Consider the following 72,089-nt stretch of genomic DNA (forward strand, 5'->3'; position numbering starts at 1 on the left):
AATCAACGCTTCGATAGAAAAAAAATCTATTCAACATTTCTTGAGAAATATATAACTTCCAGATATGCCTGTCTCAGTTTCGAATCCTCAGTCTATAATGCAAACTTGTGCGATAATGTCAGTATTTTGTTCATGCAGTTATTTAACATAGAAAGCGATATTCACTTTTATTATAGTTTAACGTTTATTTGTTTACGCTAAGAATACATTTCAATCAATTCAACAAAAAAGAAGAACTGTTTTGAAATCAGTTTTGTAAGCGAATTATGATACAACAGGGAATTATCTGAACTCAGAATATGGTTTTTAAATAAGAAAACAGGTGTTTTTAGATGTATTTTTTTTTTGTGATGTTATGTTTGAATTTTAACATTCATAGATAAATAAAATAAATATTGTACGTAGGCCTATGTTGCCTGTCATATTAATTCTCCATGACTTCCATAAACAACATCAATAAGGGAGCAATCCATGGATGGCGATCATAACATTTCTTACTTACCATACGAAAACTGAGTCATCCACGGATGACATTCTTCCAGACGTCGCGCATCTCTGCAGATCAGCCATCCATGGATGACGCACACTATGAGATGAGCCATCGTGGATGACGCTGTTAATGGGTATTGCATTTTTGTTATTTTTTGGTCGTATTCTGAGGATAGATCTAGGCATAACCGGTTGGGCCCAGCTACTAACATGTTTTTACTTAAGATTTATATGTAGATCTACTGTACTGTACTTCAGCTTTTGATAGATCTATTTGAAGTCTGCTCGAGTTTAATAAATTTAACAGAAGAACCCCCTGTTTTTTTGGTGTCTACCAAGGTTAGACAACGAGTATAGTCTTAGCTTTTCAGCATTGCTTCTAATGTAATTACTTCCCCTCAGTCGTAGCTCTGTTTGGAATTTTATATATCTATCTGACCCGTATGGTACCCCAACGTAACTTAGCAACGGCCAGTCAAGAAGAATGATCTCATTTCAGTTGCACCATGAAGTTGGTGACATTAGCTTCTGCAGAATGAGTGCGTTAATAGATTGGAAATTTTCTCATGTCTACTGTAAGTATTATCCCGAATGTACTGTACAGTATAGATTAAATACGTGATTACTGTTACAGTAGTAATAGGGAGTGTTGGTCATTTCTTGTATTTTGCAAATAGCCACTTTCAGTTTCAGCTTGGAGATGTAAACTGAATAATGTAATGATTGTGGCAAACATCAGATTCAATCCGTTGTGGTTTGATGCTTGGTACATAAGATGTTTAGGCCTACCATTTAACATTTGGATGCAATAAATGTGTTCAAAAACAAATTTCTAGATCTATTATTATCTTTATTCATTTGATATTCAAATTTTTTCACCATCACTAAAAGTAAAAGACAATATTACAATCCTGTACACATTGACATGCTGTTCCTGTAATAATGGATAAAATGTAAAAATGCAACTGTTATAAAGTAGATCTAGTATACTCAGTACAGTATATCTAGGTTAAAAAATTGTTTCCAGTAACTTTCCAAAAATACAGTAGCATTTTTAGGTGTTTTATTTTACCATAATTTTTAAGATGGAATTTGGGAAAATGTGTTTTTGTTTTGTAAATACGAAAAAATGAAAGCAAGTGAGGGTGTTATGTCTTACAGCAGCAGTAAATAGTATTTACTAGCATACAGTACTGTAAATGGTCAAAGCATAGTGCAGTTCTGCAATTCTAAATGTTAAAAGTTTAAAATAAAATATCAAAAGGCCATTAATCAGATCCATTAGCTTTATAGCTAATTCTAGCTATAATAGTTATTTCTCACTATAAAACCAAGAACAATTGTTCAAAATATGTGAATATCAAACAAAAAAATAGTTATAGTATGAGACAAAAGACAATCACAAAGAATGGAGATCTATGCAGTTTCATTTTCAATACATGTTGCGATTTTCTGCAAATAGTCATTTATAAATTTGTCATATACACGTATGATTATCAAAAGTGAAAAATTCAGTAATGATTTATCGCAATTCTAATACGCTTGTCTCTGTTTAAAGCACTTACGCTAGAATGACGTCGCGTTAACGGCGATGATGTCAGTTTTTGTTGGGACCAAGAAAAAAGCGCTTCTATACTGTTTCTAGTGTATGAGATTAAGGGCATATTAGAACCGGAAATAATTTATAGCACAAGCGTGCTTTAATTAAGAAATAATTTATAGCAAAACAGTGCTTTATCACTATTTATACACGATGGGCGGTTATACGTCGGGCGTAATAATTTCACGAGGGCGCAGCTCCAGATGACTAAACAGTTACCTGAGAGCTGGATATTCCCATGGTCTGCACCTATAACCAGTGACAGAATCTTTTTCTTGCATACCGATAACAAGAATTAATTTTTCTTTTTAGAACTATTTCTTATAGCAGCATATTTAAACAAAGCGCTGGAAAGCAGCGTTCGTAAACATGAAAGACGTCATGACGTTTCAAAGACAAGTAACAGTTTCAGTTCTGTTTTTGTTTTATGAGTTGCAGCGTTACGTTAAGAATTTTTGATAAAAGAAACTTTTTTTGAATTGGAAAATATACTATCAAGAAAGAGAAATTGTCAAGGTATTACCGGTAGATTTTATATGTAGTTTGTAATAGGTTATTTCAAGCCTTTAGAGTTGTCTAAAACATCCTGTGGTGTAATATGGATTTTTCAAGCACCAATAAAATTACTGGAAATTCCCGTTTGCTATGCAATAAGGATTTTTCTAGCAGTGGTAAAAATACTGCAAATCCCCATCTGGTATGCAAGAAACAGGGAAAAAAAGTTTAATAGGCAATAGCCAAATTATAAACGAACAGCTTAGTAAAAATAAATATAGACATAGGCGTAGGAGCAGGGGGGGCCAGCGGGGGCCAGGTCCCCCCAAAGCTAGGAGAGGGGGGGCCAAACTATACTTTGGCCCCCCGAATATTTTGAAAAAGAGATATAAATTGCAGTCTAATATAACATTTACTTAGCATCATATAATTCTTTTCAACCTGATTTCTGATTTGCATTTGGCCTTCCCTTGTATTCTGACTAAAAATATCTCTTTCCGTAGTGTGAGTACTGAAATCTGTACGCGCCACGCCAAGAATTGTTTACATTTTATAAAAATAATATATCATTGAGCGCAATCAACTACAGTTCCGGTTTGAGCGTCTGCAAAATCAATGTAGGCCTAACTATTAAGCCTGTTTACGCATGTAAACGTTATGTATTTTTTTTTGTTTTTTATTGTCCATTCAAGGGAAATGATATTTCCACAACTTTATACCACAATTAGACAAATGCAGTGCTAATTGATTGTATGTCCAGGGCTTCAACAGAAGAATGTAAAAAAAAATGGCACACTTAATTAGAACAATACATAATATGACTGATTAAGACCGTTCAGTGCCTAGTCGTATGTGTATCATCAGAATAACTCAATGATTGCTAAAACATAAAGGTTTGAGGGGTGTATGGCCCAATTAATCCCTGTACAAGGCTTTGAGTCTTTGTCACGAATAATGCACCGAGGATACCTTGCCGCTAACACCCCACCAACCCCCCCCCCCACAGAAACCGCCGGGTCGAAAAGGTTTGGCCCCCCCAAAGTTAAACTCGCTCCTACGCCCATGATAGAGGATATTCCATGGGTGTCTTTTCATACCGAATTTATCAAATAAGTTCAATAAAATAATAAAATGCGAGTTTGTTAATACAGTATAGAAAGTCACAAAATGTAATATTCTTTTTATCACATGTTAGCCTTTCTTGTTGAAAAACCAAAACATCGATTGTCTTTTATAAACAATTTGTTTAACGTCGCCTACAGTATAAATGACGTCGACGTCAAAGCTTTATTACACTAGTGTGTTACCATTTTTGGTTGTGGGTTTATCTGGTAGTCCCATTCATGAACAATGCGGATGAAAGATTAGAAATACTAACCGGATCATAAATATATACATTCTATCATAATAAAATGTAAAAGAAATCAGAAAACATTAGGGATGGGAACGAATACTGAAATCAATATTCGAATATTCGGTTTGTTATTCGAATATTTCGTTTGTTTTAATTAAAGCTTTAAATTCTTATTAAGTGATTGGCATTCATTTGTTTAAAGCGTGGATCATCGTACGTAATAAGGCCAAAAAAAATGTTTGTTTCGGGTAGCCTGATTCTACCTAACAAAACCCGCCGATCCTAGCGTTTTATTTCACGATTCTGTCAGTATAATCATGAACATATTTAACTAATTCAGTATCTTATCTTCAAAAGGATACAAAAAATCAAAACGATTACAATTTATCTAAAAATAGTTATTTCTTGATTTTCTTATAAAGTACTTCAAAATTTAATAGAACTATTTACAATTTTTTTAGCTCACCTGTCACAAAGTGACAAGGTGAGCTTTTGTGATCGTGCGGCGTCCGGCGTCCGTCAGTTCGTGCGTGCGTGCGTGCGTCCGTAAACTTTTGCTTGTGACCACTCTAGAAGTCACATTTTTCATGGGATCTTTATGAAAGTTGGTCAGAATGTTCACCTTTATGATATCTAGGTCAAGTTCGAAACTGGGTCACGTGCTATCAAAAACTAGGTCAGTAGGTCTAAAAATAGAAAAACCTTGTGACCTCTCTAGAGGCCATATATTTCACAAGATCTTCATGAAAATTGGTCAGAATGTTCACCTTGATGATATCTAGGTCAAGTTCGAAACTGGGTCACGTGCTGTCAAAAACTAGGTCAGTAGGTCTAAAAATAGAAAAACCTTGTGACCTCTCTAGAGGCCAGATATTTCACAAGATCTTCATGAAAATTGGCCAGAACGTTCATCTTCATGATATCTAGGTCAAGTTCGAAACTGGGTCACCTGCCTTCAAAAACTAGGTCAGTAGGTCTAAAAATAGAAAAACCTTGTGACCTCTCTAGAGGCCGTACTTTTCAATGGATCTTCATAAAAATTGGTCAGAATGTTCATGTTGATAATATCTAGGTCAAGTTTGAAACTGGGTCATGTGCCTTCAAAAACTAGGTCAGTAGGTCAAATAATAGAAAAACCTTGTGACCTCTCTAGAGGCCATACTTTTCATGGGATCTATATGAAAGTTGGTTTGAATGTTCATCTTGATAATATCTAGGTCAAGTTCGAAACTGGGTCAACTGCAGTCAAAAAGTAGGTCAGTAGGTCTAAAAATAGAAAAACCTTGTGATCTCACTAGAGGCCGTACTTTTCAATGGATCTTCATGAAAATTGGTCAGAATGTTTAACTTGATGATATCTAGGTCAGGTTTGAAACTGGGTCACGTGCCACCAAAAACTAGGTCAGTAGGTCAAATAATAGAAAAACCTTGTGACCTCTGTAGAGGCCATATTTTTCATGGGATCTGTATGAAAGTTGGTCTGAATGTTCATCTTGATGATATCTAGGTCAAATTCGAAACTGGGTCAACTGCATTCAAAAACTAGGTCAGTAGGTCTAAAAATAGAAAAACCTTGTGACCTCTCTAGAGGCCATATTTTTCAATGGATCTTCATAAAAATTGGTCAGAATGTTCACCTTATGATATCTAGGTCAAATTCGAAACTGGGTCATGTGTAATCAAAAACTAGGTCAGTAGGTCAGATAATAAAAAAACCTTGTGACCTCTCTAGAGGCCATATTTTTCATGGGATCTGTATGGAAGTTGGTCCGAATATTCATCTTGATGATATCTAGGTCAAGTTCGAAACTGGGTCAACTGCGGTCAAAAACTAGGTCAGTAGGTCTAAAAATAGAAAAACCTTTTGACCACTTTAGAGGCCATATTTTTCAATGGATCTTCATGAAAATTTGTCTGAATGTTCACCTTGATGATATCTAGATAAAATTTGAAACTGGGTCACGTGTGGTCAAAACTAGGTCAGTAGGTATGAAAATAGGAAAACCTTGTGACCTCTCTAGAGGCCATACTCTTCATGAGATCTTCATGAAAATTGGTGAGAATGTTCACCTTGATAATATCTAGGTCAAGTTCAAAACTGGGTCATGTGCCTTCAAAAACTAGGTCATTATGTCAATAATAGAAAAACCTTGTGACCTCTCTAGAAGCCATATTTTTCAATGGATCTTCATGAAAATTGGGTCATGTGGAGAAGGTGAGCGATTCAGGACCATCATGGTCCTCTTGTTTACAAAGATATCGTTATGTCACAACATTATGACGTCGTGGTGCAATGCACATGACGTTGCGCGGACAAACTGAATATGATTTTGTTAAAACCATTAAAAAACAATGAAATAAATAGAAATTTTGTTTGTTTTAGTGTAAGATCGAAACGTATTTCACTCGTGAACACCATAATTTACATTTTGCATTAGTGTTCACTTGGTGAAATATATGTCGTTCTTACACTAAAGCAAACAAATATCCTCTATGGAGTGGGCATACATATAACATCTTGTATTATTGACAAAAGTTTGAAAACAATACCGCTTATAAACTTCAAAAATAGAACGGCTTAACAGGGGCAGCAAATTCAATTGTCCGTATTGCCCAGGTTGTCCCACAGCTTTTTTGTATGGACAAGTGAAATTTGACCAGAATTTACTATGTAACTATCATATGGACAAGTAAAAATAGCAAATGACAAAAACAGACAAGCAAGTCAAAATCAGATTTTGCCGCCCCTGCTTAAACAGTGAAGTAATGTTTACAGTAATCAGGCCATGTACATGTTAACTTATTCATTTCTATAGAATACTAGTCAATAAGGTGTTTATCCTTCCCTTGATTCGTGTAATTTAGGTTTTTATCCATTCCTCATGTAAACTGAGTTTGGTTTTTATCAACTTGAAGTTAGGTGTTTATCCCTTTTCTCACTGTCAGTACATTTGAACATGTATTGTGTTAACATGTAGTGGGTTAACAACATAGTGTAAATGGACCTATAAAGCAGTATTTTTTTTGCTTTCAAACAATAAAATAGTACAGGCATCAAAAGCATATAAGTATTTTTAGCTCACCAGAGCCAAAGGCTCAGGGTGAGCTATTAGGATGGGTCACCGTCCGGCGTCCGTAAATTTTACTTCAAACGACATCTCCTCATAAACCGCTAGGCAAATTTCATCCAAACTTCACAGGAATGTTCCTTGGGTGAAGCTCTACAAAAATTATTCAAAGAATTGAATTCCATGCAGAACTCTGGTTGCCATGGCAACTGAAAGGAAAAATCTTCTTTTCAAAAACCAGAAGCCCTAGAGCTTAGATATTTGGTGTGAAGCATTGCCTGGTGGACCTCTACCAATTTTGTTAAAATCATGACCCCGTGGTCAAAATTGACCCCGCCCCAGGGGTCACTTGATTTTACATAGAAAAATCTTAAAAAATCTTCTTCTCAAAAACCAGAAGCCCGAGAGCTTAGATATTTGACATGTAGCATTGCATAGTGGACCTCTACTAAAATTGTTCAAATCATGACCCCGGGATCAAAATTGACCCCGCCCCAGGGGTCATTTGATTTTACGTAAGAAAATCTTCAAAATTTTTCTAAAAATAAACCAGAAGGCCTAGAGCTTAGATATTTCACGTGTAGCATTGCCTAGTAGACCTCTACAAAATTTGTTCAAATCATGACCCCCGGGGTCAAAATTGACCCCGCCCCAGGGGTCACTTGATTTTACATAGGAAAATCTTCAAAAAAATTCTAAAAATAAACCAAAAGGCCTAGATCTTAGATATTTGACGTGTAGCATTGCCTAGTAGACTTACATCGTAATTACACAGAAAACAAAGTTGTACTGGCTTTACATCCGCCTTGTTGCCACTGAGTTAGGGTCGCTGAACAGAGTTAAGATTATCTGGGTACATAGTGTGAAAGTAGAAATTGAAAATCCTATTCAACTGAACATGAAAATTAATTTTATGATCCCATTAGTCAAAATAGTGGTCGACTTTATCCGAACACTCTTGGTAACATGCCAGAAGGGTGAGATTAAAACCATAGTGCCATTTTTAACTCTTTTTTGAACACAAGTAAATAAGGTTCTCTTCTGCCCCGCTGCCCTGTCTTATTCTTTGTAGCAGGGGTCCATGGTGTTGTCTTATTACCCCAGAACCACTGAACAGTTGCCGCGTCTTCTTCTAGATGCACCACTTGTGCTACCTGCGGCCACTGCTCAGTGAATCTGAGGCTATCCAACAACACCATGTCACCTTCTTGCAGTTCTTTTCCAGTGTTACTTCTGGACATTGTTGGTTTCCCAATGATTATCTGAAATTGATAATACAGATTTAGATACATCATCTTAAACAGTGTAATAAAAATTATGTTGAATATTCTAGTATGGAACTGCTAGAATCATAACCGGTATTACAATATCAAGCTGAAAATGTGCATTTCATGGATTTTTTTTGAAATTGAAGGAGTATATATTTCCATAATTTTACTTTCTGCACATTTTAACTTGTTCTCATGTTATAACAGTTATTAATCTGACTAAAGTACATCTCCTGTTAGGCTTTGTATCTTAAGACGTGCTATTGTTAGCCTCGTTCTGACGACAAGGGTTAGTTACAAAGTTTTCCAAAATCAAAAATTCTATATTTAGCTTGGGATTTTCATATTTACAGTCTGAATCCTTATGAAGTAAAGTGTCAGATAGCCACTTAGCTCAGTTGCTAGGGCACTTGCTGTGTCCAGTTCGAGCCCAGTAGCAATACTGGAAATCCAAAATATACAGAAAGTGAATCTGAATGGGTCATTCTCAGATCTTCGTTTAGAAGATCAAGTACTTAAGTCAGATTTTGACATTAACAAATCCCTGTAGTGAGGGAGGGGGTCAGTGGGATGGGCACCAATCAGTTTTATGTTAAAATGTTATTACATACAGTAATAAATTTACTTTATCTTTTTCTGTATCTCCAGCCTTCAAATTTGGACAACATGCATAGGTTTGTGTACAGAAATAAACTTTGACCTTGACATTGACCTATTGACTTACTTTCACATTTTTTAAGTTACAGGCTTCAAATTAGGACCACATAAAAAGTTTGTTAAAAAAACTTCGATTTTTATTGTATAAAATGGTTACACTATAAAGACATATGATTGTGTCTAGATTCTTTAAAATTCTCTTTTTTTTTGTTGAAGCAATGCATGTATAGTTCCCATTTTGGAAATGCAAAAGAATACAGTTTGTCCAGAGATGAAATATTAAACTAGAGAGGTTTATGTGTACATAGTCACAATAGAAAAACTCTCAGTCCGTTACTGTTTATGTTGTTGTTTTTTTTTTTTTTTTTGTTTTTTTTTTTTTACCCCTTACTGCAGTATATTCAAATATTTCAGCATCAATAACGTGCAAGAAACCAAATACAAAAAAACGCCAATATATAATTTACCACATAACCACTGTCAGCATGTATGTATAACATAACACACTAAGTCTTGTCAAAGTACTGATTCCCCCACTTTACGCCTCATAATTCTCTGACGTAAGATGTAATTATTTGCTGCAAAGTGTAAACCCCGAAAATTTGTTCTCATTGCAGGATGAACAGTGCGTGCATGCCGTGTGTTTGCAAACGAGATTCGCGGGTAAGTAGTAGATCTATTGACTGTACTTTCGGGCCGCAGTAATGAGATATTATTTTTCCAAAGAAGTAGAATATTTACAAGAATCTATGTTGAGACTTCATCTTCTAACTGTGAACAATAACCAGGCCCCGTGTTCACAAAACAATTTTTGGCCTGGAGGTAGTTCTGGATATGATGATATTTTTATTTTCTGATGGTCGCGTCAATATTAAAGCCCTCTACAGACGGTAAGTTTTTGTTGTACAACACCAATTAAATTCAAGATGTACAGCCAAATATTAACAAATAAGTTAATTGATTTGAGCCGCGCCATGAGAAAACCAACATAGTGCGTTTCCGAGTCTGGTCCATGCTGTTCCGTAACGGTTTCTCTAATTGTAATAGTTTGAAAGCAAACATCATTGATCATGACCAGACTGCACGGATGCACAGGCTGGTCTGCATCCATGCTGGTCGCAGAGCCACTATGTTGGTTTTCTCATGGCGTGACTCATTTGTGTCATACGTAATCAAATTTATGGAACATAAAAAGGTGAATATTATTTTTATTATTAATAGTTACATTTTTTTCAGTACCTGATGCACTATGTTTACTAGGTAAATCTCTGTGATTATTATGAGAATGGAATATTGTCTGTATGTGAAAAATGTACAATTTCATAATTGTACATCTTTGAGATAATTAGTGTTCACACTGGCCATAGCTTTATCAGATCAAGTGGTTCCAACGTTGTTTGAGCGGTGAATTTTACGCCGATCAGATGGAGAAATATGGCCGATACTACAAATTTCCGGTATTGTAAGTATGATTTAAAGGAATTTCTATCCGTTAAATAACGAATCAAATGAAAACGATGGGTGCACCTGGAGCGCAAATGTGTCTATGTTTTAGCACATGTGTCCATTTAGCTGAGATTTGTGCCGTTTATTCAAACACTTCTCTACAGTCCGGCGGGGGAAGGAGATTTTTGACAGTTTTTGACCATATCGCCTCAAATATAGTGTTTATCGGGAACAAGTAACTGTTAAAACACTTTTTTATGTAAAGGGCTACCTCTTTAAACAAAGCGTTTATATTTTCATAGAATTTTTCAGGGTTGTTTCTGAAAAATCGCCCGAAAACCTAATGCAACGCCGTTTCGAGTGGGTCGCTATGCAACGCAATCAAGTGGATACCGTTCTGTGTCTTACTTGCGAAGTCTTATCCGTCTTAAAAACAGTCATTAAAGCCTAACAATGAATAAATTTAGAGAGTTTTATATCATTATAATGATCCCACCATTTCTAATATATCGTACTTTTACATTTTTATGCTCGCTTAACAGTTAACATATTTTTGCAGACATTGTCAAAAACATCAACACAAAAACATAAAGCAAGGATGAACATCGAACAATATCATTAAGTAAATAATAGTAATAGTTTGTAAAAACAAGAACCAGTACACGGATATTCAGTATCTCCTCCACGAATGGTACTGAACAGCGTATCAAAAGCGGGTTGACTCTTTAAATCAGTATAGTTACAGTTGGTTACTTTTTAGTCCCTTAAACCAATACATTGCGATTTCATTACTGATTTGTTGTGCATTTAATCTGTTCATACAAAATAAATAAAGTTTGGTCCATGATAAAAGTATTGATTAGTTGTTTGAACATATCTTCATTCATATTCCTGGTGTAGCGTTCATTTATTTTCAGAGAGATAAATCACAGAGAACGTTAAAATTGGCCAGGGAAAAGACAAGATTTTATTTGTCCTCCAGTAAAACAGAAACGACGTAATAAATCTCTATGGTCGCCTTTCAAAAACAAAAATACGAATGAAATACAGACACCAATGAAAGAAAATAAACGGACTAGCAATACTAAGAGAGACGTGTCACAGTTGTACTATTTAACTGTCTCTAACCAAAGAAGAAAAGCGATGTTTGCCAACGGGTACTTATTCGATTTGATAAGAGTTAAAAATATTGTAAAATAATGTATCTTTTGCTTCATGTCGCCTTGTCGCTTGCAATGTCAAAAAAATCTGTCTCTTCCTCTGTTAATTCTTTAAACATTTCATCAGATAAAACTCTTTCTTCTAATACTTTATTCAGAACAGGTTTTTTTTCTTGATATTTTGGTGCTTGAAGTTGGAGTTAGCAGTCTTTTCGTTTTTTTTTTTCTGTGTGTTTTTTTTTATATTCACTTTGAGGACATGGAGCAAACGCTCTAAATCGTTTGCTTGGTGAAACGTCTCTATTAGTATTACTGGTCCGTTTTTTTTTTTTTCATTGGTGTCTGTATTTCATTCGTATTTTCATTTTTTGAACGGCGACCATGAAGTTTTATTACGTCGTTTCTGTTTTATGGAGGTCAAATAAAATCTTGTCTTTTCCCTAGCCAGTTTTAACGTTCTCTGTGATTTATCTCTCTGAAAATAAATGAACGTTTCACCAGGTATATGAATGAAAATATATACAAACAACTAATCAATACTTTTATCATGGACCAAATTTTATTTATTTTGTATGAACAGCTTAATTGCATAACAAATCAGTAATGAAATCGCCATGTATTGGTTTTAAGGGACTAAAAGTAACCAACGTTAACTATACTGATTGAAAGAGTCAACCCGCTTTTGGTATGCTGTCCAGTACCATTCGTGGAGGAGATAAATATCCTTGAATTGGTTCTTGTTTTTACGAACTATTACTATTATTTACTTAATGATATTGTTCGATGTTCATCCTTGCTTTATGTTTTTGTGTTGATGTTTTTGACAATGTCTGCAAAAATATGTTAAATGTTAAGCGAGCATAAAAATGTAAAAGTACGATATATTAGAAATGGTGGGATCATTATAATGATATAAAACTCTCTAAATTTATTCATTGTTAGGCTTTAATGACTGTTTTTAAGACGGATAAGACTTCACAAGTAAGACACAGAACGTATCCACTTGATTGCGTTGCATAGCGACCCACTCGAAACGGCGTTGCATTAGGTTTTCGGGCGATTTTTCAGAAACAATCCTGAATAATTCTATGAAAATATAACGCTTTGTTTTAAGAGGTAGCCCTTTACATAAAAAGCATTTTAACAGTTACTTGTTCCCGATAAACACTTATTTTGAGGCGATATTGTCAAAAACTGTCAAAAATTTCCTTCCGCCGCCGGACTGTACAGAAGTGTTTGAATAAACGGCACAAATCTCAGCTAAATGGACACATGTGCTAAAACATAGACACATTTGCGCTCCAGGTGCACCCATCGTTTTCATTTGATTCGTTATTTAACGGATAGAAATTCCTTTAAATCATACTTACAATACCGGAAATATGTAGTATCGGCCATATTTCTCCATCTGATCGGCGTAAAGTTCACCGCTCAAACAACGTTGGAACCACTTGATCTGATAAAGCTATGGCCAGTGTGGTGTTGTACAACAAAAACTTACCATCTGTAGAGGGCTAGCAGAGATCCCATCTATCTATAAATACTGCATGACACCCTTTCGAGTATTCTATGCAGGTGCGCGTCAGTGCATAAGAGTTTAAAAGCAGGAAATGTACAGGAGAAATTAAGTATAGTAACAGCATGCTAAATAGTTTTAGCTAGCCTGGCGGTCACATGAGTATTACACTAGAACTTCAAAGGCTGAATTCCAAGGCACAGTATTCAGGTCTAGGAAAGTGGTATATTTACGGATTATCTGTAAATTGTATGAAAATTGATAAAATTACATTTATTTCCAAAACCACAGCTTGAAATTAATTTGTTTATTTACAGAATGCACAAATTAACATCATTTGTGTGTTTCAGCCATTTTTTAGCCCACCATCATCAGAGCTATTAAAATCACTCTGCGTCCGTCTGTCCGTTAACAATTTCTCGTTATCACATCTCCTCAGAAATTACTGGGGGGATTTTGACCAAACTTTGTCAGAATGATGTATTGGTACCCTAGTTGTGTCCCCCTGAAGTTCAGACTGGTTCAACAATTTATGAGTGAGTTATGGCCCTTTGTTTATTTCTATAATTTACATAGATTTATATAGGGAAAAACTTTGAAAACCTTCTTGTCCAAAACCACAGAGCCTAGGGCTTTGATATTTGGTATGAAGCATCATCTAGTGGTCCTCTACCAAGATGATTCAAATTATTTCTCTGGGGTCAAATTTGGCCCCGCCCTGGGGGTCACATGGTTTATATAAAATTGGTCAGAATGTTCACCTTGATGATATCTAGGTCAGGTTTGAAACTCGGTCACGTGCTATCAAAAACTAGGTCAGTAGGTCTAAAAATAGAAAAACCTTGTGACCTTTCTAGAGGCCATATATTTCACAAGATCTTCATGAAAATTGGTCAGAACGTTCATCTTGATGATATCTAGGTCAAGTTTGAAACTGGGTCACGTGCCGTCAAAAACTAGGTCAGTAGGTCAAATAATAGAAAAACCTTGTGACCTCTCTAAAGGCCATATTTTTCATTGGATCTGTATGAAAGTTGGTCTGAATGTTCATCTTGATGATATGTAGGTCAGGTTCGAAACTGGGTCATGTGCGGTCAAAAACTAGGTCAGTAGGTCAAATAATAGAAAAACCTTGTGACCTCTCTAGAGGCCATATATTTCATGAAATCTTCATGAAAATTGGCCAGAATGTTCACCTTGATGATATCTAAGTCAAGTTCGAAAGTGGGTCACGTGCCATCAAAAACTAGGTTAGTAGGTCAAATAAAAGAAAAACCTTGTGACCTCTCTAGAGGCCATATTTTCCATGGGATCTGTATGAAAGTTGGTCTGAATGTTCATCTTGATGATATCTAGGTCAAGTTTGAAAGTGGGTCACGTGCCATCAAAAACTAGGTCAGTAGGTCAAATAATAGAAAAACCTTGTGACCTCTCTAAAGGCCATATTTTTCAATGGATCTTCATGAAAGTTTGTCTGAGTGTTCATCTTGATGATATCTATGTCAAGTTCGAAACAGGGTCATGTGGGGTCAAAAGCTAGGTCAGATCTAAGGAAAAGCTTGTGAACACTCTAGAGACTACATTTTTGACCCAATCTTTATGAAACGGGGTCTGAATGTCAATGATAGTCTTGATGATCTTTAAGTAAAGTTTGAATCTCAAACATGAAATCTTCATGAAAATTGGTCAGAATGTTCACCTTGATGATATCTAAGTCAAGTTCGAAAGTGGGTCACGTGCCATCAAAAACTAGGTCAGTAGGTCTAAAAATAGAAAAACCTTGTGACCTCTCTAGAGGCCATACTTGTGAATGGATCTCCATAAAAATTGGTCAGAATGTTCATCTTGATGATATCTAGGTTAAGTTCGAAAGTGGGTCACGTGCCATCAAAAAGTAGGTCAGTAGGTCAAATAATGAAAAAACGTGACCTCTCTAGAGGCCATATTTTTCATGGGATCTGTATGAAAGTTGGTCTGAATGTTTATCTTGATGATATCTAGGTCAAGTTTGAAACTGGGTCACATGCCTTAAAAAACTAGGTCAATAGGTCAGATAATAGAAAAACCTTGTGACCTCTCTAGAGACCATATTTTTCAATGGATCTTCATGAAAATTAGTCAGAATTTTTATCTTGATAATATCTAGGTCAAGTTCAAAACTGGGTCACGATTCAGGACCATCATGGTCCTCTTGTTTTTAAGACCCGAAGGGAGGCATATTATTTTTTCAACCAACTGTTTGTTTGTTCGTTCGTCACAATGTTAACTTTTTGCAGGAAGGCACTTAACTCGCTAACCACTTCACCCAGGACCTTCAAACTTTACATGCTGAGTACTTATTGAGTATACCACCCCTACTGACTTTGGGGTCAAAGGTCTAGGTCACAGGGGCTAATGAAAACTTTTTGCACGAAGGACTTTTACTCGCGAACCAGTGTACGTTATGTCAGGTCTTTATATATATGACTAGGTACATGAAATATGCAACTGAACACCTATTGAAGGCAGAACAATACACATTCATCTATCAGTTTAAACCAGTACCATATTCTCTTCACAATTTTTGTTAGAGATACCATCTTTCTTCGCAGTAATTTGCTAAATACATAACATGCAGTCCTAATAAAGTATGTAGTATTGTGTGTGTCAAATTGACCTGTACTGTGTCAGTGCACTGTGGGTGTGGTTGGGGGTACATTCATCATTTGCATTGAAAACTCTAGTTACCGGAGCAATTGGGTCATTTATTTCGGGGATGTCCAAATCTATTTCTTTTTCTGGCTGTGATTGTGTTGAGCCTCTGTTGTGGCTGGCCACTAGCTCCTCTAGAATGGCCCTTTCACTGCTGTCGCATTCTTCTGAAACAGATATATACAAAGAATAAGGTAAGTGGAACACACAGACAAGACGGGTCACTTGTTAACACTCTAGAGACCACATTAATTTTGTGACCCAGTCTATATGAAACTTGTCAGAATGATAGTCTTGATGATCTCTAAGTCATGTTTTATTTAAAACTAGGTCATCTGGTGAAATCAGAGGAAAAGCTTGTGAACACTAGTGGCCACATGTGTGACTCATTGTTTATGGAACTGGGTCAGAATATTTGTCTTAGTCAATTCTAGGTTAAGTTTGAATCTGTGTCATGTGGGGTCAAGAACTAGGTCACTAGGCCAGATCAAAGGAAAATCTTTTAAACACTCTAGAGACTACAATTTAAGTATGAAACTCATGCAAATTAGTCAGAGTGTTTGTCATTATTTTATCTGGGGACCAAACGCCGCTCTTCATGGAATTACACGCCTCAACACGTGTATCATTGAAGGTTCCATGTTCACCGCCGTTTGAATACATCTGCAGATGTCTCTGAATTGCTTTTTGTACTTTTAGCATGTGTAAATGTTGAGTTCTGCTCAACCCAGGGCTAGAGGGTGTGGACGGTGGCATGCATTTCAACTACTGTCCATGAACAGGCTCAATCAAACCGAGACTGCAACATCTTCGCGACCTGTGAAGTTTCCACTTTTCTCTATTTGATAATCTATAGTAGCCTGGGAATCCAGGCCGACCATTTCCACCTTTTTTTTTCTACCTGCAAATTGACAGCCTTTGGAAACCTGTTTTTCGACTACAGCGCCACCTATATTACTCCCGAAATAAGAGTGTGTTTAATAAAGAACGATAACTTCAGAAAGCAATAATACATGCCTAAAAATAGAAACAGAATTCTCATGGGAAACACAGATAGGAATTGTGTACTTCCAAAGGTTTCCGAACGTTTCCGGGCCATGGACAAATACCAGTTTCAATGGATCTTCATGAAAATTGATCTGAATGTTCACCTTGATGATATCTAGGTCAGTTTCAAACTGGGTCAAGTGCGGTCAAAAACTAGGCCAGTAGGTATAAAAATAGAAAAACCTTGTGACCTCTCTAGAGGCCATATTTTTCATGAGATCTTCATGAAAATTAGTGAGAATGTTTGCCTTGATTATATCTAGGTAAAGTTCAAAACAGGGTCACGTACCTTTGAAAACTAGGTCAGTAGGTCAAATAATAGAAAAACCTTGTGACCTCTCTAGAGACGATATTTTTCAATGGATCTTCATGAAAATTAGTCAGAATTTTTATCTTGATAATATCTAGGTCAAGTTCAAAACTGGGTCACATGAGCTCAAAAACTAGGTCACTATGTCAAATAATAGAAAAAACGACGTCATACTCAAAACTGGGTCATGTGGGAAGAGGTGAGCAATTCAGGACCATCATGGTCCTCTTGTTAAGTTCTTGTTTTAAGTTCTTGGGCAAAGGTGGAGGTGCACTTTAGGAGTAGAAAATTGAGCCATAACCAATAAAATGAGGGCAAATTTGCTAAATGTTTAAAGAAAGACACTATATTATTTGGTGACAATTCTTAGATTCCATAATTACCCTCTCGTGTTATATCCTCCAGGTAGTTGTCCCACCATGACAATATATCATTGTTTCTGTAGAACCTGTGAAGTTTGACAACAGTTTTTAAGCTATTTATTTTATGAATCTGGATATTGATATATTATATTTTCAGGGATCATGTGAGATGATGAACAGAGTAAGATTGGCATTTCCATAGTAGTGGCACAATGTCATGATACCTTAGTTCTGCATCTGGATAGTTTCATTTGTTGTGTTCGGTATATAACAACACTGAATCCAAGTACCTACGGTGAGAGTTTTTACAGCATGAAAACATAATGCCTGAAAACTGTTTCATCTAAATATATAGGGAAAAAATTAAGGGATTTAATTAATGTAATTCTTTTTATCCTACCTTCATGCAAAATAAAGGCAAAAATGAAGGGGTCAGATAAATTTTGCTTTATCTAGTCCTAGTTTCAGGGGAGATGGATTTGCTTTGTTTTTCAATGTTTACTTCCGGTTGATAATTTTTCCCAAAATAATCATCGCACATAAATTTCCCAATTTGAAAGGCCAAGGCCTCTTCCAAATTTCCTGAAGAAAAGCCTTTAAGACAGACTCGGATCTAGTTGGAGGTAAATTTTGAACTTTAATTAAAGAATGATTTTAGATTAGAAGGTAGGATAAATAGAACATTAGGTTACTGTCTTATAAATTTAAATTTAATAAGTTTGTCTACAAAAATATAAAAGTCTCGGCAGAGCCTCGACTTCGATATTTTCTCAGAGTCACTTAATAAATTTAAATTTATCAGACTCTAACCTAATATTCTCTATCTAAATAGGCTATACTAATCTTTTATAAGATCAGATTATCCAGTGTATTAAAAATATTCCAGTACTGTAAAAAAACTCACAATTGCCAGACCGACTGCCCTGTGAATTTCAGTGTGTTTTTTGAACACCAGGGTTCCAGATAAGGGTGGTTTTCAAAATAATGAAGCTTTTTCTTCTCTCTCACCTTACTTTTATTCAGTTCAGTTTTAGAACCAATGTCCACAAACATGATTAAATAAGTTTCAAACCATACACATACACCCATTACATATCATTTATGTTGAAAAAAATACTGTTATACATATTTCCTTGTCATAAAACCATGCAACATTTTTCATCCATCTTACTGGAAATTCACTGAACTTTCGAATTAAAGGCTGAAATATTTTCTGATTGGCATTAAAATTTTCTCAACACTTTCCTACCGTTATTTCCTTCAACTTGGAAGTATTTGCTATCATAAAAATAGGTGACCACCATAAAAAATGAGTTTAAATTTTTAACCCCTATGTCACACTTTTGCTTCATTAGTTTGAAAACCACCCATAAGCATCCTTTTAGTTATAATGGAATTATTTTCATGAATAACAAATTAAATTCAAGACCTGTTGTTAAAAAAATGATTTGATTTTTTATATCATTCCGTTTTAAAACCCCTGAAATTGCCAAAAATGCCAAGAAACCATCTTCCGATTGTTATGTTTACGCTGAAATATTTCGTCAGGGTTTTGAATTATGATTACATCACTAATGCAGGTTAGCGATATTATCCGAACCGTGCCGTTACTAGTTTGCTAGAATCATTTCCCCTTCTAAGTAACTGCGAATATGGCGTCGGCAGTAAGAAAGCGAGCATGAGCAAAAATAAAAACTGACAGCGCATTTCCTTTTATGATTAATTTTGTGACGAGAAGGAAAAAAAAGTAATGAAGAAATCAGAGAAGGAATTGTATCGAAGATTTAATTTCCTTGATTCTGGTCCGAAAGAGCCAGTAAAACATAGTGGACTAAATTATTGCAATAGAAAATTTCATCAGTCATGGAAAACCGGCCTATTGGTAAAACAAGCTGTATTAAATAAATATTCTAACACGATCCGATTCATTTTCTTATTAAACAAAGAAGGCAGAAAACAGTGAATTATAATACAACAAATCACTGTTCTGACGTCAGAGTTATAGAGAATAATAGGTTAGTGCCGTAGATGAGAAAGTTTATCTGGCGAGGTGGAGGAGGTTATCGGGTGAGCCGAAGGCGAACCTGATAATGTCCGGAGCCGAGCCAGATAAACTTTGTCCATCTTAGGCACTAACCTATTATTAGTCCCCTACTGGTTGAAAACCAGTTTCGGGGACTATAGGAATGCACTTTTCCGTCATTCCGTCCGTCTGTCCGTCCGTCCGTCCGCAATTTCGTGTCCGGTCCATAACTCTGTCATCCATGAAGGGATTTTAATATTACTTGGCACAAATGTTCCCCATGATGAGACGACATGTCATGCGCAAAACCCGGACCCCTAGCTCAAAGGTCAAGGTCACAATTGGAGGTCAAAGGTCAACAGGGCTTTTTTTCTGTCCGGTCCACAACTCTCCCATCCTTGAAGGGATTTTAGTATTACTTGGCACAAATGTTCCCCATGATGAGATGATGTGTCATGCGCAAATCCCGGACCCCTAGCTCAAATGACAAGGTCACAATTGGAGGTCAAAGGTCAACAGGGCTTTTTTCCTATCCGGTCCATAACTCTCCCATCCATGAAGAGATTTTAATATTACTTGGCGCAAATGTTCCCCATGAGGAGACGATGTGTCATGCGCAAAACCTGGACCCCTAGCTTAAAGGTCAAGGTCACAATTGGAGGTCAAAGGTCAACAAGGCTTTTTTCCTGTCCGGTCCATAACTCTCCCATCTATGAAGGGATTTTAATATTACTTGGCACAAATGTACCTCATAATAAGACGATGTGTCATGCACAACTTTCAGACCCCTAGCTCAAAGGTCAAGGTCACTTTTAGCAGTCAAATGTTAACATAGCATGAACAGGGTCTGTTTCGTGTCCGGTCCATAACTCTGACATTCATTAAGGGATTTTAATATCACTTAGCACAAGTGTTCCCCATGATGAGACGACGTGTCATGCGCAAATCCCAGACCCCTAGCTCAAAGGTCAAGGTCACAATTGGGGGTCAAAGGTCAACAGAGTTTTTTTCCTGTCCAGTCCATAACTCTGCCATCCATGAAGTGATTTTAATATTACTTGGCACAAATGTTCCCCATGATGAGACAACATGTCATGCGCAAAGCCCAGACCCTTAGCTCAAAGGTCAAGGTCACAATTGGAGGTCAAAGGTCAATAAGGTTTTTTCCATGTCCGATCCAGAACTCTGTCATCCATCAAGGGATTACAATATTACTTGGCCTAAATGTTTCCCATGATGAGACGACGTGTCATGCGCAACACCCAGTACCCTAGCTTAAAGGTCAAGGTCACACTTTGAGATCAAAGGTCAGGAGGATTTTTTTCCTGTCCGGTCTGTAACTTTGTCATGCAAAGCAGGATTTAGATATCAGTTGGCACAAATATTCCCCTGGATGAGACAACATGTCATGTGCAAGAACCAGTTCCCTAGGTGTAAGGTCAAGGTCATATTTAGAGGTCAAAGGTCAAATTCAAGAATGACTTTGTATGGAACATTTCTTCTTCATGCCTGGAGGGATTTTGATGTAACTTGGACCAAATGTTCACCACCATGAGGCACCCTTGTTTTTAGAATTACGTCCCTTTGTTTTACTATAAATAGATTTTATTGTAACTTTTTTATTACTGGCGGTAGAGAAAAATCGAGACCACTTTTCTGTGGTACAGCATGCATGTTACTTCCAATTTTTAGGTGTATTTTGACCTATCTCTACCTGGTAAAGAGTTTCTTGTGGACTTATATTATAATTATAGATTTTTTTTTTTTTTTTAAAGATTAATTTCCCTTTGTTGTTACTATAAATAACTTACATGATAACATTTTTATAATCAGCCAAAAAAATTCAATATTAAAACAACTGTGGGTTTTTATATATGCACATTTTAATCCAAGTGTGTTGTTATAACATATTGTATATGTAGTACAATATTGTTTATACATCATTGACAGATATCAGTTCACTATGTTATACTGCAGTAGAGAAAATTAGGTGCCTTCCAGTAGGGGACTTTGTATTGCATGGCAATACTTCATTCACTTGTTCTATTTATCTTGTCATTTACTTCATTTTCCGATATTTGGCAATTTATTTTACAAAAATAAGTGTGCGACAGCCGTTGTAATGACGTCATATTCGTAATGACGTCACTTATATAATGACGTAATCACCGACAAAATCGCAATAACTTCTTCGTTTTTGAATAAAAACTCATTATTTGACCACTCATTTTCTTAGTTCGGACATTTCCAACACAGTGGTGATGGTTTCAATGCAAAATTTCTTATGACAACAATATCGATCATAAGGTCACATGATCAACTGACCGTATATCACTGGTCACATGATCAACTGACGGTATATCAAGAAAGATATACGGCGCTCTGATATCGGGTCGAAAATACTGCAGGTGACAGGATAAATTATGTCATGGCGTCAAACGGCATAGCAGCGCGCTAGAAAAGAAACCGATTGAAAACGGGCAAATATTTAATGAATGTCGTCAAGGATGTACTTAAAAATCCTTTTTAACGTGTTAGAATCGAAATAATATATCTCATCCAGTGATTTGCTCTTGAATAAATAATTGTTTGTCATTCAGATGCGTATTATTATATCACTTGGGCTGTGCCCTAGTGATATAATTCCTTCGCATCTGAACTCCAAACAATGATTTACTCAACGACAAATCACTGGATGAGATATATTATTTCTTAAATAGAGATGTTCCCTCCAACAAAAAAGTGAAAGGTTAAACCGTTTGCAAGGAGAAAGTAATTGAAAATTTCAAAAAAGAAAATAATAGTAATAATTGAAATTAAAGTTTGGTAGTGAGAAAAGTAATTGCAGAAAAATCAAGAAGTGAGAAACTAATTGCATGAACAATTATCTGGATCTCTAGAACACTATCAAATGGATCTATTATTTTTAAATTAATGGTTAAACCAATACGTATTTACCTTGCAACTGCCTCTAAGTCCTTTTTAGTTCTGTCTATGTCCATTCTTTCTGTGTTTGGTTGCAAGGTACTCACTGGCCTTTCTGATTTTGGATCATCTTTTATTAGGTAGTCTTCGCTTCCTGTACAGTTTTGCCATGTCTTTTTTGGTTGGTAAAAAATAGAATTACACCTTGCAATTAATAATTGTTATTTAAGTTTTGTTCTTGTGTCATTTATATATATCTATTTTCCAATATGCACTTGTTTGCCTGCTTAGTTCAATAGGGAGACAACAGATTATAAGGATCTTACATGCTTTCCCTACCCGAGGGACATTGCAGATTGGAAAACTGAGGGTTCGCGGAGTTTTTTATCCATGGTGTCCTGAGTGTATGGAAAACAGCTGACTTACACAGGCAGACATGTTAGATTATTTTTCCATTGCCTGTCATGTTCAAAATAGCTTGTGGAGACAAATAGGTTTATTTCTTGACATTATTTATAAAGTTTATGACGTCACAATCATGCCACAATGGTATCAGTACTATGTGATGTCACCTTAGTGCACGCTATCTTTAGACAAGGTTTTCCCTAATGAAAGACAGGAATATCTATCCATGTCGCGTGCTCGGATAAATGTATACTTTCCCCGCTAGGTATGCAAGAACTATTAATTTTGTCTTCTCAGGATAATGAATTCGAGCCCTTGCCGAGGCGTTTGTTCTCTGTGACGATTTGTTAAACACATTGTGTCTGAAATCATTTGTCCTCCACCACCTATTCATGCAGTATGTTGGCAGTCATTAGTGGGTAAGAGGATTTTATTTTAGGCCGAAATTAAAGATACGTTTGTCTCCTGTCTTCCTACCTACCTGCTAAATTGCTGCGCTCTTAAGTTTTATTGGATGAAGCTGTTCATAGTTGCAAAATGACAAGTGTCGCAATTATATTTCAAGTAAGAAAAGTAATAAGTAAGAAAGTTCAATTAAGAAATAATTTAAAGCAAAATGATGCTTTATCACTATACACCATGGGCGGCTAAACACCGGGCGTAATAATTTCCCGATGGCACAGCCTGAGTGAATTATTAACGATGTATAACCGCCGGAGTCTTTTTGCTGGGATACATAGACAGGGTTCCCACGCTGTCCGGGAAAAGTCTGTGAATTTTAAGAATTGACTCCCGTGAAATTACTGAGAATTTGGCGAAAGAACAGTAAAGGTACGGGAAAATGGCGGACATGGATGTCATTTCAGTTTCCTTTTTCTAAAATACAGATGTTTTTGTGGTTGATGAGCCTATGTATAGGTAGCTATGCTTGAATTTTTAAACAGTAATTTTAGGCTATCGGTCATTTTTGTCTCTATTTTTAAGAATCCCTGTGAAATTCAAATTATTTTTCGAGAACAAGCCTTGTGAAAATCGTGATTAGTGACACGCTTGAATTCAGTGATCAAACATCGACTTGACTGAAAATGATTTAATTGCTACAAAAAATATAGGTGGCACCAGAGGTGGAGTTTATATGAAGGGGTTGATTAATTCTTCACAACATGCTAGACTAGTAAATGATTTATAGGTTTCCTTGAGAAACAAAAGCTTGAGGACAGTAAGGAAACAAAAAGGGAAAAAAAAGAAAATTTGCAGAGCCAGTATTTATTAATTATAAATTTTTAAGCAATATCGGGCCATCATGGCCCTCTTTTCCTATATTTTTACACTGAGTCTAGAAAAACTGACCGGAACGTACAACCCGATATGTTGTAGAGGTCCTTGAAAATTGCAACAAGGTCCTGGAAAAGTCCTTAAATTTCATTGACGAAAAAGTGTTTGTCAATTTTATTCAATGAGTTTAACCTTTATCCTGCTGGTGGCAAATGATTCTGCCTTTGGGACCAGTGCAGACCAAGATCAGCCTGCACATCCGTGCAGTCTGATCGTGGTCTTCACTGTTTGCTATTCAATCAGAACATTTTCATTGAACACCCCCTTCAAATAATAAATGTTGCTGCTCAAATTGAATGATGGACTAGTCCACTTTAGAAATTAAGCAGACTAAAGGTTAATAAATTCAGTGTGGAAAGTCACAAATGTAATATTATTTTTGTTCACAGCTTTGCTTTTCATGTTGAAACTTAAAAAATTCGACCTTTTACTATAAGCAATAAAATCTGAAAAGTAGATCCCTCAGAAGCACAAGTCAATCTAAACAACGTCAAAGTTTTATTACACTTATTTAGTCTAGTGTATTATCATTTTTATTAAATGGCTTTATTACACTACCGTGACGTCAAGCTTGATAAATGTACTTACTTTGTCAGTTGTCCATTTCTTGTATTTGATTGTTGCTTTTCCATTTTGGTCTCTTATTATTTTAAATACATGGGGTTGCGAATGGTTCCTCATATTGTTGAGATTCATCCAATCACCAAAGTCATAAACCTCTGTGGTCAAAAGTCCTGCAATTTAAGACTAAAGTTCATGTTTCATTTCAGCATACAGGCATGTAACCAGAAGTGTGTTGATGTGACCGGTGCTGGAAAACCTATCTTACACCCCAAGGTACAATAAGCATATTTGTGATAATGCAAATTGTAATTTATCCCCCCGCCAAAGGCGAAGGGGATATTAGAAATGCTCTCCGTCCTTCCGTCCCTGCATCCGCAACGATCTTTGTCCGGAGCATAACTCCAAAAGTACTGGAGGGATTTTCTTCAAACTTCATACACTGATAGAACACATTGGGAGGTAGTGCAGTGTGCAAGAACAATAACTCTACTTTGCCTATTTTTTGAGTTATTCCCCTTTATCATATATTCTTAAAAAAAATTTGTCAGGAGCATAACTCCAAAAGTACAGGAGGGATTTTCTTCAAACTTCATACACTGATAGAACACATTGGGAGGAAGTGCAGTGTGCAAGAACAATAACTCTACCTTGCTTATTTTTTGAGTTATTCCCCTTTATCATATTTTCTTAAAAAAAATTGTCCGGAGCATATCTTCTTCATGCATGGAGGGATTTTGATATATCTTGGCACAAATGTTAACCACCATGAGGCGGAGTGTCGTGCGCAAGAACCAGGTCCCTAGGTCTAAGGTCAAGGTCACACTTAGAGGTCAAAGGATAGAAGAATGAAAACCTTGTTCGGAACATTTCTTCATGCATAGAGGGATTTTGATATAACTTGGAACAAATGTTCACCACCATGAGAAGGAGTGTCATACACAAGATCCAGGTCACTAGGTCTAAGGTCAAGGTCACACTTAGAGGCCAAAGGTCAGATACAAGAATGACTTTGTCCAAAGCATTTCTTCTTCATGCATGGAGGGATTTTGATGTAAGTTGGCACACTTATACACCATCATGAGACAAAGTGTCATGCGCAGTTCCCTTCTATCGAATTACTTCCCTTTGTTGTTACTTTAGATAGCTTTTATTGTAACTTTTTCATTACTAGTCGTAGGGAAAAATCAAGATCACTTTTCTGTAGTACAACGTGCATGCTAAATCCAATTTTGAGGTGTATTTTGACCAATCTCTACCTGATAAAGATTTTTGTGTGGACTTGCAATTTTTTTTTTTTTTTTTTTTTTTTTTTTTTTTTTTTTTTTTTTAAGATTAACTTCCCTTAGTTGTTACTATAAATAACTTATATTGTAACATTTTTATAATTGACCGTAGGGAAAAAACAAGACCACTTTTTTGTGGTACAACATAGATGTTTCTCTCCAATTTTAGGTGTATTTTATTATATATAAGGTATCTTTACCTGGTAAGGAGTTTTTTTGTGAACTTAAAAAAACCCAAAAGACTTACAATGATTACTAAACAACCACAAAATTAACATTCCATTTGCAAATACAGCTGCTAGAGTAAAGAAATTTGCTGCAACGGGCATATATTGTGACATTCTGGCACTCTTGTTCCCTGTTAGCTTTCCATTCCTTCTTTTTACAGTAGCCATATAGAAAAACATCATAGCCAACTGTCCAAAATTAATACTTTCAGACACTAACTTGCCAGGAACTTTAGCCTTCAATTATAATATACCCGGCGGGGGGATTAGCCATGTCTAACATGGCTCTTGTTTACATTTTGCAATGTCTTGTTAAATGAACTAAAGTTCATAGACTCGAGTTAAGATATAGAATGGCTCTGGACATCAATTTAATTATAGTTAATGAACTATAGAAGTGTTTTTCTGCCAGATGCATTCTTTAAAGGTGGATAATGTTTTTTTTGTGAAACTTAAGATTCTGCTTAGTCTAAAAGCCGAATGCCCAAATGCTGGGTTTATGCAGTTGTGAATCCAATCATCAGGTGACAGTGTTCTTGACAATTCCGTGGTTCCTCCTACACCCCAGATTCAGAAGTGGAAGTTCACAGCTACTTCAGGAGTAGAAGTTTTGTACTACTGGCATTGAATTCTCTATGTTAACTACCCAATGCTTTTTTCATCTGTATCATGGGGCCATATTCCAACCTAATCCTAATTACGTACTCTTTTTCTTCCTGGGCTGAAGCAAAAAATAGCCATTCCAAACAGAAAGAAATTCAATTTGAAAGTAGTTATTTTACTGGTATTAGGTTGATATAATGTTGAAAATTTCATTGATTTTTTTACACTTTCCAAATTTTGACAATTTATCGCATTAAAATTGCAATACAAATTGTGGTATTTTCCCTAAAACCCTGCTGCTTGCAAGTTATTGAAAATCAGTTCAAGGTATGGTGTCAAACAAATTAAGTGAAGTTGTATGTCCAAGCGGTATTTGTTAGTGCATCCAATGATAATTTTTGCTAATTGTTATATTAATCTTTAAAGTTCACTCATTCTTAAAATTTGCAATTCATTCAAATGTCAACCGGTAGAGCATAAGGAAGTAGGCTCAATCAAACAGCCTTATATTTTTTGTTTTGTTAGCGACCTGTGGAGTTTCCATGTTTTCTATTTTGATAGGTTACTGTATACCTTTACTGGTATTAATTGGCCATCTTTCAATTTGGACATAAACTGTTTAGTTGTGCTTACTAAAACGGTAATGGTTGTCAGAAGGTGCCGATCTTGATCAGACTGCATGGATGTGCTGGCTGATCTTGATCTACACAGGACGCAAAGTTAGAATTGTCCGAACTGTTTTGCCTATTATGTTTTCTTTAACTCTTTCAACATGTAAAATGAAATTGTACAGAAACCTACTGTAATACAGACTCTTTTTGTTTTGGTAAGAACTGTCCGAGATATACCTGTAATGTTGGATTTTCTGGAACATGATTCAAAGCATTTTATCAATGATGATATTGTGAAGACGTCTTCTCTTGATAACCATACTGACAGTCTGCAATGTAATCAAATTTTGTTCATTGCTGATAATATTCACATTGAAAACCATTAAGATCTCCATCCTGTATCATTAATTCTGTTTGGTTCGGTTTGACAATGACATGGCCTTGAAAAAGTTTGGGCTGATTTTCATATAAATTATATACAGTACCTTACAATTACTGGTCAAGATACACTTTTTATCCCAATTTTCAAATTAGTTGTCTTCCATCACACTCTTGTTTGAGACATGCGCTTTCTGTTTACTGTCTGTAAACCTCCTGTAGTCGAACTATAACTTTCCATCTGTGACCCTCTACTAAAACTGATAAAATCTACAATCTAAGGCCATTATGGCCATCCTTTTTAGCTCATCTGATTTTTTGAGAGAGAAAAAGTTACTGTCATCACTTGATCTGCGTTGGTGTTGCCTGGTTAAGTTTTATGTTTAGGTAAGCTTTCCTCATAAACTATCAAAGCTATTACTTTTAAACTTGCAACACTTGTTCACCATCATAAGCTGATCCTGTACAGCAAAAAAACATAACTCCATCCTGTTTTCTGCAATAATTATTGCCCCTTTTGAACTTAGAAAATATCAGACTTATTGGTTAAGTTTTATGTTTAGGTCAACTTTATCTGTCAAAGCTATTGCTTTGAAACTTGCAACACTTGTTCACCATCATAAGCTGATCCTGTATAGCAAGAAACATAACTCCATCCTGCTTTTTGCAATAATTATTGCCCCTTTTGAACTTAGAAAATCAGTTTTCTTGGTTAAGTATTATGTTAAAGTCCGCTGTTCTCATAAACTATCAAAGCTATTGCTTTAAAACTTGCAACAGTTTTTCACCATCATAAGCGGACACTGTACAACAAGAAACATAACTATATTATTATTTGGCCATAATTATATTCACAAATAGAATTATGGTTTTACTATCAAATACGTATTAATGATGTAGCTTTATAAGTCATTATTTATTTTCGAAAACTTGAACACTTCAAAGTTTACAACTCTGTCAGTGAACACTATTCACAGATTTATAATTCAGTAGCTTGTTTATAAGTCCTTATTGCATTTCAGAAACATTAATGCTTCAAAGTTACTGTCTGTAGTTATTGTAATTCTGTGACTTAATATTCATCAGTTGTCCAGCAACAGTTTCAGGTTCATAAATTATCCAGATTATATTAATATCTCTTTAGTTGACCAGTATTAGTGTGAAATTTATACCCACAGGTGACAACAATCTGTACTTTAGCCAATATTTAATTGCCATGTCTGTGCTACATGTAATTGAAGAGTAATTTAATTATTTTGCTGTTGTTTGGATTTTAATTAATTAATTACAATAATTAAAGTAAATGATTCTTGTCTTAATTATTAATAACTTTCAAATAATTGAAAAAAAATTAATTAAATTGTAATTGGACCAAGGTCTGCAGGGGTAGGACAATATTTTTTATAATACAAAAAAAAAAATCAGATGAGCGACAGCACCCGCAAGGCAGTGCTCTTGGTATTATTATTGTTTGTTTTTTTACTGTGCTTCTGTCAGGCCCACTAGTCTGATCTCTGGGCTAGATTTTTTTGTCTTGACCAAAATATTGACATTAACCTTTAGCCTACTGGCTACAAGTGATTCTGCCTTTGCGACTAGTGCAGACCAAGATTAGCCTGCACACCTGTGCAGTCTGATCATGGTCTGCACTTTTTGCTATCCAGTCAGTAAATTTTTAGTAAACACCCCTTCAAATGATAAAAGGTATTGCCAATAATTGAATGATCTACCAGTCCATTATGGAAAATTAGCAGGCTAAAGGTTAATAAAAAGATTGTTCATATTTGGCGTAATAGTTAACCTCACTGAGACAGCATTTTATTCCCATTATTTCAGTAAAAATTCCATATAAATGTAAAGCTGTAACAGTTCAATTGAAGTGTTGTTCATTAAATTAAATTTTCAGTACTATGGAAGCTGTTCTGCCATGAAGTTCTGGATGAAGTAGATACGCACCTGCTGAATATTTGGTCTATGTCCTCGTGGGTGTGTCCTACCATGAGGTACGAAAGTTTTACCTTCTTGAATACGCCAGCTTCTATGAGGTATGCCAAAAATCCCAGTACAAATCTGAAATGGAATTTTTATTGAAGTATCAGTTATTACAACACTACCCCATTCATTTTCCTATTAATCAAAGAAGGCTGAAATTGTTATTAGAAATTTTAACACGTCAAGCAAATAACCTACATACATGCAGAGCGAAATCTATATTGGTTTATTCATCGATATGAAAATTGTGAAATACTGTAATTGTGAAATGGTCCAATATACCAATTTTGTAATGGAAAAATTATTACATGATTTGTGACTTCCCACATTGAATTTATTACACTAGGTTTCAAGTAGTGAAAAGGATTTAGAGGTTAATATATGACAGAGCTGGGCCGGGAGGTGAAAATCGGCCAAGGGCCATTTCGAATTCCAGGCCGATTATCCCCACATAGTGACAGGGTGAGCTTTTTTGTAGCCCTTCGTCCGTCCGTCCGTCTACAAGTTCTTGTGAACAGGATGAGACCACATTTTGCAAGCAATTTTGATCAAACTGGTACAAAACTTGTATTGACATGATATCTCGGTTCCTTTCGAAAACTGGCCAGATCCCATCATGGGTTCTAGAGTTATTGCCCCTTAAAGGGTCACAATTTGTGTGTGTGCATGTGCAGCAATTTCCTGTCTGCACGATAGTGGTTTCATTTATGATTTTATTTTAACCAAACTTGCACACAACTTGCATCACCATAAGATCTCGGTTCCTTTTTTGAACTGGTCAGATTCCATTATTAGTCCCCTACTTCAATCAATTCTTCGAATAGTCGAGCGCGCTGTCATCAGACAGCTCTTGTTTGGCACTTGTATTAATAATGTAAAAATACAGGAAATCTTTTTATTATTATGCAAAAAAACTTTAACTCATTTTGAATAAGGTATACCTGTTTTGTTTTTGTCCGGGGACAGTTGTCCGTTGGAGATACAGAAATCTGGAAGGGAGTCTAGCATCAGCAGCACATGGACCAGGGCCGAGATAGTATAGGATGACCGTTGCCCCCACTGGTAAGCATCGAAGAAACCATAAATGCCGACGCCATGGACCAATGCTGCCATAAGGCCAACTTAACCCTCCACAAATTTCCAAGTGTTTTTGGAGTCGTTGCTAGTCTTGGCAGTGCTGTTTTGTCCTGGTCCATGGCGTCCATGATTATGCTCAGGTACTTTTTGGCTGTTGTTTGCTTTAGAAATGTGTTTGTAGTACTTCTGTCTTTCTGCACTGCAAATAGTAATGTGCACTGCAGTTGAAGGTTTGATATAAAGCATTTTTTATAAACTTACAGTTTGCATTGAATACAGAAATTGAATTCCCATGTTTGTATGCACCATTAGAGAACAATAATATCTGTTATGTGTTTACGAATTGGATAGAAATATCTGTCCCGAGGGCACCTGCGCATTGGGCGGTAAATGAGGCTTCATAAATTGCTAAACAGAACCAGAAGGCCTAGATCTTAGATATTTGATAGTTAATATTGCCTAGTAGACTTGTACAAAATTTTGTTCAAATCCTGATTCATGGGTTAAAATTGGCCCCGCCCCAGGGGTTACTTAATTGTACATTGGAAAATCTTCAAAAAAAAAAGAATTCTAAAAATCATCAGTTGGACATTTGAAACGTAGCTCATATTACTCAGGTGAGGGCTCTATGGTCATCATGGCCCTCTTGTTTGAATTTTAAATTTTTAATAGAAGGTACCACTCAACAATTCCAAATTTAGGCATTTTCCAACGGAATTTTCCCAATTGTTATTGCCTTGGCTCCATTCCCAAATTGGTGTAAAAAACGCTGGATGCATTATTTCAATACCCTGAACAAAGTTGAAAATTACTTTTGTTGTTTAAGATGTTCATCTCGTCTCTCGTCACATTTTGCACGGGATTCTTTGTCTGTACATTTTGACCTTGCTTCTTTGATTTTGCAGCACGTGTCGCATACTGTGAATCGTGTCTTCTGATAAGAGAAAGCTATGCTATTACAAGTTTTGTTCTAATAATTGTCAACTGAAAACAAGAAATATATACCCCCCTAAATTGAGAAGGAATTCTGTAGTGCTCCTTTTTTTTGTAGCAAACAAAAACATGAAGTCACCACACGTTAATGTGATGTCATTCTAGTGTCTGAGTGTTTTAACCTATAGAAGCATATTAGAATGTGTCATACAGATCTTGGTATTCATATTGAATTGTCATGACCTACTGACCTATTATTTCGTTTTTGAAGCTACAGCAAGGAGATTTTGACCATCAGCTTAAATTTTTAAGCAGATTTCAGTAGTTATCTTGAATAATCTGTACCATGACCTACTCATCTATCTTTTGTTAGTGAAGCTTAAGCAAAGAAATTTCTTGAAGCAAGCAACTAAAATAAGTGAGTGATATGGTACCATCATGTACCTTTTGTTAGAGTAATGTATTCCGTGTATCTGATATTGTCTGCTATCTTGTTTAAGGTTACCAGTGGTACTGATTAATGGGATGAACAGAATTCTATTAGGAGCAGTTTGTATGAAAGTTAATGTTGTAAGTATGTTTTTGTAACCTGTTCTTTCCTTGGATCAGGCTCATTGTAGTATTAGGATTAGCTAGAAGCATTAGAAGTTATTTCAGCATCATTGAAACGTGGAACATATTACTCAGATGAGCGATACATGGTCATCATGACCCTCTTGTTACTAATTAGGTTTACTTAAACTTATTCAGGCTACATTTGCGTTAACTAACCTTTGGGATTTTGATATGTTGCAGTTCATTTCTCCAAATCTTTAACATGTGTTGAAAGCTGACACAGGTCTGGAGTTGAGCTTTTGCATCATCACAATACATTCGTATATTGTTGTTTTCGTGAGGCAGCATGGCAAGTGCAATCTGCAAAGTGTATAAAAGTTTTTTGTTTTAACTTGACGTTTCGAAGAAAATTTAGAGCTACTGCACTCACCCTGGCGCCGGCGTTTGTTAAGTTTTCGATACCAGTCAAATGTCTTTGTTACTGTCAAACGTATCAAATTGAAACTCTAAATAGGTATTTGATATCAAAGTCTACACCAGAAGAAACAATCCCCATAACTCTGATTTGAATCTTGACAGAATTATGCCCCTTTCTTTTTAACTTAGAATATTTTGTTAAAATTTCTGATAAAGTCAAATATCTCTGTTACTATCACAGCTTTTGATTTGAAACATAAAGTACTTATTTACCATCAAAGTTTACACCAGGAGAAACAATCCGCATAACTCTGATTTGAATTTTGACAGAATTATGCCCCTTTTTAACTTAGAATTTTTTGATAATGTCAAATATCTCTGTTACTATTAAACCTTTGGACTTGAAACTCGAAATAGTTATTTACTTTCAAATTCTACACCATCAGACACAATTACCATAACTCTGATTTGAATTTTGACAGAATTATGCCCCTTTTTAACTTAGAATTTATTTATTTTTTAAATTGATAAAGTCAAATATCTCTGTTAACTTCGTATTAAAGCTTTTGACTTGAAACTCAAAATAGTTATTTTCTATCAAAGTCTATACCAAGAGACACAATTCCCATAACTCTGATTTGAATTTTGACAGAATTATGTCCTTTTTTAACTTGGAATTGTTTTTACTGGCAAAGAGGATATTTGTTTGATTGCAGTGTGATATCGAAATATATCTTCACCAGTAAGGGAGACAGTTCAATATTTTCACACTGCAAACAAACAAATTTTCTTTTTATTTTATGCTATTTGTTGAAGATCAATGAATTTTCTGTTTCTTACATGCTAACATGTTCAAATAAAACCAATACTTCATGATCATAATAGGATTTATTTAGCTACTTTGGTTTATATGATGCATCCGCTAAATCACCATGTGCACTCAGGCACATTGATATCGAATATTGGTGCTTAGGTCCATGAAATCAACACAACACCATTTTGTTTTTGTAAACAAAAACTACATTTAAAATATTTTGTTAATAAATGCACAATCAGTGGCCAACAGACAGTTGATAGTTAAGTAAGCATATTTAAAACTTTTTGGTAAATGCCGTCAGTTCATTAGCTTGCTTTGTTTAAGAAAGCTCATGGTCAGAATAAAAAAAAAAAACCTGAAAAACATAAACAACTGGGGATTATCCGAAAGTTCTTGGAAAGTCAAGCTGCAAAAGTAAATATCATCATGGATTTAATAGAAATATTGGTCTAGGAACTGTATAGCATAACGAATAGGGATGGAATTTGGAACGATACTGGCTGGGTGGGTAAGAATTTTGATGAAAATGCTGGCATATTACGTAAGGTTGAGTTGATGTCTTGTGATAATAAACTAAGACAACAACCAACTAAATGTGCTGTTTTTATTGCGATGTAAATGAGATGGGGAACGAAAATTTTTATTCCTGTTTGGTGCCATATAAACTATACTGTGTTGGTGTTCCATAAAACCTAAATAAATAAATGGAGCCCTACAGCAGTTACTTAAACTGGCACCAGAAGGAAAATTTTGAATCAATTTAATATAGAAAGCAGTTTATGGAAATAAGTTGTTGTACCGTGTGGAGTCTGGCATTTTATCAGCATCTTTTCTGCAAAGGAGTTCAGCCAGCTTATGGCGTAAATTGAAGCTGTTCCTTTTGATCCCATGAAGCCTGCCAGGTCAGTAATTGTAACACATCCTTCTATATTGGACCCAGTAACGATTATTTATAGAAATACTAGATCAAAATACCATATTTAAACAGCACAAGTTTTCATTAAGTTCTTATAGGCCTTTGATGGTTTATCTTCTAATTCACTACAGAGTTCAGATGCGTAGGAATTGAACTGCGAGGACTTTACCCTAGTGGTTAAATACTGAAGCATCAGAATTATATTTTTATAAATAAATAAATGTACAGAGTTTGATTTTTTCTTTCTTTAACTGGAAATCATTTCAAGCCATGTTAGAATGCTTTATAGATACAGTTTATGTTGATGAATTAAAAAATACCCAGGTTAAAAATGACTGAATTTTGAAAATTTGCTATGAAGTTCAAGAAAACTCATTATTACTAGAAAATAGTGAAGCAAGAAACTGCATTTACAGAAATGCATGTAATAAGATCACTGTTAAATTTCCTTACCCATGTACTTCCTTCGGATTGCATAGTATGTGCTTGCCGGAAAACCCAATATCACCAGAAATGCTTTCTTACAGACATTTATGTTACCAACAAGAAAAGCTGTTGTCATTTTTCCAGTGTCTTTGTCATACCTGATGAGTATATAATAAATATAATTATGGCCTTTTCTGGACTTTGAAATTGGTTCATACATTGCCATTTAGAGTTTCAGACTTATGGAAATCAAAGAAATACAGGAACATTGTTTGTCTAATCTATTTCTTTCTTTTGTCTGAATATCTTTGGAAATATTTTCACCCCATTCTTCAATCAATTTTTCGAATAGTCGAGCGCGCTGTCATCAGACAGCTCTTGTATGCCCTTTTGTCATGTGATAGCAAATATAATGTTCCTGAATTCAAATGAAATTTCATGTTGACTTAAATTAGCCAAATTAAAATTTTTTCATCTCTTACATTGGGAAAAATGTATAATGTTGTTACGCGGTATGTGCCTTGATCCAGTCAAGAATGTACTGCCCTCGCTGGATTATCCTAAGGTTTTGAAACCGCTCTCTTGCACTGTTGATGATATCACCTGACAACAATGTGGTACAGAGTTGAGCACAGCACATCCACACTCTGATCTTCATTGTCGGCATTAACTGTCTCTGTTCTGGAATGTTAATGAAATTTAATGAGGTCTTAAGGAATAGAACCCCAGATAGTTATAGATTCTGAGGTCATTATATGGAATAGAACCCCAGATAGTTATAGATTCTGAGGTCATTATATAGGATTCAATAGGGAGGGTGAAGCCAAAGTAAATGGCCGATTCAAGGCAGAAAGTAGAAGGCTGAATATTAAAATGATAGTGAACTACAAATGAAATAAATATGTTATAGAAGTGATTTATTGTTTTTCATATTACAAATTCACAAGAGAAAGATTTAGTCAGTATTAGATTTTACCATTTTATTTGTTAAGAAAAAGTAAATTTGCTTCATTATTTTGAAAACCACCCTTTTATGTCTTACCTCTTTTTTGCCTTTTCACGAAATCATCCTCTTTTCTCTTTCTGTATCCAACGGGGCGTCCTCTTTTCCCTGGAAATATATTCTTAAGGTTAAAGTTCATATGTGTAACTTTTTATCCCCCCCCCCCCCCCCCCCCAAAAGGTAGGCGTATTAAAATCGCACTGTCTGTCTGTCCATTTGTGCATCCAGTCAGTTCTTTTCCCGGCTGTAACTCTTCCATCCATAAAGTGATTTAAGAAATAATATATCTCATCGGTGATTTGTCGCTGAATAAATCACTGCTTGGAGTTCAGATGCGAAGGAATTATATCAAGAGGGCGTAGCCCGAGTGATATAATGCTACGCATCTGAACGACGAACAGTGATTTATTCAAGAGCAAAGCACTAAATGAGATATATTATTTCGATTCTAACACGTTATCAAGGACTTTAAAGTACACCTTGTCGGCTTGCATTAAATATTTGCCCGTTTTCAATCGGGTTCTTTTCCAGCGCGCCGTTACGCTGCTTGACGCTATGACGTAATAGTTGTGACGTCAGAACAGTGAATTGTTGTTTAATAAATCACTGTCTCCAGCCTTCTTTGTTTAATAGGAAAATGAATCGGATCGTGTTAGAATTTGAAATAACTTTTCATATATGTTCACCATAAGAGACGAAGTGCCATGCGCAAGACCCAAACCCCTAGCTCCAAGTTCAAGTTTACATTAGGAGGTCAAAGGTTATCATGGTTTTGTGTCCGGTTCTTAATTTGGCCATTCATGAAGGGATTTTGAAAGAACGTGGCAAAAATGTATACCATAATGAGACGACATGCCATGCGCAAGACCCAGACCCCTATCTCCAAGGTCAAGATCACACCAGTCAAAGGTTAACAGGGTATGTTTCGTGTCTGATTCATAACTCCGACATTCATTAAGGGATTTTGAAATTACTTTGAATAAATGTTCACCATAGTGAGATGACTATCATGAGCAAGACCCAGACCCCTTTTTTTTTTTTTTTAACCAGTTATTAGATTGGGGTAGATGTCAGGCGGGCGGCAGCGGCGTCAAACTGGTGTTTCCGGTCAATAACTTCTGTTTCAGTAAAGATATTTGAATAAAACTTGGTATGTATGTAGCTTATATCAAGACAAAGGCTGGGATTGATTTTGGGGTTTCTGGGGTCAAGGTCAAGGTCACTGTTACTTAAAATAGAAAAAGGGTTTCCGGTCAATAACTTAACTTAGGAATGAGCTATCATGATGAAACTTGGTGTATAGAAAACTTATATAAAGTTGTAGCTTGGGATTGATTTTGGGGTTTCTGGGATCAAGGTCAAGGTTATTGTTACTAAAAATAGGGTTAGGTTAGGGTTAGGGTTAGCATATCTTCTACATGCATGGAGGGATTTTGATGAAAGTTGGCACAATTGTTCACCATCATGAGACAAAGTGTCATGCGCAAGAACCAGGTCCCTAGGTCTAAGGTCAAGGTCACACTTAGAGGTCAAAGGATACAAGAATGAAAACTTTGTCCGGAGCACATCTTCTTCATGCATAGAGGGATTTTGATGTAACTTGGCACAATTATACACCATCATGAGACGAAGTGTCTTGCGCAGTTCCCTTCTTTAGAATTACTTCCCTTTGTTGTTACTATAAATAGCTTATATTGTAACTTTTTCATTACTAGACGTAGGGAAAAATCGAGACCACTTTTCTGTAGTACAGCATGCATTTTACATCCAATATTGAGGTGTATTTTGACCAATATCTACCTGGAAAGGATTTCTGTTTGGACTTACAAACCAAGACCACTTTTCTGTGGTACAACATAGTTGTTACTTTCTAATTTTAGGTGTATTTTAAGGTATCTCTACCTGGTAAGGAGTTTTTTTGTGGACTTATAAAAACAAAAGAATTACAATGATTACTAAACAACCACAAAATTAAAATTACATCTGCAAATACAGGTGCTAGAGTAAAGAAATTTGCTGTGACGGGCGTATATTGTGACATTCTGGCACTCTTGTTTATTCTTATGAAAAGTGTTGAAAACCTGGTTTCGTGGCATTGCCGCGTTTCTTGTTTGTTTTTTTTTTTTTTCAGGTCAACTTTTTAGCTCACCTGACCAAAGGGCCAGAATTAGCTATTTTGACCTTGTCTGCACAATAGCAGCTTCATTTATGATTTGAATTTAATCAAACTTGTGTCGCCATAAGATCTCAGTTCCTTTGTTGAACCGGCCAGATCCCATAATGTGTTCCAGAGTTATGGCCCCTGATAGGGCCAAAATTAGCTATTTTGACCTTTTCTGCACAATAGCAGCTTCATTTATAATTTGATTTTAACCAAACTGGCACACAACTTGTATCACCACAAGATCTTGGTTCCTTTCTTGAACTGGCCAGATTCCATCATGGGTTCTAGAGTTATGGCCCCTTAAAAGTCCAAAATTGGCTTTTGCGGCCATAAAGAGACTTCATTTATGGTTTTATTTGATACAAACTTCCAAAAAATCTTCAACAACAATAAATCTTGGATTCCTTGACAAATCAGATCCAATCGTAGGTTCCAGAGTTATTTTATATCTGATTACCTCCCCTGATTGTAATCAAAATGGATTTATATCAGTAAGTATTTATAGGACTTATTTGAAATTTCATTATTGTCATTAGTTGGACTGAGCCAATCAGGGTAGATAACTATGGACTGATTTTATGTCAAATTACCTCCCTTTATTTCAGATTAAAAATGGGTATATCTTCGTAACTAATGAAGATACTGATCTAAAATTTCATTTATGTCAACAGATTTATATGGCAGATCCTTCTTTTGTTCACTTACAATAATTTTCTTTTTAATTACTTTCCTTTTACGTTACTATTTAAATAGCTTATTTTTAGTAACTTTTTTATTATTGGCTGTAGGGAAAAACCGAGACCACTTTTCTGTGGTACAACATGGATGGTACCTCCAATTTTTATGTGTATTTTGACATATCTGTACCTTTTAAGATTTTTTTTTTCTTTTTGGTTAAATTTCTTCCCTTTGTTGTTCCTGTCCTTTGGACTTAGATATTTTTTCTGAGGACAAGAAGTGCAATGATAACAGGTGAGCGATATAGGGCCATCATGGCCCTCTTCTTCATGGGATCTGCATGAAAATTGGTCAGAATGTTCATCTTGATGAAATCTAGGTCAAGTTCGAAACTTGGTCACATGCGGTCAAAAACTAAGTCAGTAGGTCAAATAAAAGAAAATCATTGTGACCACTCTAGAGGCCATATTTTTCATGGGATCTGCATGGAAATTGTTCTTGATGAAATATAGGTCAAGTTTGAAACTGGGTCACGTCCGGTCCAAAACTAGGTCAGTAGGTCAAATAATAGAAAAACCTTGTGAGCTCTTTAGAGGTCATATTTTTCATGGGATCTGCATGAAAATTGGTCAGAATGTTCATCTTGATGATATCTAGGTCAAGTTTGAAACTGGGTCACATGCAGTCAAAAACTAGGTCAGTAGGTCAAATAATAGAAAAACTTTTTGACCACTCTAGAGGCCATATTTTTCATGGGATCTGTATGAAAGTTGGTCTGAATGTTCATCTTGATGATAAGTAGGTCAAGTTTGAAACTGGGTCAACTGCGGTCAAAAACTAGGTCACTAGGTCTAAACATAGAAAAACCTTTCGACATCTAGTTTGATCTTATTGTCCTTAAGTGAAATGATATGATAACAGGTGAGCGATATAGGGCCATATTGGCCCTCTTGTTTTTTTGGTGCACATTACTATGAAAATGGTGGAAGCAATATGTTTGAAACCAAGTCTACTTATCATGTCAAAGTGAAGACTAATAGTCAAACCTTGTATAATAATAGTCAGAGCTCCAGATAAGCTGCGTATTTGCGTATTTACGCAATTAAAATTGCAGAAAACCCAATTGAATTCATACAGTGTGCGTACTGAAACGCAATTAAAATTCCAAATACCCAATTCGTAAAAAATAGCTTGCGTATCACATTTTCCTTATAACTAGAACGGGTACGAGACTTTAACGCTAGATTTGACTGACTGGTTATACGTTACTGCAGAACAGGTTGCAATTTATCGGAAAAATAACAGGACCATTCAGTCGGCTGATCGGTGTTATTTGGACGCTTTGTAAACAATTTTACGCCGATAAAATGTAAAGAGGTTGCAGAAAAAAACATTGCTGCAGCACAAACAAACAAATTAGTAGGATATTTTGCTGTTCAACAATGACAGTTATCTGTTTGTGACGAGATTGGTAAAATACCCAATTGGTTTTAGCAAATACCCAATTACTTCTGAAAAGGCTGGGTAATGATATTATTTTTACCCAATTCAAATTTCCAATACCCAATTCAGACTAAAAGTGATGGGTAAATACCCAATTGCACCAAAAGCTTATCTGGAGCTCTGTAATAGTTGAAAAAATTGAGCAAAATACGACCATGATTTATGGTGTTACATTATACCTTTTGTTTGTGGTTTCTCATTCTGGTCCACATTGCTGTCTGTTTCTGATTCTGAAATGAGAAAGAATTGTGTGCATTGTCTGACAGTGTTTTCTAGACCTCAAATTCAAATATTTTCAGGTAGTATTAAATTAACAATTTTTTTTTTTTTACAATTCAAAGACCAGATTAACTTGAGGCATTAGATCACTAATAGAGAACCTCCTTTTTGAAGAGTATTCAATTCCTACTATAAATCCACTTTTACTGCAATTCTTAGGGGGGCGTAGGTTCTAGCCCTACTGGTACCAAATTTTTATGTCCCCTTTCGAAGGAGGGGTATATTTTTTTGCAGATTTCGTTCGTTATGTAGACCAATCCATTTCTGGATGATAACTCAAGAACACTTGGTCTTACTCTTAGGATCACGAAAGTTGATAGGGAGGTTGGTTATTACCAGCAGATGAGCCCTATTGATTTTGAGGTCTGTATGTCAAAGGTCACATAGACCCTGAATTGTAAAACGGTTTCCGGATGATATATCAAGAACCCTTAGGCCTAGGGTCATGAAAGTTGATAGGGAGGTTGGTCATTACCAGCAGATGACCCTTATTGATTAAAGGTCAGTATGTTAAAGGTCAAGGTCACAGTGACCCTAAACAGTTAAACGGTTTCCAGATGATAACTGAAAAATGCTAAGGCCTAGGATCACAAAAGTTGATAGGAAGATTGGTCATGACCAGCAGATAACCCCTATTGATTGGTCAGTATGTCAGAGGTCAAGGTCACAGTGACCAGGAACAGTAAAATGGTTTCCGGGCAATAACTCAAGTATGCTTAGGCCTATTGTCAGGAAAATTGATAGATTTGCCATGACCAGCAGAAGATCCCTATTGATTTTGAGGTCATTAGGTTAAAGGTCAAGGTCATTGGCCAGGAACAGTTAAACAGTTTCTGATTTTCTTGTCCAAAACAATAGGGCCTAGGGCTTTGATATTTGATATGTTGCACAATCTAGTGGTCCTCTACCAAGATTGTTCAGATGATTTCCCTGGGGTCAAATATGGCCCCACCCTATAACCTACTTTGACATTTCTCAAGCTACAGCCTCCAGATTTGAAGCACATGCATATTTCTGTCTACCAAAATGAACTTTGACCTTGAAATTAATCTAGTGACCTACTTTCACAGTTCTCAAGACCCAGGTTTCAAATTTGGACCACATACACATTGTTTTGTACCGAAATCGAAATTTGACCTTGAGCTTGAGCTAGTCATGAAATTTTGAACATTCAAAAATGGCTCAGAGGATGGCGCCAAGATCACTCTAATCTCTTATTAGGTTAATAGGTTAAAGGTCAAGGTCAGAATTAACCAGAATGGTAGAACTTTCGTTTACAGTGAGCATATAAGTTCTGTTCCTTGTGCAATTACTGAATGCATCAAGGGGAGCATTTTGTTTTTCGACGAGCTCTTGTTTGTTCTTATTTTCGTTTTTTTTTTTGTAGTAAGTTTTTACTTCTTTCAAGACTTGTTATTGATTTCTTGAACAAAAATGGTAAATATGACTCTTATAAGTGATTTCTTGGTGTTCAAAGTGAATTTACTACTTAAACATACTGGGTAGAGTTACACATCTTTAAAAATATTGACTTACACACGGTGAAAGTTTTCTATTTTGCTTTCAGTCTTAGATTATATATTGTGGAAGAAATTTAGGTAATTTTTGTGTCTGCCCTAAGGTTAATTTTTAAATGGAGTAAGCAAAAATCATAACAAACACAGCATTCAACTTTATTTTTTTCATTGTTGAAGTATGAATTCTGTCTCATTCAATCCGTTTTCTTGAGGCACCATAGAAAAAATTATATTCACATTTTTATTTTGTGTTTTGTAATTGTTTACCACTAGTTTGATGTTTAATGTTTCTTTTATTAAAATTAATGGAAAAATGAGTTCTCTGCAAACGTTTTGAATAGTTGCTATCATTTTGAAATTTGTCACTACTTAGCTTGAGGAGATACCATAAGTTATACAAAATTTATAGATAATGGCATAGTAAAACTTGTTCCAAAATTGCAAAATACTGCAAAACACGGTATGTGTAATAGAATATGACCAATCTTTTTTTTTTGAATAAGTCTTTAAGTGTGTTAAAATTGAAATTGTGTGTTTCGTGGAATTTCAACATTTCGTATTTAATTACTGCACTTCGGTTTTTAGAAATATAACAAGAATTGATCATTGTTGTACCTTCTGAATTGGAATCTGTGTCATAGTCTGATCCTTCCTCTGAAAAAATAAAGAAATGGTTTAAACAACTTTCTTCTCTTTTTTTTGTACAATTTGATTTCAGTCTGGGTAGAACAGATCAAAGGAAAATCTTGTTGACACTACATAATATAGAGTCCAAAGTATTAGTTCAAAACTCATACAAATTAGTCAGAATGTTTGTCTTGATGACCTATGTGGGTTCAAAAACATTGTTTATGTTGTTAATAAATTTATACCACATGTATAGGTTTGTGTACCAAATAAACTTTGACATTGACGTAGTGACCTGCTTTCATATTTTTAGCTCTATGTCCATCGTCTGTTATGTATCTGTCAACATTTAGCTGGTGTATGCTAAAGGGCCTGTATTTTTGAACTGATCAATATAAAGTCCTCATTGCTGTAAAATGTGTTATTTCTGTCTGTTGTAGCAGAACTGTTGGTAAATTCATGATGCTACTGCAATTCTCGTTTTAACACTTATAAATTTATTATTTATTAAATACTGGAAGATCTGGTCTAACCTACCTGATGTCATTTCTTCTTCATTGCTGTCTATGTCAGCATATACATCTGAAGAAAAAAGTCATGCTATAATACCAGGGTTTTTTTTTTATGTTGTTTTTTTCGGCCGTTTTTATAGCCGTTATTCGGCTATATTCTGTTTCTGTTTATGCGCCAGGTGTAGGCTGCATTTTTCAGTGCTCTCAAATATTGATAGTTTTCTGACATTTATACTTTGTTCAGAATTCTGAAAATTGGATATATTGGATATCATCTAGTTGTGGTTGGAATGTTGTAAATTTAAGGTGAATCATAATTGTGATTTTGAAGTTATTTTGATTTTTAAAAAAATCATTATTGCAATTAAATTGCCAAACTTTCATATATCAGCATAGCCTGCAGCAATAATGTGTTTCAGTGAGCGAATGTCACCGAGGATTATTTATAAAAGATCAGAGTTGCACATTATTGGACAATTACCAAGTGCACAAAAGAGACCTATTCCCATGATTATCAAAAGATTGAAAGAGTTTCGATTAATTCAATATAGAGGGACTCGAGTGGGAAAAACCAGATTAGACGAGCATGGGACACTAACAATGGGGTAAATAATAACAACTTGATACGGATAAAACCTGAAAACTGTACATTAGTTCAGGGGCAGAAAAACATCAAAATTGGCTCCGTCAATACACGATCAGTGAAAAATAAAACACTCTCCATATGTGACTTCATCCTTACAAATGAATTCGACATTTGTGCCATAACTGAAACATGGCTCGGTAGCTCTGTTGACAAAGCATGCATCGGCGAACTCGTGCCCGACTGTTACAAAATGAAACATGTCCCTCGTAGTGGTAGGCGCGGCGGGGGTAGCAATTATTCACAAGGAGCCATACAAGTGAACATTGTCAAAATCAAGCAAAGACAACGAATTTTCCCAATTTGAGTATATGGATTGCAATGTAGTTACAGGAGGACACTCCATAGGCTACGGCTTGCCATTATATACCGGCCACCCCCTTCCAAAGAAAACGGTTTTAAACACAAATATTTTCCTGGAGCAAGAATGGCCCAATTTCTTAACTAAATATGCTACAATTGACAAGACCACCATCATTGTAGGGGACCTTAACTTCCATCTTGATTTACCGGAAAATAGTGACACAAAAAAGTTTACAAGCAGTCTAGATGCATGTGGCATGCGTCAACATGTACGGGAACCAACACATGTAGCTGGGCATACGTTGGATGTAGTGATAACCAGAGATAATGGATGTCACGGTTTCAAATATCGAGGTCATAGATCCTGGACTCTCTGATTCAATGGAAAGATGTCACGTGATCATTTGCTGTGATATTTGACGCTAAAGCTTCCAAACCACCCCCAGTACGAAAAACTGTGTCGTACAGAAATTACGTTCGATCGACATTGACTCCTTTCGAGAAGACATACGAAGAATAGATTTCTTTAACACACAATGCACTCCATCTGATACTGATATCGATGAATTTGTGGAGGAATATTCAAATCAGTTAATTTCTATAGTAGACAAACACGCCCCTTTGATACCAAGACTATTGTGTTAAGACCTTCATGTCCTGGTATACGAGCAACTCCACAAAGCAAAACATCAGAAACGAAAATTAGAACGGAAATGGCGTGAAAGTAAGCTCACAATAGATCACCAAATTTACCGAACACATTGTGCTTGAAGTGAATAAGATGCTAAAACAAGCTCGTGTTGAATACTATACAGGCAAAATTGACTCATGTGGCAGTGATCATAAGAGTTTATCAAAGATTACCAAAATCTTCTTGGCGATACAAATCAGGTGATTTTACCATCACAATCATCTCCACAGCATCTCGCACAAGATTTCAGTGACTTCTTTATTGGAAAGATCGAAACAATCAGAAACGATATAGCATCGCAAACACAATCTGTATCTGATTTAGATGACATAGAAACTGAATACACAGGTGTCAATTATGTAGAGTTTACTCAAGCCTCAGAAGACGAAGTGAAATCAATTATCAAAAAGTCAGCGAACAAATCATGCGAACTAGATCCTATCCCAACATGGTTATTAAAGAATGTCTTGACGAACAACACCATGATAACAACAATTATGAATGCATCTCTAGATGCTGCGTATGTGCCCAAAGCGTTCAAACATTCACGAATAAGACCTCTTTTAAAAAAGCCAAGCCTAGACTCTAATGTCCTAAAAAACTATAGACCTGTGTCAAACTTGCCGTTTCTGTCTAAAATCTTAGAAAAAGTGGTAGATGTTCGAATTGAAAAATCATCTGAGGAACAACGAACTTCATGAAGTTAATCAATCTGCTTATAAAAATTCCACTCAACCGAAACCGCCCTATTAAAAGTTCAAAATGACATTCTTCAATCGTTGGATAAGAACAATGTGACTTCTTGTGATGCTTGATCTCTCTGCAGCATTTTGACACTATTGACCACGGGACGTTGATCATTTGCCTTGAACGTCACTTTGGTGTTACAGGCAAGCCACTCGCATGGATGATGTCATACCTTAGTGACCGCTACCAGACCGTATCATAGATGGCGAGCTATCACAACCAGTGCTAATGAAGTACAGTGTACCCCAAGGGTCTGTCCTGGGCCAAAGAACTACACAAGCACGGACTGAACAATTATTTCTATGCGCACGATTCGCAGTTATATCAATCCTTCAAACCAATAAATAAAATGTCTATTGAGGAGACCATTTATCGCATTGAAAGTTGTTTAAAGGATATAGTAAGTTGGATGAATACTAACATGTTGAAACTCAATGCTGAAAAAAACAGAATTAATCATATTTTCATCTGAACACAAGACACATCTGTTTCAAACATATCTGTGAAAGTGGACGGCTCTGAAATCAAACAATCAGGCAGTGTCAGGAAAACCCCGGTGCTTTCCTGGATTCGAACATGAGATGGAGCAACATGTGAATAGTGTGTGTAGGAATTCCTATGCACAGTTGCGGCAAATTAGTCACATCAGACAATATATAACCGCAAACGCAACCAAATCTCTAATCAACTCTCTTGTTACATCACGTTTGGATTATTGCAACTCTCTTCTATATGGAATTCCAAAACGGTCAATGAACAAACTGCAATATGTCCAAAACACGGCAGCTAGAATCGTAACCAGAACATCCAATACGACCATATAACGCCTGTTCTGGGGTGAACTCCATTGGCTTCCTGTGCAATGTAGGTAGAATACAAAATTATAACACATACATATAAGGCACTCAAAGATCAATCACCAGCTTATGTAGCGAACATGCTAGAAATATATACCCATCCAGAAATCTGAGATCGCAGAATAATGCATTAAAACTAGTGGTGCCCAAATGTCGAACAATACGATTTGGTGACAGGAGCTTTCAGACAGCTGCTGCGAGGTTATGGAATGCCCTCCCATCTGGCATAAGAGAGTGCAAGACCCTGCAAAGTTTCAAAAAAGCGCTAAAGACGCATTATTTCATACAATTCTTGGCAACTAACATCTCACTGATTACCTGATTTATAATGTAGGTACTTTGCCGGCCAATTAATTACTTTAATTAAGAACTCCAGTGTGACAGAATAATGTTGGCGGTGTTTTTTTTTTTTTTTTTTTTTTTTTTTTTTTCTGTGGGATGTATCATGGATGTTCTCCGGACCGTTTAGGTGGGATTGTCCCAATCATCCGGGTCGGTTTGCATGCTGTGATGCATTTCGCAAGACATCTTACTGTTTAATTCTGTCTGTTCAAAATGTAAGATATCTTCTGTTCTATTCTGCTCTGACCTGTGTCTTTGATAGGTCAGTTAATGTTTTATGATATTGTATTTTTGTTTCATGTTTTGATCTGCCTACCTTCCAATTTAAAATGCTTGGTATCTTATTACCGTAATGTAATTTTAATTTCTTCTATAATAGTTCAATTCCCATTTTTTTATTGAACATTATATAAATGTTTTTATGTAAAGCACTTTTGAACGTATTTTTATATGAAAAGAGTGCTATATAAATGTGGTATATAATAATAATAATAATAATTCCCAATGCCAAAAAGTTTGTATTTTTCCCCAAAAAGAGTGAAAAAATTCCCAATCTCCATTATGAAAAAATTTCATCAAAATTGCACAAACATTGCCCTAATTTGGACAATTTTGTAATGGAAAATATGTTAAAGAGGCTGTACAATTTTGAAACTAGTGTATGAGAAAGTGCTTAAACCACATCCTTACTATATCCTATGGGACTAAATATTTCCCACTTTGGAACATTTACACAAGAAATTCCCAATTTTGGGGGTATCTATAGGCTATGTTCCCAAATTAGCTACAAAAAACCCTGAACACAAGTCATGTGAATTTATTTATTTATCTGTTTATTTCTAACATATCATGAGTTGGTGGATAATTAAGATTAGAACTTTATATGAAACTCTGTATTTTTGTGGGGTAACCAATGGTTTCAGATGTGTCATAATTAATCACTCGGGCCTGGATTTCTAAGCAACTAAACTCAAAACCTGATTTTATTCGCCAAAAGAGCACACAAAACTAATATATTTCTCACATGTTCATTTCGTACTCAAGATTCTGCAGAACTATTCTTGTATACCAGATGGTGTGTTCTGGTCATTTTGACTGGTGCTGGAAAAATCCATCTTAACACCCCGGGATATAAGATGACTTGTCCTGTAAAAGATTTATTACAAACTACATACTGTCAAGCGTCCTACAACCGGACACTTGGAATATTTTTCATGGTAACCGGGAAATGGATATATCTAGTGGTTGAAATTTCACGTGAACAAAGCTAGTTTGTCTCCAAAATAAAGAGCTAATTTGTTTACTTATAAAAAATAGTCAAGTACTTTTTTGAGGGCCGAAGGAAAGGCCACCGAATCCGTTGCTTTAAGGTATAACAGAACTAAGAGACATTACAATAGCAAGTTTTTTTAATGCTTCGGTTGCGGGTAGTCATAAATTGAGCAAGACTCATATTTCTCAAATAATACCAATTATAGTTAATAATTTGTTATATAAAATTTTTTACCTAATATATTCCAGTCAAAACTGCCAATACTCTCGCTTGCCATTTCTTGTAAGATTGGCTGCAAAAGAAACACATGAAATGAGTTATTATTGCCTATCTATGTGTACTTTTTTTTAGCCCACCATCATCAGATGATTGGTTTATTCAAATCACTCTGCGTCAGTGGTCCGTCTGTTAACTTTTTCTCTTTATCGCTCTCCTCAGAAACTACTAGGGGGATTTTGACCAAACTTTGTCAGAATGATCTTTTGGTACCCTAGTTATGTTCCCTGAAACTCTGGGTTGTTCAACCTTTTTTTATGCCCCAGGCATCTACTGATGCGGGAGGCATATAGTGATCGTCCTGTCTGTCCGCCCGTACGAGGTTAACCAAATGGGACCGTTGCGTCTAGCATCAATACCCCTTACTAGAATGACTTGATACTAATGCAGATGTAACCTGTGACCAATTCTCATCTTCTGACATCACCTGACCTCAGTTTGACCTTGACCTTGATCTCATTTTGGACTTAGGTTGCTTTATATGGGCCATGTCTTGGTTAACCAAATGGGACTGATTCGTCTAGCATCAATACCCCTTACTAGAATGACTTGATACTAATGCAGACATAACCTGTGACCCTCCATCTTCAGACATCACCGGATCTCAGTTTGACCTTGACCTCATTTTGGACTTGGGTTGATTTATATTGGCCATCTTTTGGTTAACCAAATGGGACTGTTTCGTCTAGCATCAATACCTCTTACTAGAATGAGTTGATACTAATGCAGATGTAACCTCTGACCATTCCTCATCTTCAGACATCACCTGACCTCAGTTTGACCCTGAACTTGACCTCATTTTGGAATTGGGTTGCTTTGTATTGAGAAGGATGCCACCGGGGGCATCAAGCGTTTATTGAACGCAGCTTCTTGTTTAGTAGGTTATGGCCCTTTGTTTATTTCTATAAATAACATAGATTTATAGAGAAAATTTTGTCCAAATTCACACAGCCTGATTCTGGTATTTTTGAATTTTAACATATATGTTAGTTTTTCTTGTAGTAAAGCATTAAGACATTGACAGAATTATTTGTTTATTGACTTTTTTTTACATTTTCAGTGAATGCCGTGGTTATGAAGAAACCAAGGGTAGAAACGAATGTACTGGACAGTGTGATAGTTAACAACCTTTGTGCCAATTTATATGGGGCTTTTCGATTCTTCGGAGCAGCAAACTATAAAGGAGAAATTAGTATAACTGCCTACGACTAACAATTTACATAACATTATTTGTTTATGAAGCTAGTGTTGACAATTACATCAAACATTGTACTTTATTGTAAATGCTTACAGTACAAAACATGCCAGTCAGTGGATTACACTGTGTATGATTTGATGTTGAATAACTGGACGTATTATGGAAACGCCCCTGAAGGGTGGGCAGGCGGCATCCACAGACTTTGTCCGGAGCTTATTTTCTTAATGCAATGGAGGGATATTGATGAAACTTGGTACAGGTGTTCACCTTTATGAGACGGAGTGTTATGCACAAAAAACAGGTCTACGGTCAAGGTCACATTTGAAGGTCAAAGGATACAAGAATGAAAACTTTGGTTCATACTTGGAAGTTAAAGGTCAATTTCTTTATATGATACTGCAAGTTCATAAGCGCTTATTTTTGGTGCTTCAACATGTATTCCGCGAGAAACTGGGTCACATGCGGTCAAAAACTAGGTCATTAGGTCATGTATATTGAAACTTTCCCCAAAAAGCTGCAACAGTCATTCCTGATCAAGTAATGCAAAAGTTAACAAATGTCAGGCCTTCATGTTTCGACTGTGAGCATGCGCAAAAAACACCCTCTTCCCCAGTAATTTTGGATAAATATTTTTTATACAAATTAATGTAAATCATTTATTTATACAGAATATTTACCAATTTTGTTTTTGTTTACACCAGTTGGTGTTGTAAGTGGAAACTATTAGATGGTGTGTTCAATTTTATAAATAACCGATTGCAATCGAATATTTCCAAGGTGGTCAACTTATCATCTGTCCGGGTTTATCATTAGTACCAGTACCCTTGTAATTTGCTTATTTTTGGCAGGACATTAAACAAGAAAGCTTTATAAAAAAAATTATTGTGTTATATAATATATGAGTAACACTTGATTGCTTTTGAATACTGTACAAAAATATGTTCAACAGCCAATTTGGAGTTCTAATGAACTTTATTTTTTTACTATTTTTTCACTTCACTTGCCATTTATTTTGAAATAGCCCAACATTTTAGATGTCACAGATGTAACTAAATCTTTATGAAACTGGGTCTATCAGTTTTAGGTCAAGTTTTACTGGGTCATGTGGTGTCAAAAACTTGGTCAGTAAGTCAGATCAAAGGAAAAGATTGTGACCACTCTGGAGACGCATTTAAGACCCAATATAATTTATAAAACTTGGTCATAATGTTAAGTCTTGATGATCTGTAGGTAAAGTTTGAATGTGGGTCATGTAGGGTCAATACCTAGGTCAGTAGGTCATACCTATAGAAAAGAGTGGGAACTTAGAGGCCACAGTTGTGACACAATTTTTAGCTCACCACAGCAATGCTCATGTGAGCGTTTTTGACCGCACAATGTTTGGTGTCTGTCGTGACTTCTGTTAACATTTAGCTTGTGTATGCGATACAGGCTGTATTTTTCAACAGTTACTGGTCTTCATGAAATTTTGTCAGAATGGTTACCTTTATGAAATCTAGGCCAAGTTCGAAAATGGGTCATCTGGGATAAAAAAAGAACTAGGTCACTAGGTCAAATGAAAGAAAAACTTTGTGTATGCGATAAAGGCTCTATTTTTCAGTTGGTCTTCATTAATTTTTTTCAGAATAATAACCTTGATGATTCCTTCGTCAGGTGAGCGATACAGGGCCTTCATGGCCCTCTTGTTATATTAGTCTTGAAATTTGGAACATTCAAAAACGGCTCAATGGTGTGATCTCTTGTTATGTATTAAAGTGACTCCCGTTCTCTTTGACCTCAATATTATGCATTATTTTTTACCCTTGCATTTTCAATCTGTTGTAGCCTAGATATTATTGCTTTCCTGTACGGCTCACTGTCACTATATATATACGATACATCTATAAGAATAAAGTCTGTTCAGCAGGAATTTTATTTCTTTTTATTCATATCATTGTTTTATCTTTAAAGAAAGCACTGTGTCTGGATAAGAATTGTTGGAAGAGGACGATTCCTACAAAGTAACATTTGCCTCCATTTTTTTCTCGGCCATTTTCATTTGTGAAAATCCGCAAAACTGTCATCAGATAATATTACCTTTAAATATATATTTATAAATGATATACGCCCTTACCAGATATGTTAGTTTTATACAAGCTTTATCTTTGTAAAACGGTGCAATTTTCGTTATAAATACAGCCGGTGATGCCAACTTGAAGATTGCGCCGGTCAAGAAGTAGTCTAGTCCAAATTTCAATAAATGTGAGAGGTACAGGCATTTTGTTAGTATTTGGTCCCATATACATTTTTAGTATAATTTGGGTATGCTGAACTCAAAAATATATGTTGGCCATCTGACAAATGATTTTTTATAGGTCAAAATGGCGGAAAACAAAATGGCCGCCAAATTATGATATTTCTAATAAAATGGGTAATATTATTACAATTAATCCAGAATATGTGGGTTTTCTTTGTTAGTATTTGGTCCCATATACATTTTTAGTATAATTTGGGTATGCTGAATTCAAAAATTTATATTGGCTAGCTGACAAATGATTTTTTATAGGTTAAAATGGCGGAAAACAAATGGCCGCCAGATTATGATATTTCTAATAGAAATGGGTAATATTATTACAATTATCCAGAAATATGTGGGTTTCTTTATCAAAGTGATGTGTAACAAAAGTAACAAATGAAAGAAACAACACTCTTGTTCAAAAATAAATACTTTTAAATCCAAATGTATGCTCTGTTCAGAGAAAAAAAAGCTTAAAAAAAACTTTTAACTTGATTATTTTTATATTATTCAACTCAAATTGGTTATATTTGCAAAGCTATTTTTGATACAGTACACTAATTTTTTTATGTTTGAATCAGTTACAGTTTAACTGTTTATCATATAATTATTTCAAAATCATATAGATTGAAATATTTGAACCTTAAGGTATGCGTTCACAGTCCCATTTCATATGTTAATTTACTGCCTCGATTTTCATACAGCTGGTAATGCTTTTATCGCATTAACATATATCTGTGCATAAAAGCCCAGTCTTTTTACATCTACATCTGGGAGTCCTACATCCAGAAATACACTTCCCAAGCAATGAACTCCATACAAGCTTGAGGAATCGGATCACAGGTAAGAAGAACTGGCTTAAGTGTGTCATCTGCCACCTACCATCCCGTGTCAGTAGGTGCAGGCAGATCTGGATTAGGAACAGTTGCTTGTTCCATACCAGAGCTTGATAATGAGCTCTTTTAATGTGAAATGAGCAAGCATCACTGTTGGGGGCATGTGTTCAGGACTTGTAGACCTGCCAAACATAACATTTCGAGCACTGTCAGTACCAACAGTATCTTGGCCATACATCTTGCAAATAAAGTATTCACAGTTTTTCATTACTTCATCAGACAGTTGTCCATATCCGAGACCTTCTATCAGTTTTGCATTGCCTATAATGACCTTAAATGCAGATCTTTTAGAGATTCCACAGAAATACGATGTTGTGTCACAGCCAGTTGAGTGCATGGAAGGAAAGTAAATTTCTACGTAACTCTTCAGTTATTGATAATTTATCTAACACTGTGTTGACTTGAATGTATTTTCATTTTTTTGCTGTTCCATCCATCATCCATACTGTTGTATTTATTTCCTGCAGATGGCACAGTAAGAGCAAAAATACATCAGTGTCTCTGGCAGAAACAAAAACCCAGTGTTGAAACTTGATCGCTTACTGCAGTGAACAGCATGAAGAATAATTCTTGTGTCAGCTTCCTCATGTTTAGCCTTTAATTCATCCAAAATTTAGGTCACTGACATTGCTTTCAACAATGTCCTTCTTCCTGAAAGCCAACCACCAACAACCATGTCTTTTCAGTAGGGGCTTGCATGATCAGCTCCTCTGATAAAAATCTAGCCAGGTCAACTTTATTTGCAGGAAGTGCTAAAAGTTACTCCAGACTTTTGGTAACGGTACATCCCTACTTTCAATTACTCTCCTCACTGGTTGATATGTCCTTGTGCGTTGTTTCCTGGTGTTTGATTTTATTGAGTGATGCCTATATCGGTCAAACACTACATCTATTCTTTCATATTTTTTTCCCCTTTGTTTAAAACCTGCAGCAACAAATAAATCAGCATACTGACCAAATGTTGTTTCTCCTTCTATTTTCAGACTTTGTACTCAAGCTTGGCCATCGACAATATATGCAGACTTTCCTTGTATGTTTATTCGGTCACTCAACTCAATATCCTTGACAAGCTCATCCAGCAATATGGATTGTTTGCCCGTTTTGAGAGTTCCATTGGTTTCGGAAATGGAAACTGGAACTGGCAACAGTTCATGTATTAGTATTTCCTCCATATTAACATCTTTGCCTGCCTTATATGCTGTCACTAAACGATGTAGTGTATTTCGATCTGCTCTTAATATTTTGCCCTTTTCAACTGTTGACTTCGATGCTTTATCACTGATGTACAAAGAAGCAAATGTAGATGGATTATTCTTTTTGATTGTATCACGTAGCTGAAACTTTTGATACATTAATCACTGTTTTCAAACTGTAGTCTCTCTCTTACAAAACAATCAAGTTTTTTCCTGGCCAAATTGCAGGGCAGACAGTAGAGACTTTTCTATGGTATCAGTTACTATGTCTTTAGTTGCTACATTCAGCAAACTTTCACCTTTGCAGATGTGGATCAGCCACATTATATCTTTGTAATACATTTAGAACTGCTTCTTCAGCTTGCTGGTCCACAGCTTGCCTGCTCTTTGATTTTCCTTATGCACAAGTATGTCTTCGTCATTGACTTTTTACATACACTTGGTAAGAAGGCTTATAGGAGACCTCAGGTTGTACGATAAAGACCATCTATTCAAAGCTGTAGGGGTTTCTTGATATACCAATTATTCCTCCACCTTTTCCCTTCCCAGTTGAATTCAGATATTTCTTGACTTTGATCAGGATCCACCGATTGAATTTTGAGTTTGACCTCTTAACAACAAAAGTTGCCATTTCTGAACTTTTTGCAACACTTCTTGAGGAAGCTGATGTGCATCTGCCAGAAAAGACAGTTCCCCCAACGTGCTAAATTCGTATGATCATACCTATGAAATAAAGGGAACATGCACCGAAACACATATAGGTATAGATCCCAAAGACCATCCCTTACAGCTCGCATGAACATCAGAAGCACTGAAACCATTTCCAGGTATGCCCACCAAAACTGGTAGTTAGGATTTTTGATCATTCTTAAACAAAATCGTCAAGGTGGCTTCTGAAGTTGTCATTTTGCAATCCAGCTACAAGATTTTCTACGCTCCCAGAATACTTCACTTCCATTAATTTCCCATGCAAGTTAATGTCTCTTTCTTCAATGTAAGTCAGTAATTGTGGAAAAAAACAATGTCCAGAGGAGCCTGTGTTGTTATCTGTGAGCCCTCATTCCTCTGTTGTAGTGCTTTTTCGCCAAGACCTGATATGTGGCTATAGGACCCAGAATATTGGATTCAACCCAATTTCATGTAAACCTGACCCTTTCATATGCTCACCTATTACTTTCAGATAGTTCATTGATATATGCAAACCACCCATTCTAGGTATAAGCTTGTCCATGTATGCAGGCACTGCCCATTTCAAGTCCAAAGCTTAAAGTAAAAAAGCCTGGTCTACAGTTATAACTGTATGTGACTGGCCCCAGTCTTTCTGATATATGCATACACTTCTGAACAACAGTGTTTAATGTGTCGATATCATGGGCTGGTGCTTGTATAATCGGCATGTATCCAACTTTTGTCATATTTGAGTCAGTTTCTACAGATAGACTGGTTGAAAGATGACCAGGTTGGACGAGTATCTGCATTATTCCGAAATAGATGGAATGCCATATCAAGGGCTCTTGCTTGTATATAAAGCTAGCTTTAACAGATACTTTTTACTAAACCTAAACACAAATATTAAAAGTTAAAATAAATGCAATTTCCACCAAATATTAAAATTTAACGATTGTATATGAAACAAAGCATTTCTAAAATTTTATAGGAAAAATACATAAAAATTTTTCCTACCTGCAAAATATCCTGCAAAACGCAGTGATTCCATGAGGTATTCTTGACACCTCTAAAACCGTAATGACCACAAAAGAGTGTGTCCTTGTCAGAATTAATGTAGATTAATTAACAGGTAAAAACATTCCAGAGTGTTTAGATAAGGACTTTACAATAACATGATCAGACTTCAGATTATTATTGTAACAGAGACCTGGATTGTTTATATAATTAAGTTCATATTAGCCATAATCTTAATCCCTGTCACACTTAATTTTCACCAATTATTATGATGCTTAGGTATAAAAAGTTTATTGTTCAATAAAATCTTTCAAAGATTACATAATGTTATACATGTTTATTCTTTTCTCCCATTAAAGACAATGTTATGTTAATTTTTAAAAGTTTTTTAATTTCTCCATTATTTTGTCTTAAATGATTTTTCTAAAAAATGCATTTCATCAAAAGTATTATTTTCTTTTTGATAAAATTCCAGCAGAAGCTTTTTAATCTTTTAATCTTATACTTATTCTCATTTTTTTTTCCATTCTATGAATGACGTTGAATATTTCTAAAAAATTAAAATGTCTTCAAATTCCCCTTTTTGAGCCCCTGAAGTACAAATTTTTAACTTGTAAAATAGTTTACTGATAAATATTAACTCAATTATACTAAAATATGAAACAATATTTTCAAACATATCTAAAGATAAACATTTGTATCATAAAATAATATCAATGGAAATAAAAATTGTAAAAACTGTGGTCATTTTTGCCCCTATTTTTAACCCTTTCAGAGGCATTTGCCAGATGGCCAACATATATTTTTGGATTCAGCATACCCAAAATATGTTAAAAAAGTATGTTGGACCAAATACTAACAAAATGCTCGTAACTTCTTAAATAAGCATATATCTGCAAAATCGGACTAGACTAAAGCTCTCGAGCTGATTTACTACGTCAAATTATGACGTAATAAACACGCTCGAGTCCATTCATCTTCGGCTGCGCTACTATTGTAAACAAAATGGCCTGGAGTATTGAGGGTGTGAATGGACAACTATTTCTCACTAATGAGAAAGGTGAAAAGCTCGTTAATGACAAAGGCAACGACTACGGATGTATCATAGGTGTAGCGTGTGGAAGGAGTAGTGCAGAGATTGTGGTAATGTTTCTTTATGCCGAATAAAAGAAATAAGTCGTTTAACAGAGGCGGATCCTGCATTTTGCCTCAGTGTCCGCGTTATTTTTTTTTTTGGGGGGGGGGGGGGGGGGGGGGGGGGGGGGGGGGGGGGGAGGGGAGGGGAATGAAACACCCCCGTTAGCATAGATGTAGGCAGAAGAGCTGGTCATAATATCTGTCGGTTATAGTAATTGGTATTACAAATATTTTTGAAATAAGATGTGGATCTTTAAATGCATTAGAAACGCTTGAATGATAATAAAGCTCGGATATCTGATACAGTAGACTTAGTGAAAACTCTATACAGTTGTTTGTGTTGACCTAAAAAAGTCCATTACACTAGAGAGAGCTATTGTGCTATTTAATTGAACTGTCAAAACATGTTCCCCGCTTTCATGTTGATCTTGTATAGGCTCGAACAGAACATAGTAAAAGCCGGGTCAATTTTTGACAGGTCAAATAAATTGGACAACAATTATATTTAAACAGTGAAATACTGACAGTCTGTATTTAAACAATATAGAATGGGTAAATGATTTTCTCACCAGCAGTGTTCATTATTTGAATATAAACGAAGTCAAAAGTCTTTACCTGTACAGTAGAGCACTAGATCTGTACTGAAACTGTTTTTATGGTAATGGAGTTGATTTCTGAGTTTGAAGTGTTTCGGAAATATTCACGTGAAATTTAAGGAGAATGTCCAAAAAGGTCATTTTGTTTACACGTGAATGAGAGTGAAAGTGTCGCAGTTTTGAATGAGAAAAAAAAGTCTTTAAAGGTGAAATGTATATTTTATTATTTTTATAAAATTTTGTAATTACCCCCCTTTAATATGAAAGTATATAAAAAGCTGGGTATTTCTTTTTATTTCGATAAATGTCTTAGTTTTACATTTGCATTTGATAGACATATCAACTATTGAACAATCTGAACCAAAATACAAGTTAAAAGCTGTGTGTAGCTTCTGAATTCATTTATTTCCATATGTCTTGGTTGTGCAACCAAGATAGGCAAAGGGAGGTAATAATAATTTTTCAAACTTGCGTTTCTAATGAATTCCATCTAAATACATAATTTTTAATGCAAATATTTTACAAATATATAACAATATGTCTAATATTTATACATTTCCTTAGGCAAAGTGTGTTTGTCAAATTTATACTTATGATAAAATAACTCTATCTTGGTTGGGCAACCAGGATAGGATTCAGGAAAATGAAATTTTAAAAATACCTCCAGTGAAAATCTAATTTGTATTAAGTGTTAAGTGAACATGAATGATTGTAAATGAACTGTCTAAATATAGAATCTACTCACTATTCACCTGTCAAAGCTGAAATCCCGCAAAAGTTACTCTTGGTCTCCATTATCTATATCCAAGCATCGATGAGTTAGTGGTCATCAAACTTCCTAACGATGAAATTCAGGCACCAATCGCACCATGCCCTCGAAATGATGATTTGTTAAACACCATTTCCAAACGCATGGTTCAAAGATAACCCGTACCTGTGGTAGTTCTTTTTTTTGTTCTTTTCAATCCGCCACATGTCCATCCTTTTTTTTACAATGTCTGTGAAAGCAACCGCAGAAAAATTTAAATCTCTTCCCCGAAACAAAGTTGTGACGTGAGATATTAATGACGTAAGAATGTCTCGGCCATATGTCATTTATAATTTATAAGAGGCACAACAAGGGGAACAGTTTTGTACACAAACACAAAAAAAAATGAATTTTGTATTACGTAACGCTGTTGACATCAAAATTTGATGATAACACAAGGGCGTAACCAGGGGGGGTGCGACGGGTGCGATCGCACCCCCCTTTTTCGGCAAAGCTTGCAATTTTCATTACACCAAAATACCCTTGAAAGCCCAGTCTGTGATTTTTTTCGGCTCGCTACGCTCGCCAATTTACATATATTTACTAATATTGACGCTGTAACCTTTGTAAAAAGTCTGTTGATTATCGTCTATATCTCAAAAATCAATGGATTGAGCACCAGCAGCTTTTTACCTAACGTTTCAGTGTTGAATCTGGCGATTTTACAGAAGGTTGGATGTATCTATCAACTAACCTGATGAGAAATAAATCTAACATAAGTTATTTTGTAATTTTTACATGAACTGCATATGAAATCAAATTTTACAGCTGTGCCTTTTCCTTTCAGTATATTTTTAATTGTAGATATATTGTAAGAAAAATACAGTGTCATGCTAGTACAGCTGCTAAAACAGAAAATTTATTTTGTCGTGCGTTATTTCTTTTCTTTCTATAGCTAATACCTAATTCACTTTAAACCGGGCGGTGCGCGATATTTCCTTGCGGATTTTTGGGCATCGTAGATGGCTATGGGCTATGGCGTATGTGTTCTCATTATATACAAGCATCGTGCCATTTTTGTACTGGTTCTATGTATGGAAATCGTACGAAGTCCGTACTGCTTCCGTGCATGAAGAGGCTGCGCGGAGAAGATACAAGGTAAAAGCCTGGACGGCAGTCTACGTGCTTAGAAATTCTGGGGGTCAGTCTGTCTACCATTTCCCGAAACATGGTAGGCTCGATGATGAGGTAAGCTTAGAAGTCCCCATAGGATTCCGGCATCAACTCCTGCATCAGGGTGTCCAAGTGTCCGAGGGTGGCCCGTCTCAGCAACAAGGGTTTCACGCATACCGTCCTCTTCCTGTGCCTCTGTCGGGCCTGCTGCTCATCAAGAACGACCAGGCTTGTAATCATCTGCTCTTCTCCTGACCTGCCTCAACTGCAACCGCAGGTATGCCGCTCTGAGTCTTAGGAAAACTATCATTTCTCCGACAAATAATGAAACCATGTCGGAGATGGCCATTTATATATAACCATCTGAAAAATGTGGATGATGTGGCCGCTGTAGGGTTGCCGAAGGATGATTGCTTAGTATTCGTGCGTTTTCATGGGTACCGCCCGGGCAGCAAGCGACAACCTTGCGGCTGTGCGAGGGCCGTGCAAAGGTCCCACGAGTCTACAATCTCCGTACGATTTCGTTTGGGCAACATATCCACGAAAAATCGTGCGTTGGCTGCACGATCAGCGCAAGGTCTCCTAAAGATGCCCGTGCAGGGATTTGCAATGCCATCTGCAACACGTCTACGAGTTACGGGCTTTCGAATTTTCTAATTTGTATAATTTTTCACTAAGCAAAATCGTAGAGGCTGCGGAGCCCGTGAACACAAATTGTTCTGCCGCCTCCTGCACAGAAAGGAGGATACGGGCAGTCTACGGGCTCCGAAGACACATCGCAGGCCAAATGTAAACTAGGCATTACTTGCGAAATATTCTCAGCTGTGTACATAAACATGTAATTATTCTTTGTATCTTATTATATGATTTTTAGAAAACCCAGAGGATTACTTTAATGCAAAAATGATTATGTATAGCTTTATACCTTTTCACAATAGTGGAATGAAATATATAAAAATAACAGTTTAAGGTTACATTAATTTCTAATAGATGGTACGATGTAAACTTTGTTTCATAAACAACAATGACCTTATTCTATGCACATCACATCTGTCAAATATTTTTTTTTAAAAATAGTGTGTCTTTCTTGATATTACTTTTGTATCATTATCATTATCTTAACTTACTGATCTGAACTTAAAAGACATTATGTACTATTCACAGAAAAAAAGCGAAAAAAATAAGTCACATATCTACCCATCAGTAAGCTTTCAAATACACGCCAAATCGCACGAAATGACTTCTTAATTTAAAAATTTTCTGGGGGAGGCCCCCCATACCCCACCTGTAACAACTTAAAAGACATTATGTACTATTCACAGAAAAAAAGCGAAAAAATGAGTCGCATATCTACCCATCAATAAGCTTTCAAATACACGCCAAATCGCACGAAATGACTTCTAAATTTAAACATTTTCTGGGGGCCGCCCCCATACCTCCACCTGCATGAACTTAAAAGACATTATATACTATTCATAGAAAAAAAGCGCAAAATGAGTCACATATCTACCCATCAGTAAACTTTCAAATACACGCCAAATCGCACGAAATGACTTCTTAATTTAAAAATTTTCTGGGGGAGGCCCCCCATACCCCCACCTGTGGGAGGGGGGTAACCCCCTCCCACACCTATCCCCTTTCTCAACTCGCACCCCCCTCCGAAAAATCCTGGTTACGCCTATGTAACAGTAAAATAAATGGATATATTTATGTAATACTTTTTGAAATTATTAAAATGTGCCCTTAAGAGCGTTGCTGAAGATACAGTATATCTATATGGTCCCGTGTAATGTAACAGGTTTGAAAGGTTCGGAATATTGTATATTCTATAAATCATTGTTTAATATGCTACGTAGAAAGATGATAAACTATAATACTTGATCTAAATTGAAAAGCTGAATTGTCAAACCTGTCACAAAACATGTAGCCCAAGGGTTAAACAGGTATACTTAGTCGTTTATATCATTTACTTCCGGGATCAAAGTTAGATATGTTAAGAAAAAATGCACGACGTATTGTGTAATTTTACATAGCGGCTAGACTGCTTAATTAAATATATATGCTGAAATATAATTATCTACGGTCAGAGAGAGAGAGTTAGATTGGGAGTTAGAGAGAGAAAGATGGGTTAAAAATGCTAGATTGATAAGGTCACCTTTACTTAATAATATCTAGCTAAAATGTTATGTTTAAATATTAAAGACTGTTGCTATGATAAATAAAACTGGTTAAAAGGTTATGTTTGTTGTATTAAATGGCCACGCTACGTTACAACGCGCGTGAAAGAAAGGAAATTTATAAAAAAAATAAATAAATGTTTTCGGTGCATACAAATGTATTTATAAAATGTATACTCTATACAAAATGTATACTCTAGAAACAAGTCTCTCAGAATTTATACTTTTAATAAATAGATATCCGATTCGGCGTATACACTTGTAGCATGAGCGCAAAAAAAAAAATACATGTTCAAGGCATATAAATACCCTGATCTTTAATCTGTACTTTATACATGTGCGCGTATTTAATTTTAAAATATTAGCATGTTTCAAAAGATATATCGTATCTATAGAAGATGTGATTTTACGGCTGTTGATATCTATAAACATGTACATGTAGTATTTAAAAACCAGATATGTAATTTTGCTTTCTAATTTCAGAACCACTTATGTTTTATATGTATGGCAAGCTCTGATAGATGCATCAGAAAGACGGAATTTCCACAAAATGAACGAAAAACGAAACAAACAGACGTTCATCTGACAAACGTGATACTTTAGAGTTATACATATTATATCTATATTCTGTTATATACATGTACTCGTGAAAATATAGACAGATGTGATTCGCAAATGAAAAACTGTTTAATTTCAATGTATAATGTAATATTGTAAAACTACAGACGAATGTTTTGAAAAGAAATATAATGCACTTTATTTGTATGAAAGAAATCATCACGTTTTAAGAAATTCCTCGATTATATTTGTATTATGCTTGCACTAACTATTCTGATGCCTAAATACTGAGAAATTGTATCTATCTGTAATATTATGTACTTTAAATTGTCTTTTAATATGTATGTGTAAAATTACCGAACTGTTTAAGTCGTGCATCCAAAAGCTAATTATGTTTACTAAAATTATACCTGGCGAACCCTCGGCAACATTTCTAAACGATCAACATTAAGGATTTGTTTTAGCTTAGATTTACTATTAATCTTTTTTTATTATTTTGTGGAAGAAATGAAGGGATTTGTAATGTAACAGGTTTGAAAGGTTCGGAATATTGTATATTCTATAAATCATTGTTTAATATGCTACGTAGAAAGATGATAAACTATAATACTTGATCTAAATTGAAAAGCTGAATTGTCAAACCTGTCACAAAACATGTAGCCCAAGGGTTAAACAGGTATACTTAGTCGTTTATATCATTTACTTCCGGGATCAAAGTTAGATATGTTAAGAAAAAATGCACGACGTATTGTGTAATTTTACATAGCGGCTAGACTGCTTAATTAAATATATATGCTGAAATATAATTATCTACGGTCAGAGAGAGAGAGTTAGATTTAGAGTTAGAGAGAAAGATGGGTTATAGATGCTAGATTGATAAGGTCACCTTTACTTAATAATATCTAGCTAAAATGTTATGTTTAAATATTAAAGACTGTTGCTATGATAAATAAAACTGGTTAAAAGGTTATGTTTGTTGTACTAAATGGCCACGCTACGTTACACCCGAACAAGGCAATGACAAACCCATGCGCGGATCCAGCCAATTTTCTCAGAGGGGGTCCGACCGAACCCCTTCACTATGAGTGTGTGTTGTTGTGTGTGTTAGCTTTTTAAAGGTACAGGATTGTCAATAAGTCTTTGTTGGCTAGAAAATGAGACGTCCTGCTAGAGGGGTACGGGGGCAAGCTCCCCGCCCCTCCCCCAAGGAAAAAGTTTGAAATTTATTGCTGCATTCTGGGGTATTTAGGAGCATTTAAGAGCACTTTTTCCACTGCAATTTCATATGCAATATACCCCTTATTTTCACAATTTTATGGGCTTAACCTGATAAAATCAAGTTCCCTTCAAGTGTAAAATTCTTACTTTCTTTGAGATAAGTAATAATAAATATGAATTATGTCGGGGTCGTATATAGCAGCAGTCGCATATAATTTGAATGCTGTCCTAATGTTGCCTTTCCTTCTCTTCTTTCCTTTTTTTAGGATTTCCAGAATGTTCGCTAATGGTTTCTCTAATTGCAGTAGGTTGAATGCGAACATCATGGATCCTGACAAGACTGCGCGGATGTGCAGGCTGGTCTGGATCCATGCTGGCCGCAAAGCCACCATGTTGGTTTTCTCATGGCGTAGCTTATTTGTCATGCCTAATCAAATTCATGGGACATAGAAGCCTTTAACTCGGGCCAATACATATCCTAGTATGCCAATATAGCCTTAAGGTATAACAGCCCTGTATAACAACCTCCAACAATTTAGGGGCCCAGGTCATTCCCACGTCGGAAGATTGCGCGTGAAAACGTACTCTGACTTTTAACAACAGGTAAGGTCAGAGCGTACGTTCAATTTTCTGCAATTTTATCAACTGGAGCAGCAATGTCTAGCAATTACATGCTTCTCATGGGCGGAACCAACGGAAGTGGAGAATTTAGGGAAAGTAAAAGCTTGGATATTTGTTATTTTTAATCTCCACAAAAAAGTGAAATAGAATAATTAGAACTTTGGTAGATGCTTCTCATAATCAAAAGAAGTAAAAGGCTCGTCCAATGACTTACGATATCGGTACTTTAAAATTCGGAAAATTATTGAGAAAGAAATCCATTATATTGCCGAATACAATATTACTTAGCTCTCGGTTAATATGTAAAAGTTATTACTATTCAAGAAAAGAATCAAAATATTTCATGCTCAAATGATCTGGCTTTTACGGTCTACTTTAATTTGCAATGTTCACGGCAATCAGTTATATGTGTATTCCTTAAAAGTCTGATCGTCCGTGCTACAATTAGTGACCTTTTAAGCAACATACACATAACATGTACAACAAATTTTTACATGTCAAGTACATGGATTGGAAAAGAAGCTGATAGCTTATGTAAATTCCTTTCCAAAAGTGTCCTTAAAAATGTGTTTCAGTTCTGTCCCCTAAGTTATTACTAATATATATAGTTTGATGTACATTTGCCCAGTAGTTATTACAAAATAATTGTCTAAGCTAATTATATAAAATAATTTGTTTTATTAGCGGCAAATTCATAATTATTATTAAATCGATGCTGTGTGTCATATGACAAGTATAAATGTGTCGAATCAAGCCGGGTAGTCAACACGGTGGCGCAGCTAGGGTGCCTGTAATTGCATCTACATTGCACATAGAGTGCAAGTTAACAGTTTAAATAATTACATTTATGATGCGGAAGTGAATATCAAGACGTACGTTTTTGTGGGACTGGCACTCTCGTTCTTTAATGGTATTTGTGTCCAACAACACAGAACTACTATTTTTTTTGGGGAAAAAAAACGGGCTGCAAATTTTAAGAGTGCACGGAGTCTCTTTATATGGCTGCAAATGCCAAAATAGCAAGCTTTGGATTTTTAAAAGGGCCATCATTCCGGGAACCCAAACGATGTTTGGAAATTTCCGAGGGAACAATTTTAAATTTAAATAGTTTAATATAATCCGAAAAAATGACCCCTTAAGCACCGAGAACGGTAAAAGTGAAAATTTTACAGATCGGTTTTTTCGAGTTGTCCAAGAGCAGTAATTGGTACTTTCCTTTGGGCATTAAAGAAGTCAATACGTCTTGTTGTGCCTTTTAAAAACCTATTTACAGTATAAACATTTACGACGGAAAAAGTGAAATTTTTTGTCTTTTCGTCAGCGTACAAAAGGATATAATTATCCTTTGAAAAAAGCTTTTTTTACTGATACCTTTTAAAAAAAGATACCAAAAAAGGCCTTACAATTTGTAAACATATTGCTACCACCGAGAGGTTTGGTCCATTAAAAGAATAAATGTTAATGGTTTCGGGTATGTGGGTACACCCATTTCCACGATAAGAAAAAGGGGGATCCTTTTTTGTATTACGACCATTTTACAATGTAACAAAAAAAAGACTTGTCAATTTCTGTAAAGTTTAAAATTGTTAACATAAATAAATTATCAGTGTACAAACGGGGGTTCGCGTATTTTACGGTAATAAGAAGTCTTAATTTTAGTCTTTTTCCCTCTAATACTACAAAAATTGAAAATTGTGTAAAAAAAAAAAAAAGCGAAACATTGTCCCTTTTATGGTTTTATGTGGTAGTTGCTTTTTCATAGCGCTTTTTATACCCTAAAATTATTTTAGTTCCCAAATTTTTTTATTTATCAATTAATAGAAACTTTTAATTTTTAAAACCCAAAGACTGTACTTCCCTTTTTTTTGTTGAAAACTTATAGCCTTATGTACGTTTAAAAATCATGCAGTTATTCTTTTTTTGTAATTGTGTGGGACAAGGAATAAAGTAAACACTTTTTTTTGTTAAACAAATTTTGAACAGAAAAATGGTTATAGTACTTTTATATCTGGTTTAAACAAAACCAGAAAACAGGGATCCGAACGTTCTAGCACCCAAAAGGGGAAGTAATTAGCGATAAATGTTAGCAATAATGCCAATGAAACGATGCAAAAGCCCCCTTTGTTTCGCCTCACACCAAAGTTTATAAAAAAAGATAGAAAACTGTTTAAAATATTTTTTGAAGTAGCAGACCGTTTTGGGCTATTTTCTAGGGGTTTTTCGAAAAAGTTTTATGATGTACGATGTTTTCTCTAAAAAAAATATGACACTTTCGTCTAAAGCAACCAGTTCAAATCGCTTTAAACCCCCTTAACAAAAAAAAAAAAAGGGAAAAGCTTGTGCCCAACAGATATAAATAAAAATTTTGCGGGCCTTGGTTTGACTGACCCGTTCAGGAGGGAATGAAAGTGAAAGTCCCGTCCCCCCCTTTTCCCCCCGATTTTGGCGAGCTAAAAATTTACACTTTTTAAGTCCCAAAATTTTCATTAAAAAGACTCAGTTTAAAAATTGTACCAGGTTTCAAAGGTTGTTTTTATTTGAATTCAAAAAATTGACCAAAACAAAATTTCAACAAGAAATTCCAATTTTTTTGTACAAAATGCAGACGTTTTAAAAAAACCCCAAAAAGGGGAAACTTGCACTTGCTTGCGTAGCCAAATACTTTTTAAAAAGAGAAACAATTTTACGGAAGCTCTTTTTTTTTTTTTTTTTTTTTTGTTGTTTTTTTTTTCTATAAATCAGGAAAGCAATTAATGTTAAAACAGGGTTTTAAAAAATATGTGTTTTGTTTTACCAACATAAAGTTAGGTTAGTAGAGTTTGAAACAAAACCCTCAAAAACAAAATGTTAAAATTTAAAATCGCCCGTCCTGATTTAAGGGTTTTTTAGGTGGTGGATACAGATTTACCTTATTAACATATAGAAATTTTGGGCAAATTTTACGACTTATTTCTAAAGAAGTTAATGAAGTTTTTGATGTTTTTGATTTCTTTTTTAGTTACTGATTTGTTTGGATTATTTGGTTCAAGAGTGGTCTAATCATTTATTTTCTCCCTCAAAAACGGGAACCAGTGTGCATCAATTTTTTTGCCTCGCAAATTTCAGTATAATTGGGTTGGATTTAAACTTTCCACACGTAACCTTTTCTCCGTACCCCGACAGGGGGGGACTTAGTTTCCCCAGTGTTCTTCTCGGGCAACTTTGCAATCTTTTTTCATCGGACGGTAAATAAAAATTTTGGGAATTTTGGATAAGGTATGTAAGCTTTTTTTATTTTTAAATAATTTTAAAAAAAGCGTTTGATTTCTACATTTTTTTTTCCCTATGTTTCCTGATTTGGTGCGGTTTTTGGTTGGAAAAATAGCAAATTTTTCATTTAATATACGCCATTCAAATGACGTAGTTGGAAATGAAGCCGAAGACCAGCAGTAATTAAAATTGAAAGTTTGTTTTCAAGGTAAATGGAAATTGAAAAAAAGTCCAGATACAACAAACTTTTTTTTTTAACGAAAAAAAAAAGAAAATTTCGCAGTTATATAAAATAAAGGGGAAAAATAAAAAATTTGAAGCCGCCGGGAAAGAAAACCAACGGGGCCACACAATAAAATATACCTTTGAAAAAAGTTTTGAATTTTGGGGTGTTGCAAAACCCACAAAAAACTTTTGTTTTGTTAAAAAATTTAAAAAAAAAACGAGTGACATTAATTTTTCTAACGTCAACAGAAAAAACATGATGTGATTTTATTAGGACAGTTTTGCTTTTTTTCATTCATTGAACAAAATGTGATTTAAACTTCCTTTTCCAACTTTTTGATAAAAAACTCCCTTTTTTACTGTATTTCCAAGATCGGCATTTTTCTATCTAGCCAAAGAGAAGGCAAACTAAATATATCTATTCCGTTGGACCCGTCACTGAAGTACTTTGGGCTTTTTTCTTTTGGTTTTGCGAATTCAAGAAAAAAGGGTTTTCTAGCATTTTGTCATAGTTTTTTGTGTTATGGTTAAAATTAAAACGGTTATTTATTGTGTTTGTTCTAGGTTTTTAGTTTTTTTGACGAATTGAAGGTTGAAAAATTTTAATTTTTTCTTTAAAAAAAAAAATGTTGCACTTAAAAAAAAGCGATCCCATACTAAAAGTTCAAATTTTACCTCTAAATTATATTCTTTTAGTTTATGTATAAATTAAATTCCTTTTAAATGCAAGAAAATTTGAAGTAAACTTATTTTAAGTTTTTTTAAAAAAGGTAATTTTATAATAGTAAATTCCAGTATGTTTTCTTTTTAAATTTTCCCTGGAATTTTTTTGTTTAAAAATGATACTGCTCAAATCTCCAACATGTGTATCGACTTTTTTGGCGGGTACTATGTTTTCTTGATTTTTTTGATCAAGAAAAGGGAATAATTGTTTTAAAAAGAGTTTTTCATTCAAAAAAATTGGGGGTACTTTAGCCGATATTTTAACCCAAACTGGAACGGTGCCTTGTGGGGCTTCGAACCTCGGTTTGGACACCCATAACTCCCCTTAATGTGTTAAGGTACCCGTTTTCCCATGGGGGGGCTCCGCGGGGTTTTGATGGCCCTAAAATCTTTTTTTTTAAATCATCAATCATGAAGGGGCCAAAAACCGAATATAAAAAATGAAATTAAATCAAAAAATGGAGCATTTTTTTATTTTTGACTTATCTCTGTAAACTATGCTCTTATTTCCAGAAAAATAAAAAAATGACGGAATTTTTATAAAGTTTTAAAAGACGATGGTTTAAATGGATGTTGATTGTTTGAGTGAATGTTGTTTCATTAACGAAATTATGAAAATCGATTAAATTAATTTTTTAGATCACTGACTGCTGCATCTACAAATATAGGAAATGAAAGTTGTAAGATTGACCTAAATTTTTTTAAGATAAATCATTAAATGTTCAAAATTTTAAATGTGGATGAATGATGTTTGATAGACTGACAAATGGAGTTATTGATTGAATAAATATTAGTCATTTTTATAAAATAATTTTTCACTAAATTTTCTTAAGGAAAAAGCACTTGAGAGAATGAATGAATAATAATAACCCCCACGGTTGTTTAAATACTTGATTTGGTTTATTATTCAATCAAAAAGAAGGAATTAAACATGAATAAAATTTTACATATCTTCGAAATAATGATTAAATGTTTGTAAAAATAATAAAGATTTTATGTGGGAACTAACTAAAATTGACATAAATAACTGTAATCAATAAAATTAAATAAACACAAAATTTATCAATGAAAAACAAGGGGAAAAGGTAAATATATAATTATAAAAATATATTTTTTTTTAAATATATATTATATTTTTATAAATTATAATTATTAAATGATGTAAAAAGCAAGTAGCATTTATTCAAAACAAAAAGAAACCAAATTTCTCTAGTTTTTCCGATTACTGTAAAATAAAAGCCTTTAAATATTTAAAATCATTAATTACACTTAACTGGGGGCCATCTTTGTTTTGCTAGAAAAGGGTATTTGGGGTTAAAAATAAAATTCCCTGCAATTTCCCGTTTGATCTTGAAATACCAGTTAATTTTTATTGATTTGTGTTTTTTTTTGGGGTCCCGTTTTTATTTAAAGAGCTTGAAGAATCACTCTCAGTTTTTTTTTTCTTTAGACTTTTCACTCCCGATTTAATGGTTTTTTACTTAAAAAAAATCTTGGAAAAATAACAAGTTTATGTATATTTTATGCACAATACAGAAACCGTTAACCTGTTATCTTTGTACGCATACAATCAAAAACTCGTGTGGCGGTATCGAAAATATTGGGAATCCCCACCCCTAAACCACATGTAAACCTTGGATAATTTTAACCCTTTTGGAACCTAAAATGGACATGTCCCTTTTTGGAACTTTCTGAACCTTTCCGCACCCTAGACCCGCCTTAACATCAGGGCAAAAATTTACGTAAGACTTTGGCGTAAAATTTAATCACATGCCCCAATTTTTCTGGAAGACCTCTCATTCATTAAAGTCAAATTTTTCTAAATTATTTCTTTTAAATCGGGTTAAAATGAAAATTTTTTGTCAATTGATTTTTTTTTATATGACTTTGGTTTTAAATTTTTGGAAAATTTGTATTCAAAATTTATTGCATAAATTTCCATAAATTCAAATAAATCGTCGATTTTATTTATCTGATATACGTTAAATTTGGGATTGTATGAAGTTTTGGTTAATAATTTTGTTTAAATAAGTGATTTTGGAAAAATTCAATCATAAATTAAAAAATATCTTGCATGAAACCTAAATTCAAATAAATCATCATTTTAACTTCTTGAAATTACAAATAAAAAAAGTTTCATAATTTTCGAGTTTTTTAAATGCAAAAAAAAATTTAAAAAATTTCGAAAAAAAACAAAACAACAACAACCAAAAAAAAAGAAAAAGTAAATTGGAACAAAATTTTAAATTTTAATTTACATAAATTCATTTTTAAGGGAATTTGCCTTCAAAATTTCATGTATTAATACATTTTATCTTGTTAAAATTAAAAATTCATCAGTGTGGTTTTTTTTCCAACGGAAAAAACAGTATCATTTTAAATATTCTGAACATTTTGAAATTGATGCAATTTTTTTTTTGGCATTACAATAGCGGGTTTTTTTTTTAATAAACCCTTTGAAAACATTTGTCTTGTTTTTTTTTTTCTATTGTTTAATAAACCCTAAAAATTTTTCACTTAGTTTGGATTCGGAAAAAAAAGAGGGTTTTCCTTTTGATGTTTTAAACCCATTATTCTTGTTCTTTTTAAAAAACTTTTACAAAATTGCGGGCTATATGAGTCTTTACCTTTTACTTTTTGACAACACTGTTCAATCAATTTCCAAACAAAATGGCAAAAATAAAGTCAAATTTTAACCCCTATTTTTCACCAATAATTTAGGCAAATGTGTTTTCTTCCCATTTTTTTTGCAAAATATTTAAACAATATTTCATTGTCATCAAGGTAAATGTTTCCCTATGAATAAATTCAAATTTGAAAGAATAAAAAAAATAAAAAAAACTGAAAATTTTTAAAGGGGTCCATTGTTTTAATCAATCAATTTTTACCTAATTTTTTTTAGTTTTTTTAAAAATTTTTCCTGGGTTATGGTTCCATGCTTAAGGATTTTTAAAATGTATTTAGTCAGCTTTACCCCGATGCCTGTTGACCACAAAACGCAAAAAATAACTTTGAGTCCTTTTTTATAGGGTGTCCATTTTAAAAACTTTGTAAAAAAACCCCATTTTTCTTAAAACTTGTTCGTTAGATGTCAACTGGGGTGAATCTCACAAAATTTCCCCCCCCTTGATAATGTTGTGCCAAGATGTTTATATGAAAAAAAAAAAACGTTTTTTGGTTTTAAAAAATTATTTTTCACTTGTTGATATTCTAAAAAAAGGGGTTTCCCTTTTATTTTTTCTTCTTTATTCTTCTCTTTTTATTTTTTAATTCATTCGCGGGCTATATGATTCTTTAACCTTTACTTTTTGAAAAACACGTTTCAATCAATTTCAATCAAAAAATGGCAAAATAAAAGTGAAAATTTTAAACCCTATATTTCTTCAAAAAATTTTAGAAGAGTGTTTTTTTCCCAGTTTTTTTGGCAAAATGTTTCAAAAATAATTTCTGTCATCAGGGAAATTCTATTTTGAATACTTAAAAATCTAAAGATGAAATGGTTTAAGAGAAATGGAAAAATTTTAAGGCCCAATTGTTTTAATTTATACTTTATTTTATAATTTTTTCCTTTTTGGTTATTTTTCCAAATTTTAAGGGGGGGTTATATTAATAGGTAGTACTAATCAATTTTACCCTCAATTCATCTCAAAGGGTTTGCACGTCTAAACGCACAAAAAGCTTTCAGTCCTTATTTTTATATTTTGTCCACTTTTGTAAAAATTATTTTTTTTGAGAATAAACGTTTACCTTCCTTATAAAATATAAGTAAATGACTGATTACAATGACTTGGGGGATTTTAGTGTTGGATGTCAGCTATCTTTTTCGTGAAAGGGCTTTTTTTTGTTGTGACTTTCTTGTAACAAAATATATCAATTAAACAAATTTTGTAGATAGAGCCATGCCCCTCTATGTTCGGAAACACCCTTTTGAGATAGAGAAAATATTGTACTATCAATTAAAAAGATGGGGTTTTGTACAAAATTTACTCAAATTGATTTTACTTTTTGCAGTAGAAAATTTTTCCTAAATTTAGCAAAAAAAAGTAGAAGATCT

At 34.9% G+C, this 72,089-nt stretch overlaps 1 protein-coding gene and 1 long non-coding RNA gene across 2 annotated transcripts; one reads left to right on the forward strand and one right to left on the reverse strand.

The window, feature by feature from the left end:
* Positions 1 to 7,989: 7,989 nt before the first annotated feature.
* LOC123542812 (uncharacterized) lies at positions 7,990 to 30,193 on the reverse strand. Its single transcript, XM_053549175.1, has 7 exons — positions 29,774 to 30,193; positions 27,677 to 27,768; positions 24,740 to 24,885; positions 22,445 to 22,584; positions 17,485 to 17,549; positions 15,781 to 15,911; positions 7,990 to 8,268 (listed from the first exon to the last, which is right to left on the reverse strand). Exons 1-7 carry the CDS (start codon positions 29,815 to 29,817, stop codon positions 7,990 to 7,992), a joined length of 897 nt encoding a protein of 298 aa, XP_053405150.1. The 5' UTR covers positions 29,818 to 30,193.
* Positions 30,194 to 30,796: 603 nt separating this feature from the next.
* Positions 30,797 to 51,472, forward strand: LOC128559067 (uncharacterized). Its single transcript, XR_008372095.1, has 3 exons — positions 30,797 to 30,871; positions 32,320 to 32,389; positions 49,426 to 51,472. It is a non-coding gene; the product is annotated as an uncharacterized LOC128559067 (long non-coding RNA).
* The last annotated feature ends 20,617 nt before the right edge of the window (positions 51,473 to 72,089 follow it).

The sequence above is a fragment of the Mercenaria mercenaria genome, chromosome 8 (assembly GCF_021730395.1).
Source record: "Mercenaria mercenaria strain notata chromosome 8, MADL_Memer_1, whole genome shotgun sequence".
NCBI classification, from domain to species: Eukaryota; Metazoa; Mollusca; class Bivalvia; order Venerida; family Veneridae; genus Mercenaria; species Mercenaria mercenaria.

Excerpts from the sequence above, each read along its gene's own strand:
- LOC123542812 (XM_053549175.1), bottom strand. The coding sequence starts at position 29,817 with ATGGTAGGACACACCCACGAGGACATAGACCAAATATTCAGCAG. Across the intron at positions 22,585-24,739 it reads AGAAATGGACAACTGACAAA|ACATGGCAAAACTGTACAGG; the intron begins GTAAGTACATTT and ends CAACCAAAAAAG. Across the intron at positions 15,912-17,484 it reads GGAGGATATAACACGAGAGG|AAGAATGCGACAGCAGTGAA; the intron begins GTAATTATGGAA and ends TATCTGTTTCAG.